The sequence below is a fragment of the Hordeum vulgare genome, chromosome 7H, assembly GCF_904849725.1.
Source record: "Hordeum vulgare subsp. vulgare chromosome 7H, MorexV3_pseudomolecules_assembly, whole genome shotgun sequence".
NCBI classification, from domain to species: Eukaryota; Viridiplantae; Streptophyta; class Magnoliopsida; order Poales; family Poaceae; genus Hordeum; species Hordeum vulgare.
Window position 1 is genome coordinate 420,394,901 of NC_058524.1, and position 72,089 is coordinate 420,466,989.

Genomic DNA, 72,089 nt, shown 5'->3' on the forward strand with positions numbered 1-72,089 from the left:
TCACAAAAAGATCCCGGGCCTCCCCATGACATGGTCCGTAAACATTAACCAAGGTCCATGATTCACTTGTGTGCTTAGAGGTAAAGGAGATGACTAAGCCATATGGGGTGCACTGTACTAAGTGACCCGTGCGGATAGAGGAGTTCCACAGGGTAATGAGCCCTCCTAATGCACCCCTGGAGGGGGAATAAGCAAATTGATCAAAACGTTTGGGGCAGAAACCTTTAATTGCTCGAAAATCAATAGACTGCATCTTTGTTTCCTGCAGACACACCACCGTAGCAAGGCTCTCATCGATTTTGTTACGGACCGCCCGTTGTCTATGATATGAATTGAGGCCACGCACATTCCAGCAAAATACACGCCAACTCCTTGTGGGACGACTATCCATTGCAGATTAGAGATATAGCAAAAGCAAGGCTATGTAATAGCCACTGCAACCGAAGTTTCAAGCACCAGACTACAGCAGAAGTTCGACAATACATAAAAACATGACAGTAGCAGCTTAACATGAGCGGATTAAACATCAGAAGATTTGGGTGCAGAGTCATCAGGATCTTCCATAAGACGATCCGCCGTGAGCTTCTCCGGGGCAATGCCCAATGACTGTCCTACTTCTTGGAGTACTGGGATAGGAGTGGCCGGAGGTACATCATCAGATTCCTGGGACGTTGAGGGCATAGGCTTGGCCTTCGGCTTCCTCTTCTTGGGGATGTGTGCAGGCAGCTCGTGCAAAGTTGTCTTGAAGCCATCGCGTTTGATTGAGCCACAAGTACATCGCCTCACCGAGGAGTCCACCACTGGGGTGGCCTTCTTGCGGGACCCCTTCTTGGACGGAGCAGGAGAGCGGAAAGATAAGTCCTCTGAAGAAGAAGCTGGGCTGATAGGGGATACCTCCTGTATAGAGAGCGAGGCAGAAGCAGGGTCCAACAGTGAGGGTCCTGGAGTGTCAGTATCAAAAGCCACGTCCCAGGATCGCTTGGGGATCAGGATGGGCTGAAGGAGTGGCATCTGGAACTGGTGTGGTATATGCAGAGCAGCAGCAGAGCCCATCAGATTCTCAAAAGTGCGCGTCCATGACATCAGAGGAGGCAAGGGTGGCCCAAATAAAACCCTAGGCACCTCAACAGTGATGTTGGACGGATTAGGTGGAGGGGCAGTATAGAGAACCATGGCCAGAGGGTTTGTTTCCTCCTCCTCCAGTCTAGGCTCTTCCACCTCCAGCTCGGCCCCATTGGCTGGACCAGCAATAGGACCATCAACACGAGCCTCTAGCCCAGCATTGTCAGGGGCATCAGCGAGAACAGCAGCATCAACAATTTCAACATCAATATTGGCAGCATTAGGAAGATGTAGGGGCAGCTCTGGAACGACCGGTTCCTCCACCATCAGACCCTGCTGTGGATCAAGGTCAACCAATTCATGAACCGAGTCCGAGGAGGAGGGACTTGGCTGATCAATCACCATTGATTCCTGGTCTTGCACTGGATCGACAGCAGGCGCATCTGCGGGCGCAGCAGGTGCCGCAGCATGTTCCCAGCCTCCTCCGTCAGCAGGTGGCTGACCCCAGTCGCCAGCCTCAAGGTCGACGGGTGGCTGGCCCCAGCCACCTTCATCAGCATCCGCAGCAGCAGGCCCAGGATCTCCTGGGGCTAATGGCACCGCATTCCATCCTAGAGCAGGATATGGGGGCAAAGCAAATTGCAGGTTGTGGTGAACAAGTTGCCCAGGGAGTGGATGAGGGTTGCCATTGAGAGGCATCGGATCCTCATCATTAGGGAGAATCTCAGCAGCCGCCATACCCAAAATGTACACAGGAGCAGACCAGGACACCCGTGCGCCACCCCAGGCCGAATATTCTGAGAAACTGATGTTGCGGGGTACTAGCCGGTCTTCAGGAAAGGCAGCAAAAACAATAGAGCGAACCAAATATGGGTCGTCTTGGACCCAATGATGAAACTCCCCGAAGGTGTTAACGGCCGCTCTAAGATCTTCGGTGTTACGGTAATCCAAAGGCACCCCCAGAAGCATGAGGCAGCCCTGGCGAAAACCCTCTTGGCCGCGGAAGCCGAGACCGTGATCATGACGGATGAATCGCACCACCGAGTTTGCAAGAGGCTGTGGTACCATGTGAACTGTAGCATAGCTCTCCGCTGCATCCCGGAGCTCGAACAAACCTACCCCCTCAATCCAGGGCTGAGCAGACCGGACATGGAAGCCTTGATGTAGGAGAAGGGCAGCAACTTCCTGTCGTACCTGAATCACCTCATCAGCAGGTGGCGCTGGATGAACCATGGCAATGACGAAGCGCTCATGGCGCCGGGTGATGGGTACTGCCGGCGTGGTGAAAGTCCGTGGCAGCCGATCGACCGCTCCATCAATGATGTTGTGACCAGGCGGGACGAAGAACTTTGGATCAAGCTCGAAGTTTGCCATTGCTGGAGGTGGTGGCGGAGTGACGGGTGGTGTCGCCGAGGGAGTTCGAGAAGACGACGGCGATGAGACAGGACGGAACAGCTTGGTAGGGGTTGCTGTTTCGCCAAGGGTATCAGCAGTTCCCGAGATATCAGCGACAGGGGAGGTGGTGGGTCTCTTGCAGTTCCCAGTAAGACAATTATTACGCATAAAAGAGACTCCGCTAGATCGTGCGCGGCCCACCATACTGTCAGAGAAGCCAGGCGAAGCCGTACAGTTCGCGGCTAGATGGCCCCGTGCGTTGCAAATAGAGCAAGAAAAGATATCCTCGACCGTGCCATTAATAAGCTCGTCAAAGGCCATGTGGGCCTCTTGAGAAGAGGGAATATCCATCATGGATTGAGTATCAGGCCCAGAGGATGAAATAACCTCAGCAGGCTCATTAATAAAAGTGGAGATTTTTTCAGAATCTAGACTTGCCCCTGACAACGGAATCCCACTATTCTCGGCTGGATTAGCTGGATCCTTATGCTGCGCCTGGGAGGTTCCGAAAATTTTGGTAGTTTGAAAATTTTCGCCGGAAGAACCGGGAGAGGAAACTTGGCAAGGAACGGTGCCAAACGTAATGTGCGGCGAGGCTACCGTCCACCGGAGTTCAGCCGGCGGTGGTGCAGAGATGATCACACGTTCAGGGGTAGGCACCGAATAACCAGTGTGCTCAAGAGTGACAAGCTCATCATGGGAAACAGGATATCTATAACCCTTGCAAACCTCATACTGTTGTAGGGATGCAAAAGATAACTTCTTACGAACAGAAGATCCAGATTTGAGAGAAGACTTAAGAGGTCTGGAATGCATGGCCATCAGACCTAGAGAAGCCTTCCGCTTGGAGGGGCTCACAATAATCCACTCTGCATGACATTGCTTCTTCCAGAGAGCAAATTCCCGACGCCAATTAGGACCTCCATGTCCCCAAAGATGGAAGAAGCACTTAAAATTTGAGCATGTGAAAGAGCGCAAGTCCAAGATATGAAAGCCAACTTGCTTGCATGAGACCTTGAAAGAGAAAACCGAATCCGTGATTTGAGAAACCCGAAACTCAATAGCCGAACCACCAATCGCCGATTCCAGAGCGGCAGCCACAGTGTCAGGCGATAGCCGGAAAACGTGACGTCCAAAAGAGATCACCATAATGAAAGGGCGACGATGCTTCATAGGATGCACCGTAAAACCCGAGTGGCGATAAACCCCATGAGAGAAAGCCAATCCGTGCGAGAAATCCAGATCCAACGTGGAACCTCCCATGCAGGCCATGACCGGCCACGAGAGAAGTGGAGAGAAGGTTCACCTGAGCAGATGGGCGGCAAGGGTGGACGAGATTCCTGCTAGAATTCCAGATCGCCATTGAGTCGCCGCCCGGGGAGGTGGGAGGGAGACGCCATTCAATAAATTTTAAGTGGCTTGATATGATCGCATCTTGGGGGTTACAGTGCCGTCTTGGCAGCCGTCGATGAATTACTGGGTCGCATGCACTTCGTGGATGCCTTTGCATGAGTTACAAAGCTCGGTCCATTGCGTGAGGTAGTTGTGGAGCGGCTCAGCCGGGCCCTGTTCGCACAGGGCAAGCTCCCGGGGGCGACCAGGGCGTTTGTACGTGCCAGTGAAGTTGCGCACAAACGCCTTCTGGAAGTCCAGCCAACCGTTCACGCTACCGACCGGCAGGGTGTTAAGCCAGGTCTGGGACGAGCCGTGTAGCTTGAGGGGCACATAGCGGACGGCTACGCGCTTGTTTCTGCCCGCAGCACCGATGACGGTGGTTTAGTCGGTTAACCAATCCTCAGGCTTGGTCGAGTCATTGTACTTGGGGGTGTCGTGCGCCAAGGTGAAGCCTTTGGGGAACGGCTCCTTGAGGATGCGCAACCCGAAGCACGGCGGGCCGGCTGTGCCTTCCAAATCGACAACGTGGGATTGGGCGACACGGTCCAGGTGGAGGCATGTGTCTTGGTCATCGAGCTGGCGTGCGCCGATTCGTCCACCTACCGCCTCGCGCGGCCTCGCCGACTGGTCGCGCTCCTCGCGCTGGCTGGTCTATCCTGACTGGTGGTCGCCCTGCCAGTCGGTTGCTACCTATTGAGCTTTCCTTGGTTTTCCCTTGAAGAGGAAAGGGTGATGCAACAAAGTAGATAAGTATTCTTTCAGTTTGTTGAGAACCAAGGTATCAATCTAGTAGGAGGAACTAGTGAGGCTCCAATAGTAGTAGCTACACAAATAATCAAACTCTTGCACCGAACGCTATAGAAGGGTTGTCAATCCCTTCGGAGTTCTTTGCAAGGATGAAATCTGATAGAGATAGGTATAAAATAGTGATAGATCTGAAAGTAAAACAGAAGTAAATAAATTGCAGCAAGGTATTTTTGGTTTATAGATCTCAGAATATATTATGGAAAATAGACCCGGGGGCCATAGGTTTCAATATAGGCTTCTATCATGTAGGAAAGTAATACGGTGGGCGAATAAATTACTGTCAAGCAATTGATAGAAAAGCAAATAATTATGAAGATATGCAAGGCAATGATCATGGATATAGGAATCATGTCTGTATCAAGTAGACCGATACGATTCTGCATCTACTACTATTCCTCCACACATCGAACGACTCTTGCCTGCATCTAGAGTATTAAGTTCATGAAGAAGAGAGTAACCCTTAAGGAAGATGACATGATGTAGAGGGATAAACTCAAGCAATATGATGAAAACCCCATCTTGTTATCCTTGATGGCAACAATTCAATACGCGCCTCACTACCCCTACTATGTCACTGGGTAAGGACACCGCAAGATTGAGCCCAAAACTAAGCACTTGTCCCATTGCAAGATTTACCAATCTAGTTGGCCAAACCAAACAAATAATTCCAAGAGACTTGCAAAGATATGAAATCATGCATATAAGAATTCAGAAGAGACTCAAATGATGTTCATGGATAATCTGAACATAAACTCACAATTCACCAGATCTCGACAAACACACCGCAAAAGAGTATTACATCGGATATATCTTCATGAAGATCATGAAGAACATGGTATTGAAGATCAAAGAGAGAGAAGAAGCCATCTAGCTACTAGATATGGACTTGTAGGTCTGTGGTGAACTACTCACACATCATCGGAGGGGCAATGGAGTTGATGTAGATGCACTCCATGATCAATTCCCTCTCCGGCAGATTGCTGGAAACGGCTCCTAGATTGGATCTCTGAGGAACAGAGGCTCCCGGTGGCGTAAAACTATTTTGAGGCTCTTTTTGGCGGTACAGGAATATTTGGGTATTTATAGGCCAAGAATTAGGGTTAGGAGACCTGGAGGAGGCCCACAAGCCAGGGGTGCGGCCACCCCCAGGGCGCGCCCTCCAGGCTTGTGGCCTTCCAGCAACTTCCTTGCCCCCTACTGCAAGCCCGTTGCGTGTCTTCTGGTCTAGAAAAGATCTTTCCGGAGATTTTATTATGTTTGGACTCCGTTTAATATTCCTTATCTGCAATATTCAAAAACATGGAAAAATAAGAAACTCGCACTAGGCTCTAGATTGATAGGTTGGTCCCAAAATAGTATGAAACAACATATAAATGCATATAAAACATCCAAAACAGATAATATATAGCATGGAACAATCAAAAATTATAGATACATTGGAGACGCATCATCGGTGCACGGGCTTGGCTGTCGACAACTGACGGGATGCGGTCCCTTCGGCCGTGGTTTCCCATCGGTTGGCTGCTGCAGCGATGATGGGTGTTTGCACGCAAAGATACCTCGTTGGTCTCCCGCCAACCGGCTATGGGCTGGCTGGCATCGGTGCAGGTCCTTTAGATGGAGCCGGTCGGGTCGGGGGATTACTGGGCCTGCTGCACATTGGCAGTCTCGATGAGGACGCGGATGCACTCCTGCTGCACATAGCGAGCTGGACCATCAAGGCCCTCGAGCTCGTTGATGGCAGCCTGCATCGCTCGCATGTTGTGGACGGGGGTGCCGTAGACCGGGCGGTCGCTGACTAGCACTTGGCCGACTGCGCCAGCTCGGCGTCGAACGCAATCCCTCTGGCTGGGCCCCAGGGCAGCCGGCGTGAAACCATGGGCCGCGTCGAACTCGCACCGGGCAGCTTCGAACTCGCGTTGAGTATCCTTCAGTGCTTCGGCCTCGCGGAGCAGCTGCAAGCAGTGGTCGTCGAGCTCTTGGGTGGCGATCAAGGGGTCGGCCACCGGAGGGATGGCAGTGCGAAGCGTTTCCATCCCCGCGTGGATCGAGGTTCGGTACTTAGATACACCGCCATGCGTGGTGACGCTGAACACCTCCACACGGTCGCAGAGGTCATCGATGATGCGGGAGAGGTTGTTGTCGCCTGTCGGCGGCAACTCGTCGCAACTGAGCACCTCAGCGGGGTAGCCGTCAGTGACGACGGCGACGTAAACGCGGTAAGATACGAAGGCGATGATGGAGCCATAAACGGGGAAGTCCGCGTCCTCCATACGGCAGGCGTTGTGGTTGACGCAGTCGAGCATGCCGTAGCGCACGACCAGGCCGTGCGCCACGCACTCGCGAGAAGGGGTGAAGGGTCCCGCCCAGAATGTTACTATGGCCGGTGTCCCTGCCGGCCCAATGGTGGGCGCCAACTATCATGGTATTTCTGGAACAGATGCCATGGGGTGGCTTAACTCGTGGGTTTGGGCCGATGGGCGCCGACGGCGTCTGGGAACGAGTGTAGGGGCAGCACACATGAAGCTGGTTTACCTAGGTTCAGGGCCCTCCGATAAGGTAAAACCCCTAGTCCTCCGTGTGTGAGTATACGGTAATCACAATACAAAGGTTGTTGCTTGCGCTGTTCGTGAGGCGGGACACGGAGGGCTGGCTGCCGGTCTCGCTGCCTCATGTTGTGTTCTGTGAGTGGTTTTGGGAGTCTAAACTCGATGAACGTGTGTACTTGTGGAACCACTAGCCCCCGTGTCTTCTCTTAGTGGGTAGGGGTGTGGCTTTATAGTATAGCCAGAGCTTACAGTGGTAACGGTAGGATGGAGGGGTGGGGGTCAGCTGCCAGTCTCTTGGGCGGCTGGGGGACCCACCTGCGGTTGGGTCTTGTCGCGGCGCCACCGGTCATGTGCAGCAGCGGTCGATACACCGAGCGGTCAGGGCAAGGGCGCCTGAGGGGAATGTGGCAACATGACCTCCTTGCCTGGTCAGGGTCGGGGTCCGTGTAGCCTCGCTGACCCTCCCATCATAGCGCCGCAGCACTACCGTACATGTCAACGGGTACTGCTGCTGTGATAGCCTTTGATAATTCATCTTGTCTTGGCTGTGTACGCCAATACGGTCGGATGGGACGGGAGCCGGCCGTCTGGCTTGCGAGGGGCCAGCTGGCCGGCCGAGCCCCACCTGGTGGCGGGCTATATGTCAAAGAGGTGGCCGGCTACTGCCAGCTGGCCGGGTACGCGCGGGCCTGAAGTGGGGCCGGCTGTCTCCAGCCGGCCGAACTTATGAGTTGGAGGGGTCGGCTATTGCCAGCCGGCCTGTCTTGGGTAGGCCAAATGAGTCGGCTATCGCCGGCCCTCTTGGGGGGTGGGGGGGCAGGCGGCCCCAAATGTCTTGGAGACGGCCAATATCCGCTCTTGGTGTACTCCGGGGTAATAAGCAGAAAAATCATTAATCTTTCAAAGTATACAATTCTCAAAGATTGTTTTACCCCATTCATCATATTATATTAGCAAGGCATGGATCCATCTTCACCACATTAATACAAATTTCAAGCACCACGGTGTCCAAGTAACGCAATTGGATAGTACTTTTTCAGTATGCATCAACATTTTATTCTTCACAGAATACATGAGCTTGATGAACCAATGGACATAGCTTAGATGTGGAATAGAATATGGTAGTAGGTTTCAAAGGGTAAAAAGTGTAGAAGATAGTATCACATCAACTAGGTATACCAACGGGCTATGGAGATGCCCGTTGATAGATGTCGATGCAAGGAGTAGGGATTTCCATGCAAATGATTCACTAGAGCTATAAGTGTATGAAAGCTCCACTGAAGCTAAGTGCAGTGTGCATCCAACTTGCTTGCTCATGAAGACCTCGGGCATTTGAGGAAGCCCATCATTGGAATATACAAGCCAAGTTTATGAAAAAGTGATTCCCACTAGCATATGAATGATAGGGATTTCCATGCAAATGATTCACTAGAGCTATAAGTGTATGAAAGCTCCATTGAAGCTAAGTGGGGTGTGCCTCCAACTTGCTTGCTCATGAAGACCTCGGGCATTTGAAGAAGGCCATCATTGGAATATACAACCCAAGTTTATGAAAAAATGATTCCCACTAGCATACGAACGATATAACATGAGACTCTCTATATGAAGAACAAGGTGCCACTTTGAGGCACAAGTGTGATGAATGATAGTAGCAAAGTCCCTTCTCTATTTCTCACATCCAGTTTTTATCTTTTCATTTTTTGATATGGTGGGATTATTTGTCCCCCCCCCATTTTTATTTCCTCACTCGTAAAATGCTCAAATAATTATGATCATCACACTTTTATTTACTTACAACTCAATATAAAAACTGATAGGACGATATGACTCAGTATGAATGCCTCTCGTAGTGTACCAGGATGTGCAAACATCTAGTGTGACATGTATCAAAAATATGATGAACGCTGGCTTTGCAACAAATACTATGTCACCTTGATATGATCATGCAAAGCATTATGATGACGAACGAACTAGTCATGTGAAGTGACGATGGCATTCGCATGGCAATATATCTCAGAATGGCTATGGAAATTTAACGATAGGTAGATATGGTGGCTGTTTTGAGGAGGATATAAAAAGTCATATGTGCAACTGAGTGTGTCATGCCACGGGGTTTAGATGCACCGGCAAAAGTTGCACCAATCCTCAAGGTGAGAACGGTCGATGCACGATACCGAAGAGGCTAGAAAATACGGTGAGATTACATATGTCCATGGTGGCTCATTAGTCATGTACTCATGTAGTTTTTGAAAAGTTTTATTAGTTTTATCGCAAATCAAATTACTACTCGCATGCCTCGAGGGAGAGGGTTGGTAGGAATTAACCATCGCGCTACTCCGACTAAAATCACTAGGATTTCAACAAGGAATAGAAATGCTCACACGACATCACCATGCTCTTTTAATTTTTAGATGAACAAGAAGTTCAACATCTCTTAATATTGACACCTCTCTGAGTTAATAATGATGCACTCACACCTTTTTCATACCACCACAGCAATATCAACAACCCATAATTTCTCTAGATGTGCTACATGATGGTTTTATTATCACTCATCGAGCATCCATTATTTTTTATCTAGTCTTATGACCCATGAAAATTACCTTCACTATTTATTTAACTCTCAAACAAATATAAGTGAAGAACAAGAGCATAATATTTCTATAAAATGTACACACCACAGCTCAAATAGATATAAGTGAAGTACTAGAGCTCAAAAGATATATGTGAAGCACATAGAGTATGCTAACAAATTATGATGATATGGTAACTCTCTCAACTACGCGTGTACAACAAACGATGGTTGTGGCAAACTGTCGGGACCCCGATCCTAAGTCATAAGAACCCAGCATGTAACATAACACATCACTTTGCGGTCTCACGCACGGTTAACTCCACGGCTGCCACCTTACCTGGGCCGGGACCGTTTGCGTCTTTTGGCTCACGTATGTGTATATGTCGCCAGCATTCAAACGACAGAGAACCCAGGTCGACATGACTAGTTATAAACCCAAGTGGCACATCCGTACAGGGACAGGCATACATAACCCAGCAAAGCAGGTGTCGCTCAACATCGTGTGTAGACGAGTCATAGCAAGCTACAGTGACTCCATTACACCGCGTGACATTTCCCCGAATGGACAGACACAACAACAAATAAGGATACATGCCGGTCAATCAATGTGTCCGGAGTAGTAGCAAGCTACCAAGGCTCAGTGGAAGCACAAAGAGGCATTTCCCCATAAAGAGTACTACTAAAGGCACACAACTAGGTGTCGAATCCCACACATACCAATGCATTTCAAACATACTCACAATATGCACGATATGTGTAGATACAACATGGCATCACAACATAACTCTATGACTCAAGCATTTATTAAAGACTCATAAGAGTCAACATAGTGTGATATTACAAACAGTGGTCACATGACCCAACACTCAAGTCATACAAGCATCAAGCGGAAGCAAAACATGTCTGGGTACACACATCTACTAAAAATGGCTGGAGGAGCCTAAAAAGCTACAACGACCCTACTAAAGGAGCCAGACCTCTCTTTGGGATTCAAGCTATTCCAGTCAATGTCAAACTCATCGCGCAGAATCCTTTAATGAAACTAAGGTCTCCTCTATGACTACAAGTACTTTCTTTGAGGTGGGATAGCGCACAGGAGTCCACATATTCACCAATCATTACACCACTATGGATCCACTACCGTCTCCCTACGAGAAGGCCATCCATAACACTCACACTTATCTTGCATGTTTTAGAGTATCCATTCCAAGTTGTCTATGTACCACGTAATGTTTCCAAGCAGTCCATATCCGAGGACGCGACTATTCGAATAGATTAATTCACCCTGCAGGGGTATACTTCTTCACATAGGCTCTCACCACTTATCACCATATGCATGTCATGCATCTCAGCAACCTTCAAGCGGATGAACTGGCGTGGGTGTCAGCCACGACAGTTAACCACACAAAACCCTAGTCCAGGTTTATCGCCTATTTGAGACTGAATCTGCAAGGAAGTCCGGCTGAAGTTTCCTCTACTACCCCAAACGATGTGTGCAGGGTTCCCAAGCCCACCTCGACGAATGGTACTACGCTTGGTACATCGGGCCACTATGTATCTACCGCACTAAAGCCTACCCTGTCGGGCAGAGCTAAACACGACCACCAACACTTTTCCTACAAACACCAGAAACTTGTTGCAACTCCTGGACAGAGATCTAGGTGATTAATGAGCCGAGAGAGTCAATTAAGGATCCAAATGTGTGGTAGTATCTTGTCTTGGATAACACACAAATAACTCAGTTCTTGAGGACGATCCCAATGAGACAACCCACCATGTACTCCTACATGGCCTCTCATAGCTACCTTTACCAAATCGGATTCACACCTTTACTCTCACATTGTAGGACATGAACACAACCATTCCAATTGATCATCCAAATGGATCAGACCCAACACAACTCTAAACATAGTAGGCATGCTGAGTCTAAAATACCTTGTCACCAATCAGGTCTGAATCTCATGCAGTTATAATGGTTGGAACATTTCCGAAGAATTGTAATATTGGTCTCTGTCTAACTCGTTAAAGTGATGTCGTGGCTAACACAGTAAGCAAGCATGGATGAGTAGCACATCAAGGCTCAAGCAGTTGCTACTCATGCTAAGTGGTTTCGACTATTTACTATGGCAAAAACAGGTCATGCGGAGGAATGAGTTCAACTACCGAAACATGTAGCAATTGAATCGTTTGTTGTCCTAATGCAGTAAAAGAGAGTAGGAGCGAGAGTGTGGGATTGTATCAGAATGTTCAAGGGGGGTTTGCTTTCCTGATAGTTCTGAAGAGAGCAACGAGTCTTCATAAATGTCAATGATCACAACGTCGGAACCATCGTCTACTGAGAGGGAACAACACCGGCAAACACAAAAAGAATAATATTTACTTCATGGCAATGCAACACTATGATGCATGCTCAGGACATGGTAAAATGTTGTTGATTGGGCTAATGCATCTAGCATAAGTATTAAATGAAGTTAATTTGAACCATTGGTTCAAATTCAAACTCCATATATAATTATTTAAATTTCATTTATTTGATTTGTCCAAAATAGAGCACCAAAGTTCTTCTAACATGCATGAAAATGCCGTAAACAGATTCCTTGAATTTGTATGATAATGTTTCATATATTATTTATTTAATTTGGAGTTATATTTTATTTTCGATGATTTTTGGAAGTTTAGGGTATTTTGTGGATTATTTTATATCAAAAATCATTTATTGCGTCAGTTCTGCGTCAGTAGGTCAACTAACCTCGTCAAAGTCCAAGCCTGACGTGTGGGGTCCACACGTGACTGTCACATCTAATTAACACAGTTAAATTAATCCTAATTTCTAATTTACACAAATTGGGGCCAAGTGTCACTGTCCGTAGGGGTTGATTAGCCACGTCATTAGCACTAATCTAACCCTTGACCGGCCGGGCACACATGGCAGTGGCTCAGGCTGGCGAGGTCGACACCGGCGACGAACAGGGCGACGGAGGCTCGCCGGAATCGCCACATCGGCGTCCATTCAAGGCGCGAATGGGTGGAATGGGTTCCTGGGAGTGTGGCGCTTCGGATGAAGGCCTCGGGGCTGCCGGGGATGGCGTGCAGCAGCAACGGCGGCGAGCTCTAGCGGCGAGGACGCTCGGGAGGTTGGGGAAAACGACGACTATAGCACGAAAAGAAAAGGGGGTAGGGGGAACAGACGAAGGATCTCACGGGGAAGCTGATGGTAGTCTCAGTGGGCTCGGGGGCGCTCTGTACGTCGCGAATCGGAGCCGGCGACCTTCGGCGGCCGGAGGTGGAGACGGTGATGGTGGCGGCGCTCCGAGGCTCCCTGGCTCTACTCCGGTGGCGAGTAGGAGCAGGGCGACGAGGTAGTTCCTCTAGTCTTCTCGGGGAGGCGAGGGAAGGCCAGAGGCTGCACGGACGACGGCGGCCTGCTCGAGTAGAGCTCGGCCATGGCGAGGGGGAGGCGATGCAGAGCGAGGGGAGAAGAGAGATGGGGAATGAACAGAGCGGGGTCGAGGCGGTCCAGCGGCGCGAGGATAAGGAAGAGATGCGCCTCCAGCGTGAAGCAGGAGGTGGCCATCAGCTGCTGCTCGCTAGACAGTGAGTTGCTTCTCCTTCAGGCAGAAGGTTGAAGAAGCTCTCGCACTGGTGGGCTGGGCTGGGCCAGGTGAGCGCCAGGTAATCTTCTCCTCTCTCTCGCTTTTCTATTTTCTGTATTGTTTCTGTTTTCAATTTTCTAGCATTTGTTTTTTATTTTTGTTTGGCTCAAAAATTATACCTAAAACCTAGAAATAATTAGGAGATATATTTGGAACATTTCCAAACTCCAATAACTATTTCAGCATTTTTGGGTGATCTAAAATATTTGTAGTTATTTATTTTCACATTTTCAATGGATTCTATGGCTAATTTAAAATGCCTAAAATGGATTAAATTATAATTAACCTCTTATATGTTGTTTCCAACATTTTGTGACAAGGTGAACATTTCTTTAAGACCATTTTGTGTTCATTAAAAATCACCACTACTTGGATTTGTTTTAATCAATGGAGTGCTAGGGTTTTGTTAGTCCATATTTCAAAAACATTTGGGTTTAACATGACGCAAGAAGATGATGCAACTAATTGCAAGCAATTATTCTAGGGCCGTGACACAAACTTAAAGTAAAATAAAAAAAGGAAACGACGCTCCAAGAAAAACTCAACATTTGATGAATAAAAATGTAGCTCCGAGTGACATACCGATCGATTGAGACAAAAAGAGGGGATGCCTTCTAGGCGATCCCCAAGCTTAGACACTTGAGTATCCCTAGAATATTACCTTGGGGTGCCTTGGGCATCCCCAATCTTAGGATTTTTCTTCTCCTACTCCTTTGTCCATCCGGATAACACTCAAAACTTGAAAACTTCAATCAAATAAAACTCAACAAAACTTCATGACAACCGTTATTATAAGCAAGATATCAAATAATTTCAGATGCTTTTATAAGTTGATTATTATTTTATCTTATCATAAGGTACTATATTATAACTTATCCATGGATTATAACCCCGATACAATCCATAGCATCATCAAAACAAGCAAACTATGCAAGTCAAAACATAATGTGAATGAAATAGAACAGTTTGTAGTAATCTGTAATGAACCTATATTTATTTAACTCGGAAAATTTAGAAACATTAGGAAGACCTGGGGAATTCTTATAGAATTAATTTTTAGCAAATTCATCTTAAAAATACATTCCAGTAAAATCAAAGCAATTCTGCACTGGACGTCAAAGTTTCTGTTTTTAAACCGTATCAATTCTACTTATCAAACAAATCAACCCAAAGGCTTTACTTGGCACAAACACTAATTGAAACATAAATACACAATCATTACATAGGCAATAATAATGTTATCACAAACTAATAGAAATAAAAAGACAAAAATAAAGATAACCATTGGGTTGCCTCCCAACAAGCCCTATTGTTTTACGCCCCTAGGTAGGCATATTGCATAGTTTCAAGTGTTGTCATCTCTGAGACTCCTCCCATAAGTATCTCTCAAGATTGATTCATAAGGTGGTATAATTATCTTTCTAGGGAAGTGTTCCATTCCTTTCTTCAATGGAAATTGGAATCTTATGTTTCCCTCTTTCATGTCAATGATTGCACCTATGGTTCGTAGGAAGGGCCTTCCAAGTATAATTGGACAAGTAGGGTTACAATCAATATCAAGCACAATGAAATCTACAAGCACATAATTTTTATTTGCAATTAGCAGAACATGAGTTATTCTACCCAAGTGTTTCTTAATGGTAGAATTCGTAAGATGCAAGTTTAGGGAACATTTATTAATAGTAGTTAGACCAAGCACATCTGTTAGATCTTATATCTCCATATGTGGTTTTGGTAATTGATGACAATTCCTATGGACTAATGGTTGCAATAAGTTATATTTATAGGATCTGTCCATAGGCACTTCTTCAAGTCCATCTGTTGGGTTCAAGGAGTTTATATGATGACCAAGATGTTATTCAAGGTATTATCCAAAGAATGGTCATAGAAACACTAGGTTGATCAAGATCTCAGACAAAGAGTAAATCAAGATGATCAACACACAAAGCGTACAAGATGTACCGAGAGGGATCAAGTGATCCCATGGTATGGTAAGCATTGTCCATTACGTGTTTGTGTACTAAACCATGGTCTTTGTGAGACTCCTATGTGGGGGTTAGGTGTGCTTCCATTGGGCTTGCGTCAAAAGGAAGATCTCATACAACCCATGAAGGATGACGTCAAGTGGTGATCGTCATCAAGATTGTGGTGTGCAAGTTCAAGCGGATCAGCACGAATATATCATTGAAACTATTGTCAATGATCATGTGCTGACAAGGACAACCTCATGTGCTAACAAGGACAAGATCAAGATAAGCATTCCTGAGCACTACATGCTTGATTCTTGTGGATGTTCACATGGTGGACAGGACAAGATCAAGATAAGCATTCTTGAGAACTTCATGCTTGATTCTTGATGAAGATATCCTCATGTGCTAACAAGGACAAGATCAAGATAAGCATTCCTGAGCACTACATGCTTGATTCTTGTGGATGTTCACATGGTGGACAGGACAAGATCAAGATAAGCATTCTTGAGAACTTCATGCTTGATTCTTGATGAAGATAACCTCATGTGCTAACAAGGACAAGATCAAGATAAGCATTCCTGAGCACTACATGCTTGATTCTTGTGGATGTTCACATGGTGGACAGGACAAGATCAAGATAAGCATTTTTGAGAACTTCATGCTTGATTCTTGTGGATGTTCACATGGTGGACAAATGAAGATGAATACATAAGCTAGGCTTTCCACATTGTGTATGGGAAAGCTACTTGAAGACTTCATCATGTCTTGCTTTCAACTTGAGCCAAGAAGGAACAACAACATCAAGCTCAGGTGAAAGGGCTAACTCAAAGGTATCAGTTCCTTTGACGTTAGTGGTGCGGAGTAATGATCAGCGAATAAAAGTATACACTCAAGTATGGATCATCAGTACTCTTTTATGATTCTTGAGTCCTTAGGGATCCCGCACTATTAAGAGGGGATCACAGGTTTTGCGATGAACTTGCTCAAACTACATCTTCACTTTCGGTTCAGACCACATCTCCACTGCTCTGTTGTTATCTGAAAACAGAACCAGTGCCTCGGACATCCGGCCTCCTCCGGACGTCCGAGGGCCGGACGACCGACAGCTTCGGAAATCCGGAATCCTATACCAGAGAAATAAGAGCCATATAACTCGGACTTCCGGCTCCCTGCAGACGTCCGAGGCCCGGATGTCCGGCCCAGTCACGGAAATCCGGAAGCCTGCACCAGTAGAAGTTGAGTTCTATATCACGGAAATCTGGCTCCCTCCGAACGTCCGAGCGCCGGACGTCCGACACCCGTCGGAAATCCGGAACCTACCACCAGTAGAAGTTGAGCTGTATAACTCAGATTTCCGGTCCTCTCCGGACGTCCGGTGGCTGATAAATTCAACATAGGTTCAGTCGTATCTTCAGGCCTCGGACGACCGACCCCTGTCGGACGTCCGGTCGCTGTTTAATTCAAAATAGTTCAGTCGTATGTACAGGCCTCGGACGACCGACCCCTGTCGGACGTCCGACCCCTCGCGGACGCCCGGACTTCCGACAACTGTCGGACGTCCGGACCCTGTGTGACTTAAATTATCCCCAACGGCTATATTTCTCTCCCGAGTATAAATACCCCCCTCCCACTTTGTGAGAGGGTTGCCCAACACAGCCTTATCCTCATAAGAACACATTTCCACCTCACACACATTTGCTCACTCCAAATCTTAGATCCCAACAGCATTTGTGAGCCCCTTTGAGAGTTATTCCAATCAAAAGATAGATCGTCTCCCTCTCCTTCTCTCAACCCAAGCTATTTGTGATTTGAGCAAGTTTTGAGCATTCCCCATGATCTTGTTACTCTTGGAGGTTGGAGACTCCTAGGCGGTAGGAGTTCTTCGGAGAGGAATCAATCCGTGTGATTTCCCCCGGAAAAGTTTGTGAGGGTTTGGAAGCCACCTCAAAGGCTTACCACTAGTGGTTGAGAAACGCCTTCGTGGTGTTATCTCAAAGGGAGAATAGGGTGAGCCTTCGTGGCGTTGGTGTGCCTTCGTGGTAACATCCACCTCTCTAACGGTGACTAGCTTCCCTCCAAGGAAGTGAACATCACGATACATCTTCGTCTCAGTGACCTTGGTTGTCCTTAACCCTAACTCCTTACTTGTGGTTTACTTGTGTTATTTGAGCATACATACATTGCATATTGCTTGTGCCCTTTATATTGTGTTGGCCATTTCTTGTACAAGATTAATCATTCAAGCATACCCTCTATATCCACACGTTCATACTTGCATCCCTTGATACATCGTGTTGATATAGTGTGATCTAGTATCTTGTGTTGTTCACCTACTTGTCGTGTGATATAGCTCAAGTAAGTTTGTGTAACTTACTTGTGCTTGTTAGTTACTGTATTGTGTCCAGCTTGGTAGATCGTGTTGTTGATACACGTTGCAGTGCCTAGTGCATTTAGGATTTGTGCTTGACAATTACCCTCTTAGTTTATTTCCGCATTAGGTTCGAGCCAAATCCGAAGAAGTTTTTAAATAGCCTATTCACCCCCCCTCTAGGCGTCATCGAGGTCTTTTCAACATCACATAAAGATTTAGGTATATTTGAAACACTAGCACCAAGGTCACACAAAACATTGCATTCATATTTATTTATCTTAGTTTTGATCGTAGGTTCCCACTCATCATGTAACTTTATAGGAATAGAAATTGCAAGCTCAAGTTTCTCATCATAAGCTTTTACATAGCTTCTACTATATGTTGAGAAAAAGCTTTATTTTGTTCATAAGAATTGCGTGAGCTAATAATGGATTGCGGGAAAGAAATACATTAAACTAAGGAGCAATTATCATAATTAAAGTCCTTGTAACCCGAAATAGTGGGCATGTCACTAGTTAAAGTTTTGACCTCTCCAAACCCACTTTTTCAGTTTTAGCATTAAAATCATCACCCTCCAAGCAAACGGGCATATATAGTCCCTTTATCATTAATCTTAAGATAAGTAAAAAAGATTCAATAGGATAACTACCAATCATTTTAAGATCTTCATCATGATTCTGGTAAATCGGAAGGAAGAACTTTTTCTAGGAATTCCCGCCTAGCTGTCAATTTAGCGGCCATCTCCTAACTTTCGTCAATAGAAACTTGGATAGATTTAGTAGTATCATTAAAATCATGCTTAGGAGGAAAAACATTTTTAAGGGCTTCTAAATCAAGACCAATTATATCCATGTTTCTAGCGAAAGTATCAATGACATGCGATTTTTCTTTTACCATAGTATTGAAAACTTTTTGAGAATTAATGAATTCCTTAATTGTGTTACTAAGATGAGAGGGTATCCTATTATATTTTTTAGAGTAATTTCCACAAGAATTACCATAAGACTTGGCATAACCATGACGAACATTACCGGGATATGGCCTAGCATTTAAATTACCACTATAAGCATTGTTGTTGAAATTATTTTGCGAGACAAAGTTTACATCAAGAGCGTAATATTTTTTTCAATCAAGGTAGGCAAGGGTATATTATTCAAATGAATTTGAGAATTTTTATTTGCAACCAAATTCATAAGATCATCCACTTTTTCACTCAAAGTAGCGATTTCCTCTACAGAATTTACCTTCTTATCGGTTGGAGCGCTCTCGGTATGCCGTTGAGAATAATTGGTCATGATGTTGTCGAGAAGTTTAATGGATTGTCCTAAGGTCACATCCATATAGGCATAAAGGTACCACCTCCAGCAAAATCTAGAAGATGTATAGACACAAGTTTATTCCACCATAGATATTTTGGATAATCATCCACAAGTTTAAACCATGAGTGGGGCAATTTCTTATCATCAATTTCATTTTCTCGCATGCTTGTGCAACATATTCTTGATCATGATATTTTAAATTCATTATTTGATTTCTAAGGGAGATGATCTTAGCAGGAGGAAAATACTTGGCAATAAAACCATCTTTACACTTATCCCATGTTCCAATACTATTACGTGGTAAAGAAGAAAACCAAGCATCACCTTTATCTCGTAGTGAAAAAGGAAACAATTTTAATTTTGCAATATCATTATACATATCCTTTTTCTTTTGCATATCACAAAGTTGAACAAAGGTACTGAGATGTGAAGCGGGATCCTCATTAGGACTTCCCAAAAATTGCTCTTTCATGACAAGATTCAGTAATGCAACATTAATATCAAAAGCATCCGCACTAGTGGAAGGTGGTATAGGAGTACTAATAAAATCATTCTTGTTAGTATTTTAGAAGTCACACAACTTAGTAGTATCTTGAGACATGGTGACCAGCAAGCAAAGTATCAAGCAAGACAAGCAAACTAGAGAGAGAAGATGCAATCTAGTGACAAGCTAAACAAGCAAAGGTAAGTATTTTTGTATTTTTTAAGAGATCACTAAATATACCCGAAAATAAAAAGGAGAACAAGTGAATGAAAATTTGTGTGAAGTTACTTGATTGTTGGTGATGATATTCCCCGTAAACGACGCCAGAAATCCTTCTTGCTACTTGTGATTTGCGTTGAGTTTTCCGTGAAGAGGAACAGGTTATCGCAGCACAATGTGGGTAAGTATCCCTTAGTTATGAAACCTAGTAATATCAAGCAGAGTCGTCTACACAAAATAACAAACAACTTGCACCCAACGTGGGCAAGAGGGTTGTCAATCCCCTTGTGCTTGTTATTTGCAAGCGAGTGAGGTGTGTAGATAATTGTAGCTATATAGCAAGATAAAATAAAAACAACTAAATGGCAGCAAGGTATTGAAGGTTTTGTATATATGTTGTGAATATACCCGGGCCCATAGTTTTCCCTAATGGCATCTCTCATGAAAAATAGCATGCGGTGGGTAAACAAATTACCGTTGGGAAATTGAAAGAAAAGTGGATAGTTATGCGATATTCACGGCAATGATCATGTGTATATAGGCATCACGTCCATAAACCAATAGGTCAACTCCTGCCTATACATTCTACTATTACGCCATTCATCAACCGCTATCCAACATGCCTATAGAGTATTAAGTAAAACAGAGTAATGCATGGAGAACAATGAAATGATGTAGACAAAGTAAACTCAAGCAATATGAATAAACCCCCTCGTTTTATCCTTAGTAGAAGCAACACAAATTTACATCGTGTCCCCTTCTGTCACTGAGATATAGAAATTCACCAGGTTGAACCTACTCGAACGCACCTCTCTCACCGAAGAAATATCAATCTAGTTGGCAAAGTGTTTCAATAGATCAGAGAGAATTATGAAGCTATCATAATCATTCACATAAGAATCATATAAGTATTTAGAGGATACTCAAATATTTATCATGAATATTCTGAACATAAACCCACAATTCATCGGATCCCAACAAATGCACCACACAAAAGGAATTACATCATGTGGATCAAAGCAAAGATGCGATGATCATTGTATTGAAGATGAAGAGAGAGGGGTTGTCATCTAGGTAGAGGCTATGGACCTGTAGGTCTCCGGTGAACTACTCACACATCATTGTGAGCGCAGAAAGGTTAATGAAAAGGCCGTCTAGGATCGAACTCCCCTCCGGTAGGATGCCAGAGCGGAGCTCCAGATCGCCTCCCGTCGGAACAAAGACTTGCGGCTGCGTAAAAAGCATTTTGGGTCTCCTTTTGGTGTTTCTAGGGTATATGAGAATTTATAAGCCAGGTAACGGAGTCCGGAGGGCCTGGAGGGGCCCACAAGCCAACATGGAACCCCCGAGGCCACTCCGGCTTGCCTTGTGGGGCCGTTGTGTGGCCCCGAGCCTTCCTCCAATGTTGGTTGCTTTTCTTTTGGTCCAAAAAAATCAACAAAAAGTTTTAGGTCAACTGGACTTCGTTTGGTATGGAAAACCTAAAAGTGAAAAACATGAAGAAAACAACAACTAGCACTCGCCAGTGGGTCAATAGGTTAGTGCTAGAAATAATATAAATTGGTAAATAAATACCCCAAAAGTATTCTAGAATGATAATTTAACAGCATGGAACAATGTAAAATTATAGATATGTCGGAGACATATCACAGTTTCATGAAATATAGAAGTAGTATCATCATTAATTTCTGAAGTAGTGTCATCAAGTTCATGTGACATATGAGGACGAGCAATAGGTGGTGGTGTAACAAGTCGATTCAAAACAGTAGGAGAATCAAAAGCACACCTAGATGGCAATTCCTTACCTCCTCTCGTGCGAGAGGGGATGATCTTAGTTCGAGTATCTTTCAGATTCTTCATAGTAGCAATTGGATATCCTCAAGTTAACACAATAAATATATCTATGCTCCCCGGAACGGCACCAGAAAAAGGTCTTGAGAACCCACACGTATAGGGGATCACGACACTCTTCACGGGTAGTATTCGAGCCTAATTTACTGATTCGACAGAAGGGGAGCCAAAGAATATTTATCGGCCTTGCCAGTTGAGCTGTCAATTCAACCACACCTGGGATATCTGTCTCCAACAAAAGACTGAGTAGCACAACAAATAATAGTAGTAGCGGTAAGTGTGATAGAAACAATTTTGGTAATAGCAGTATCAGTAGCAATTGAGTAACAAGTGTGATAGTAGTAGCACAATAGTAACTTAGAAAGATTCAGTATTTGTAAAGCGTAGGCACATGGATCAGCGATGGAAAGATATGGATGACATCAATCATGTAGTAGTTACACACTAGAGCGACACATAACTAGCTCCAATTCATCAATATAATATAGGAATGTATACATATATAGTCATACGTGCTTGTGTTAAGAATTTGCATGACATCTTTTTGTCCTACCCACACGTTGAAAGGACGTGGATGTCGCCTAGAGGGGGTGAATAGGCGCTTTAAAATAATTACGGGTTAGGCTTGAAAAAAGTGCGGAATAAAACAGACGTTTAATTTGTCAGGCACAAAACCTAGAACAACTAGGCTCAACTATGTACACCAACAACTTATGCTAAGCAAGATAAACAACTAAGTGATAGCAAGATATATGATAAAAAACAATATGGCTATCACAAAGTAAAGTGCATAAGTAAAGGGTTCGGGTAAGAGATAACCGAGGCACGCGGATACGATGATGTATCCCGAAGTTCACACCCTTGGGGATGCTAATCTCTGTTGGAGCGGTGTGAAGGCACAATGCTCCCCAAGATGCCACTAAGGCCACCGTAATCCCCCCATGCCCGCGCACAATGCAAGATGTCGTGATTCCACTAAGGGACCATTGAGGGCGGTGACCAAACCCGTACAAACAAGGTTGGGGCAATCTCCACAACTTAATTGGAGGATCCAAACAACACGAGGAATCTTCACCACAATGGCATATGGCTTCGAGGTGACCACAAATGCTCAGGGCAAACTCCACAACTTAATTGGAGACCCCGAAGCTTGCCTGGAGATTTACACCACAATGATTGAGCTCCGAGGCACCACCAAGCTTCTAGGGGTACCAACTACCCAAGGGTAATAAGCTTCTCAACTTCTCACTTCCACGTATTACCGTGGAGAACTTAAAATCATGCACTAAATGCAATGGCAAGGGCACACGGAGTTCCCAAGTCCTTCTCTCCCAAATCCCACCAAAGCAACTAATGCTGGGGAGGAAAATGAGAAGAAGAACGAAGAAGAACACGAAGAACTCCAAGATCTAGACCCAAGGGGTTCCCCTCGCTTAGAGGAGAAAGTGATTGGTGGAAATGTGGATCTAGATCTCCTCTCTCTTCTCCCTCAAGAACTAGCAAGAATCATTGGAGGGATTGAGAGTTAGCAAGCTTGAAGAAGGTCAACAATGAGGGAAGAACGCGAGCTAAAGATATAAGGTTCAATGGGGAAGAAGACCCCCTTTTATAGGTGGGGAAAAACCAACCGTTATGCTTCACAACCCACACAGAGCGGTACTACCGCTCATGGGAGCGGTATTACCGCTCGGTAGGTTGACCAGCCATGTCGAGGCAAAAAGGATGTGCAAATAAAGTCCGATGGAGCGGTACTACCGCTCGTGGGAGTGGTACTACCGCTCGGTAGGTTCACCAACCATGCCAAAGATAAAAAGGATGCGCAAATAAAGTCCGACGGAGCGGTACTACCGCTCTGGGAGCTGTACTACAACTCGGCACACGCGCTACTACTGCTCGCCACAGAAACTGCCTTAACTTTCGCATACGGACTCCGAATTCAGCGAAACCAAGTTTTTTGGAAAGATAACGACATGGGCTAACACAATATTGATAGAAATATCAATAAGAAGCAAGTGAGGAAAGGCCGATAAGAAAATGGTGAGAATCCTTCCTCGAATAAGACCGGTAAAAACTCCCAACATCGAAAACATCATAGAAGATTCATATGGACTCCGTTTTTGATGAACTCGAGCTTGTCATGAAGATGACCATAAGCTCTAAAACTACCAAAGAGAAACACCAAACAAGAACCAAGAAGTATGATGCAAGGATGCAAATGGTTTGAGCTCTCAACGAACAATACGGTCAAGCTACTCACTCGAAACCCCCTTGACAGTACAACAATCATTCCTAAAACAGAAAACCTATCAAGGGAAAACCTATACCTTGCACCTCGTCCTCTTGAGCTAGATAACGATGATGTTGGCTTCCTCAAGATGGACCACCTTTCTTGATTCTATTGGCTTGATGAACACAAGTTGATTGCTCCCCCATACACACTATGGGTGAGGCGCTCTTCAACATATCTTCACAAGTCCATTGCCACCACAATGGCGGCAAGCTTCAAGCATGATATCTTCGTGATGATCCACTTGAACTTTCACACCGCAATCTTGATGACGATCACCACTTGACGTCACAGTACATGGGGTGTATGAGATCTTCCTCTTGGCGCAAGCCCATGGAAACACACCTAACCCCCAATAGAACTCTCACGAAGACCATGGGTTAGTACACACACACGTAATGGACAATGCTTACCATACCATGGGATCACTTGATCCCTCTCGGTACATCTTGTACGCTTTGTTTGTTGATCAACTTGATTTACTCTTTGTACGATGATCTTGATCAATCTTGTGTCTCTTTGACCATTCTTTGGATAATACCTTGAATACCACCTTGTTCATCATGTAAACTCCTTGAACCCAACAGATGGACTTCAAGAAGTGCCTATGGACAAATCCTATAAATATAACTTAAGGCAACCATTAGTCCATAGGAATTGTCATCAATTACCAAAACCACATATGGAGAGATATGCTCCAACACCCGTGGCAGCGGTATCCTATTGGAAACTTAGGGATATTAAGGCCTCCTTTCAATAGAGAACAGGCACAAAGCGTTAACACATAGTGAATACATGAACTCCTCAAACTATGACAATCACCGGAAAGAATCCCAATTATTGTCACCATGGGGTAGGCGGATCAAGACACGTAATAGGTGCATACAACCTGAAAGATAGAATCAAAATACTTTTCATATTCAGAGAGAACATAATAAGTTTAGATATCAAGTAATGGCACTCGATCCCTAGTGACAAGCATTAAGCATAGCAAAGTCATATCAACATTAATCTCAAAACATATTGGATACTAGGGATCAAGCCCTATCAAACTTAACTTATTACATGATCAATCTCATCCAAACCTCATCACCATCAAGCAAACCTACTAAGGAATTACTCACACCCAGTGGTGAGCATCATGGAATTGTTGACGGAGAAGGGTTGATGATGACGACAATGATGAATCACCCTCTCCTGAGCCCCAAACGGACTCTAGACCAGCCCTCCCGAGGAAGAACAACAGGTGGCGGCGGCTCCGTCTCATAAAACGGGATGACATCTTCTCTCCTATTTTTCTCTCTAAGAATTGGAACTTACATGACATGAATTAGGGTCGGAGAAGCCAGGTGGGCCCCCAAGGCATAAGGGACAGGTCGGGGGTGGCCGCGCCTTGTTTCCTTGGGGCCCATAGGAAATCCCCCTCTAGTGGTTCTTCGCTCCAACATTCCTTATTTATTCTAGATATAATTCAGAAAAAAAACTACATGCAATTCCGAGAACTTTTATTTTGCACAAAAATAACACCAACGTAGTTCGACTGAAAACATCGTCAGACTTGGTTTGTTCCATTCAAATTAAGCAAATTGGAGTTGAAGACCAGAGCAAAAGTGTTTGGAAAAGTAGATACATTGGAGAAGTATCAACACCCTCCACAACAGCATGGTGGGGACATTGGGGTGGTTGCACCAATGTGTGGACAAGCTCTTCGCCTCGCATGGGAAAAACCAAGTTCTCGATGACTATGTGAAGCAATCCACCATGTGCCACAACTCTAAGCACGAGCTCTCATGGCCCGCGAGTCTCCACGAATTTTTACTTGGGAATGAGGGCCAGACCTATTCCTGGGCAGCTCGCCCCGAGCAGCCTGACAGGACCCGACCCGAAAATTCCGGGCTAGGTCGGGCCTAATCATGCCATCGGGCCGGGCTTAGGCTAGGAAATTGAGCCCGACGCCCAGGTCAGGCATCGCTCGGGCCTATGGAAAACTAAATTTAAGTCGTCGTTGGGCCAGGCCTATCGTTTCGGGTCGGGCTTTGTCGGGCTCGGGCGGGGCTTGGGACCAATATTGAAGGGTGATGGTCGGGCCGGGCCGGGTCGGGCTCGGGCGTGGGTTTTCAGCATCGTGCTTTTTTCGGCCCGGCCCAAAGCCCGGCCTGGCCCGACATATGCTCAGGTATAGTGAGGGCCCATGGACCAATCCGAAGACGGAATTTGTCGAGGGGTTGCCGAAATATGACGGCATCGACATAATGATGGTGGTGGACTACTTCACGAAATTCATGCATTTTTCACCATTTCATCAACCTTTCAAAATACAACAAGAGGTACACACATTATATGATTGCATCATCAAGCTACACAGTCTTTCGAAATCCATCATCTAGGATGACGACTACATCTTCACCGGTCATATGCGGCATGAGATGCTTGTTGTAACGGGGATCAAAGCTGCAGTACTCAACTTCCTATCACCCACAAACCGACGACTATAGTGAGCAAGAGAACTAGTGTTTGGACATGGACCTCCGATTCTCCATCCACAAGGCGCCAACAAGTGGAGAAGATGGCTTCTAATGGCAAGACTTTGATACAACTCCACCTTCCACTCCTCAATCAAGTGTTCGCCTGTGAAAACAGTCTACAACATGAAGCCGAATATGGGTAAGTGGCCTATGTGGAGGGATAGTTCTACACTAGTCATTGACGTTGGCCAAGCCACACGGCTGACCACCACGAGCAACTATATCGGCCACAAACTCGCATCAAACGCAAGGTCGATTGTTAAGACACGGTGTGGCAGTTCATCATGGCATAAGGGGTCCTTATTTAGATGCAAGCGTATGCCCAAGATTCCATCATGAACCACCCAGGCGGTAAGCTGCGAAACAAATTCTCTGGTTTCTTCGAGGTGTAGCAGCGCATCGAACACCTTGATTACAAGCTCGACTCGTTCGACGACATAAGCGTCAACCCCATCTTCTATGTCTCAAATTTGAAGCCATTTTCGCGGGACTACACTCCCGTCTTTGATGAGATACCACTCATGGCGTACATGATGGCGAGAAAGCTCACACCGGAGTCCATTTTCGAGTGTGATATGATGAAATGGAGCCAAGGACCAGTAGTCCATCTCAAAATGAAGTGGTCCTCACTACTGGCCGATGCCACTACTTGGGAGGACTATAATGTCTAGTGCCACCGCTTTCCAACTATAGCCATGGGTACGTGTATCTAAAAGGGGAGAATGTCACACCTAGACCTATCTGCACAATTGACTAAGGATGTTGGTGCATGACAAGGGCTGGTGTGCCCGTGATGTAAGACATATCCTAGTGTGAGTAAGCTATTTTGGTTGTGTGTGTGGTGTGCGTTTTATATTTAAAGAGGATGTAAGCAACTCGATGAGACATTGATGAAGTGATTGTTTCTATCCCTTTTTCCCTACCATCTTCGTTATTTGTTTCTTAGGCTAGTCATAGTGAGGGTATCTTAGCTAGTGTCTTGCACTTGGGACTAACAAACATGCTGATGTGGCAGAGAATTAAAGAAGAAAGGAAGAGAGTGTTAGAGTTATTGGGGAACGTTGCATGGGAAACAAAAGTTTTCCTACGCACATACAAGATCTATCCATGGTAATGAACATCTATGAGAGAAGAAATCAGATCCACATACCCTTGTAGATCGCTAATCGGGAAGCGTTAAGAAATGTGTTGATGTAGTCGAATATCTTCGCGATCCAAATCACAAGCCATCCCGCGATCCAATCATGAACTTGTCTCGAACGGACGACACCTCCGCATTCAGCACACGTACAACTCGATGACGATCTCCACCTCTTTGATCCAGCAACCAAGGGTGGAGAGGTATATGGGTTTTCTGATAGCAGAACGACGTGGTGGCGGTGGTGGTGAACTAATCCGGCAGGGATTCCCCGAGATCTACTGAACTAATCTAGAGGAAGAAGATGATCTATGGAGAAGAGGGCATCAAATGGATTTGTAGGTGGTGGCTTCCCTCAAAACCTTCACTATATATTGGAGGAAGGGGTAGGTAGGGTTGGCCTTGGCCCCTCCTCCAAGGAGGAGGGTTCGGCTGAAGTGGGGAAGGAGTCCACCTCCCACAAGGGAGGTGGACACCATTGGGAGGACTCCTCCTCCACCTCCTCCAACAAGTCTTGGCGCATGGGCCTCTTGAGGTCATCTGCCAAGCCCACCAGGGGATAGTGCACCACCTCCTAGGACCATGTGCCGTCTGGGGCGGGTGTGCCCCTTCCGGTGGACCCACGGAACACTTTTGGCACTCCCGGTACAATACCAGAAAACCCCGAAACTATTCTGGAACCCGAATACCACTTTCCTATATATAAATCTCTACCTCCAGACCATTCCGAAACTCATCCGGGCTCTGAAAAACCTTTGGTAACCAAAACACATAACTCAATAATACCAAAACGTCATCGAACCTTAACTGTGCAGACCCTGCGTGTTCGAGAACTACGTAGACATGACCGAGAGACTCTCCGGTCAATAACCAATAGTTGGACCTGGAGGCCTATATTGGTTCCTACATATTCTACGAAGATCTTTATCGTTTGAACCTCCATGTCAAGGATTCAGTTAATCCCATATGTTGTTCGCTTTGTCCATCGGTATGTTACTTGCCCGAGATACGATCGTCGGTATCTGCATACCTAGTACAATCTCGTTATCGGCAAGTCTGTTTACTCGTTTTGTAATACAAGATCTCGTGACTAACTCATTAGTCACATTGCTTGAGTGCTTCTTGTGATGTTGTATTACCGAGTGGGCCCCAGAGATACCTCTCCATCATACAGAGTGACAAATCCGAGTCTTTATCCATGCCAACCCAGTAGACACCCTCGGAGATACCTGTAGAGCACCTTTATAATCACCCAGTTACGTTGTGATGTTTGATACACACAAGGCATTCCTCCTGTGTCCGGGAGTTGCATGATCTAATGGTCATAGGAACACATACTTTTACATGCAGAAAACAATATCAATAAACTGAGAAGATCATATGCTATGTTCATAGTTTGGGTGTTGTCCATCACATCATTGCCATAATGATGTGACCCCGTTATCAAATGATAACCGATGTTTATGGCCAGGAAACCTTGACCATCTTTTATCAAGTAGCTAGCCCTATTGAGGCTCACTAGGGAAAGTGTGTTGTCTATGTATCCACACATGTATTTGAGTTTCCAATCAATACAATTCTAGCATGGATAATAAACTATTATCATGAACAAGGAAATATAATAAAAACCACTTTATTATTGCCTCTAGGACATATTTCCAATAGTCTCCCACTGATAATAGAGTCAATAATCTAGCTCACATCACTATGTGACTTACATTATAATGAATCTAACACCCATACAGTTCTGGTGTTGATCATATTTCCCTTGTCGAAGAGGGTTAGTCAACGGGTATGCAACATTCAGTTCAGCGTGCACTTTGCAAATACTTATGTCCTCCTCCTTGATATAATCACAGATGGAATTGAAGCGTCGCTTTATGTGTCTGGTCTTCTTGTGAAACCTTGGTTCCTTGGCTACAACAATGGCACTAGTGTTGTCACACAACATAGTCATTGAACCCAGTGCACTGGGCACAACTCCAAGATCTGTCATGAACTCCTTCAACCACACACCTTCTTTTGCCGCCTCCGAGGCAGCTATGTACTCCACTTTGCATGTAGAATCATCTACCACGCTTTGCTTGGAACTACACCAGCTTACTGCACCCCCAATGATAATAAATACATATCCAGTTTGAGACTTAGAGTCATCCGGATTAGTGTCAAAGCTTGCATCAACATAACCCTTTACGACGAGCTCTTGATCACCTCCAAACAATAGAAACATTTCTTTATTCCTTTTCAGGTACTTCAGAATATTCTTGACCATTGTCAAGTGTTCCATTCCTGGATCACTTCGAAACCTTCCCGCCATACTCATGGGAATGCTGACATCAAGTCTTGTGCACAACATTGCATACATGATAGAGCCTATGGCTGAAGCACAGAGGATGACACTCATCTTTTGTTTATCTTCTCAACTTCACACCTTGCAATATAGGCAAGAGCCCTTTCTTGGACTGTTCCATTTTGAACTTCTTCAAAACTTTGTCAAGGTATGTGATCTTTGAAAGTCCTATTAAGCGCCTCGATCTATCTCTATAGATCTTGATGCCTAATATGTAAGGAGCTTCTCCTAGGTCCTTCACTCAAAAAAAACTTATTCAAATAATTATTTACAATTCCCAAAAGTTGTATATTGTTTCCAATCAGCAATATGTCATCCACATATAATATTAGAAACGCTATAGCGTCCCACTCACTTTCTTGTAAATACAAGCTTCTCCATAAACTTGTATGAACCCAAATCGCTTGATCACCTCATCAAAGCGTTGATTCCAAATCCGAGATGCTTGCACCAGTGCATAAATGGAGCGCTTGAGTTTGCATACTTTGTAAGCATTCTATGGATCGACAAAACCTTCCGGTTGCATCATGTACAGCTCTTACTTAAGGAAACCATTGAGAAATGTTGTTTTGACATCCATGTGACAAATTTCATAATCGAAAAATGCAGCTATTGGGAACATGATTCTGACGGACTTAAGCATCACTACGGGTGAGAAAGTCTCATCATAGTCAATTCCTTGAACTTGTGAAAAATCCTTTGCCACGAGTCGAGATTTATAGACGATGGTATTACCGTCCACGTGTGTCTTCTTGTTAAAGATCCATTTATTCGAAATGGCCTTTCGGCCTTCAGGTAATACTTCCAAAGTCCAGACTTTGTTTTCATACATGAATCCTAACTCCGATTTCATGGCCTCTAACCATTTGTTGGAAAAAATGCCCACCATCGCTTCTCCATAGTTCGTAGGTTCATCATTGTCCAACAACATGATGTTTAATACAGGGCTACCATACCACACAGGAGCGGTGCGTGCCATTGTCGATCTATGAGGTTCGAAAACAACTTGTTCCGAAGCTTCATGATCCTCATCATTAGCTTCCACTTCAACTGGTGTATGCTCCACAGAAACATCTTTCTGCGTTGTGCTACTCTTTGGTTGAAGAAAAGGTTCTACAACCTCATCAAGTTCTCTCTTCCTCCCACTCAATTCTTTCGAGAGAAACTCTTTCTCAAGAAATGTTCCGTTTTTAGCGAAAACACTTTGCCTTCGGACCTGAGATAGAAGGTGTACCCAACTATCTCTTTTGGGTATCCTATGAAGACACATATCTCTATTTTGGGTTCGAGCTTTTCAGGTTGAAGCTTTTTGACATCACATCCCCAAAGTTTGAGAAACGACAACTTTGGTTTGTTGCCAAACCATAGTTTATATGGTATCGTCTCAATGGATTTTGATGGTGCCTTATTTAAAGGGAATGAAGCTATTTTTAATGCATAACCCCAAAATAATAATGGCAAATCGGCAAGAGACATCATAGAACGCACCATATCCAATAAAGTACGATTACAACATTCGGACACACCATTACGCTATGCTGTTCCAGGCGGTGTCAACTATGAAGCAATTCCACATTATCTTAGGTGAGTGCCAAACTCATAAATCACATATTGTCCTCCTCGATCATATCGTACGAATTTGATCTTGTTACGATGATTCTCCACTTCACTCTGAAATTTCTTGAACTTTTCAAACATTTCAGACTTGTGTTTCATTAAATAAATATAACCGTATCTACTCAAGTCATCGGTGAAGGTGAGAAAATAATGATATCCACCATGCGCCTCAATGCTCATCTGACCGCACACATCAGCATGTATGATCTCCAATAAGTTACTTGCTCATACCATTGTTCCCTAGAATGGAATTTTGGTCATCTTTCCCATGATTCATGGTTCACATGTTTCAAGTCATTCAAAATCAAGTGACTCCAAAAGTCCATTAGCATGGAGTTTCTTCATGCGTTTTACACCACTATGACCTAAGCGGCAGTGCCACAAGAAAGTGGTACTATCATTATCAACACTACATCTTTTGGTATCAATGTGGTGAACATGTGTGTCATCACTATCGAGATTTAATAAGAATAAACCCCACACATTGGGTGCATGACCATAAAATATATTACTCATATAAATAGAACAACCATTATTATATGATTTAAATGAGTAACCATCTTGCAATAAACAAGATCCAGATATAATGTTCATGCTCAACGCATGCACTAAATAACAATTATTCAGGTTCATCACTAATCCCGATGGTAATTGAAGTGAGAGCGTGCCGACGGTGATCGCATCAACCTTGGAACCATTTCCCACATGCATCATTCACTTCATCCTTCGCCAACCTCCATCTATTCCGTAGTTCCTTCTTTGAGTTGCAAATGTGAGCAACCGAACCGGTATCAAATACACAGGCACTACATTGAGAGTTGGTGAGGAACACATCAATAACATGTATATCATATATACCTTGTTTGGTGTTGCCCGCCTTCATGTCGGCCAGATACTACGGGCAGTTCCGTTTCCAGTGACCAATCCCCTTGCAATGAGAGCACCCAGTTTCGGGATTGGGTCTAGCCTTTTGTTTCTTCATGGGAGGGGCAACTACTTTTCTACTCTTCTTGGAGTTAACCTTCTTTCCCTTGCCATTTTTCTTGAAACTAGTGTCTGTATTGACCATCAACAGTTGATGTTCTTTCTGAATTTCTGACTCAGCGACATTCAGCAATGCAAACAGCTCAGCGACTGACTTATTCATCCCTTGCATGTTATAATTCAAGATAAAGCCTTTATAGCTAGGTGGTAGTGATTGAAGAACTCTCTCGGTGATTGCCTCTAGCGGGAGAACAATCCCAATTCAGCCAGACGGTTGGAATACCCAGACATTCTAAGTATGTGTTCACTGATAGACCCGTTCTCCTCCATTTTGCAAGCATAGAACATATTGGAGGTGTCATACCTCTCGATCCGGGAATTCTTTTAAAAAATGAACTCAACTACCGGAACATCTCATATGCTCCATGACGTTCAAAACGTCTGTGAAGTCCCGGTACTAAGCCATACAAAATTGCACATTGAACTAGTGAGTAGTCATCCAGGCGCGACTGCCACACGTTCAAAACATCTTCAGTCGATGGTTAGGGGTGCATCACCAAACGGCACATCTAGGACATAAGACTTTTTGGAAACCATGAGGACAATCCTTAGATTTTGGGCCCAGTCTACAAAGTTACTTCCATCATCTTTCAGTTTGGCTTTCTCTAGGAACGAATTAAAATTCAGGGGTGCTACTGCGCGAGCCATTGATCTAAAACATAAATTTGCAAAGACTACTTAGACTATTGTTCAAGATAATGAGTTTAGTTAATCATATTGCCAAAAAAATCCCAGTCAAATTGACATCCCTCTAGTCATTCGAGTGATACATGATCCAAATCCACCAATCCAAGTCTGGTTATCACGTGACATGATCTGGTTTCAATAGTGAACATCCTCATGTTGATCTTATCTACTATATGATTCATATTAGACCTTTCGGTCTCTTGTGTTCCGAGGCTAGCTGTGTACATGCTAGGCTCATCAAGTTTAACCTGAGTGTTATGCATGTGCAAAACTGTCTTTCATCCGTTGTATGTGAATGTAGATTCTATCACACGTGATGTCTCGAAATGAAGAAGTTTCACCACGGTGCACACTCTAGGAGAACAAAAATTTATATTGGAATTTTAGTGAGGGATCACCTTATAATGCTACCATCGACCTGAGCAAAACAAGGGCATAAAAAGATTAATACCACATGCAAATCATAAGTGACTTAATGTGGCCATGATCTTGTGCTTTTGATCTCCATCTCTGAGCATGATCTCCATCGTCGCCAACATAACACCATGGTCTCCATCATTGTGTTTCCATCAAGGTTGTCGCGCCAACCATGCTTGTACTACTATTGCTACCGGTTAGCGATAAACTAAAGCATTACATAGTGCTTAATGATAGACACGCGGGTCATACAATAATTAAAGGCTACCCTATGGCTCCTGCCAGCTGCCGTAGCATCGACATGCAAGTCGATATTAACTATTACAACATGATCATCTCATACATCAAATATATATCATCATGTCTTTGGCCATATTATATCACAACATACGCTCCAAAAACAAGTTAGACGGACTCTAATTTATTATTGCATGTTTACGTGACTGCCATGGGTATCTAGAAAGAAGGCTTCTTACCTACGCAAAACCACAATGGTGATATGCAAGTTTCTATTTAACCTTCTACAAGGACTGCCTCTGTCGAATCCAATTCAACTAATGTAGGAGAGACACACACCTGCGAGCCATCTTTATGCAACAAGTTGCATATCAGTCGATGGAACCGGTCTCTCGTACGTGGACGAGTAAGGTTGGTCTCGGCCGCTTCATCCCACAATACCGCTGAATCAAGAAAAGACTAAGGAGGGAAGAAATCTGAATATCAATGCCCACAAACTCCTTTGTGTTCTACTCAAGATGTCATCTACGCATAGACCTAGCTCATGATGCCACTTTTGGGAACGTTGCATGGGAAACAAAAATTTCCTACGCACATACAAGATCTATCCATGGTAATGACCATCTACAAGAGGGGAGATCAGATCCACATACCCTTGTAGACCGCTAAGCGGGAAGCGTTAAGAAACACGGTTGATGTAGTCGGACGTCTTCGCGATCCAAATCGCAAGCCGTCCCGTGATCCAATCATGGTCTAGTGTCGAATGGACGGCACCTCCGCGTTCAGCACACGTACAGCTCGATGACGATCTCCACCTCCTTGATCCAGCAAGCGAGGGTGGAGCGGTAGATGAGTTCTCCTACGGCATAACAGCATGGTGGTGGTGGTGGCGAACTAATCCTACAGGGCTTCGCCAAGCTCTACCGAACTAATCTAGAGGAAGAAGAGGATCTATGGAGAAGAGGACATAAGCGGTGCACCAGAGTGCGAGACGTTCATTACATCTTAAGTCGATGGTTGGGGGGTGCATCACCAAGCGCTGCACCAAGGGCATAAGCCTTTTGGGAAACCATGAGGACAATCCTTAGATTTTGGGCCTAGTCTACAAAGTTACTTCCATCATCTTTTGGCTTGGCTTTCTCTAGGAACGCATTAAAATTTAGGGGGGCTACTGTTCGAGCCATTGATCTAAAACATAAATTGGCAAAGATTAATTATACTATTTTTCAACATAATGTGTTCAGTTAATCATATTACTAAAAAACCAGCACTCAAATTGACATCCCTCTAGTCATTCGAGTGATACATGATCCAAATCCACCAATCCAAGTCCGATCATCACGTGAGATGCGCTGGTTTCAATGGTGAACATCTTCATGTTGATCTTATCTACTATACGACTATTGTTCGACATTTTGGTCTCTTGTGTTTCGAGTCCATGTCTATACATGCTAGGATTATCATGTTTAACCTGAGTGTTCTACATGTGCAAAACTGTCTTGCACCGTTGTATGTGAGTGTAGAGTCTATCACAACCGATATCATGTGGTGTCTCGAAACGACGAACTTTCACAATGATGCACACTCTGGGAGAACACAATTTTATCTTGCAATTTTAGTGAGGGATCACCTTATAATGTTATCGTCGTCCTAAGCAAAACAAGGTGCATAAAAGGATTAATATCACATGCAAATCATAAGTGACATGATATGGCCATGATCTTGTGCTTTTGATCTCCATCTCCAAAGCACCGGCACGATCTCCATCGTCACCGGCATAACACCATGATCTCCATCATTGTGTTGCCATCAAGATTGTCGTGCCAACCATGCTTGTACTACTATTGCTACCATTTAGCGATAAAGTAAAGGATTACATAGCACTTAATGATTGACACGCAGGTCATACAATAATTAAAGACAACCCTATGGCTCCTATCGGCTGCCATAGCATCGACATGCAACTCGATATTAACTATTACAACATGATCATCTCATACATCAAATATATATCGTCATGTCTTTGACCATATCATATCAAAACATACCGTGCAAAAACAAGTTAGAAGAACTCTAACTTATTGTTGCATGTTTTACGTGGCCGCTATGGGTATCTAGCAAGAACGCTTCTTACCTACACAAAACCACAATGGTGATATGCAAGTAGCTATTTAACCTTCTAGAGGGACCGCCTCTATCGAATCCGATTCAAGTAAAGTAGGAGAGACAATCACCTGCCAGACATCTTTATGCAACAAGTTGGATATCAGTCGATGGAACCGGTCTCTCGTACGTGGACGAATAAGGTTGGTCTGGGCCGCTTCATCCCACAATACCGCTGAATCAAGAAAAGACTAAGGAGGGAAGAAATCTGAATATCAACGCCCACAAACTCCTTTGTGTTCTAATCGAGATGTAATCTACGCATAGACCTAGCTGATGATCCTACTGTTGGGGAATGTTGCATGGGAAAAAAATTCATACGCGCATACAATATCTATCCATGGTGATGACCATCTACGAGAGAAGAGATCTGATCCACATGCCCTTGTAGATCACTAAGCGGGAAGCGTTAAGAAACATAGTTGATGTAGTCGAACATCTTCACTATCCATATCGCAAGCCGTCCCGTGATCCAATCACGATCTAGTGTCGAATGAACGGCGCCTCCTTGTTCAGCACACGTACAACTCGATGATGACCTCCACCTCCTTGATCCAGCAAGCGAGGGTGGAGGGGTAGATGAGTTCTTAGCCAGCACAACAACGTGGTGGCGGTGGTTGTGAACTAATCCGGCAGGGCTTCGCAGAGCTCTACCGAACTAATCTAGAGGAAGAAAAGGATATAAGGAGAAGAGGGCACCATGTGGCTTTTCAGGTGGTGGCTGCCCTCAGAACCTCCACTATATATAAGAGGAAGCGGTAGGTAGGGCTGGCCTAGGCCCATCCTCCAAGGAGGAGGGTTCAGCCGAAGTGGGGAAGAAGTCCACCTCCCACCACAGGTGGACACCCTTGGGAGGACTCTTCCTCCACCTCCTCCACCAAGTCTTGGCGCATGTGCCTCTTGGGATCAGCTGCCCAAGCAAACCTGGGGATGATGCGCCACCTTCTAGGCCCATGTGCCCCCCCGGGGTGGGTGGTCCCCTCCCGGTGGACCCTGGAACCCTTTTGACACTCCTGGTACAATACCTGAAAACCCCAAAACTATTCTGGAACCGAAATACCACTTTCCTGAATATAAATCTCTACCTCGACACCATTCTGGAGCTCCTCATGACGTCCGGGATCTCATATGGTACTCCGAACAACCTTTGGTCACCAAAACACATAACTCAATAATATCGAAACGCCATCGAATCTTAAGTGTGCAGAGCCTGCGGGTTCAAGAACTATGTAGACATGACCGAGACACTCTCGGTCAATAACCAATAGCAGGACCAGGATGCCCATTGTGGTTCCTTCATATTATAAGAAGATATTTATCGCTTGATCCTCTGTGTCAAGGATTCAGTTCATCCCATATATTCTTCCCTTTGTCCATCTGTATGTTACTTGCCTGACATACGATCGTTCGTACCTGCATACCTAGTTCAATCTCATTACTAGCAAGTCTCTTTAGTCGCTCCATAATAAAAGATCATATGACTAACTGATTATACACATTGCTTGCAAGATTCTTGTGATGTTGTATTAGCGAGTGGGCCCTAGAGCTACCTCTCCATCATATCGAGAGACAAATCCCAGTCCTGATCCATGCCAACCCAACAGACACCATCATAGATACATATAGAGAACCTTTATAGTCACTGAGTTATGATCTGACATTTGATATAGCAAAGGCATTCCTCCGGTGTCCGGGAGTTGCATGATCTCCTTGTCATAGGAACAAATACTTTGACATGCAGAAAACAATAGCAATAAACTGACACGATCATATGCTACGTTCATAGTTTGGGACTTGTACATCACATCATTTTCCTAATGATGTAATCCCATATTATCAAATGACAACTCATGTCTATGGCCAGGAAACCTTGACCATCTTTGATCAACGAGCTAGTACTATAGAGGCTCACTAGGGACAGTGTGTTGTCTATGTATCCACACATGTGTTTGAGTTTCCAATCAATATAATTCAAGCATGGATAATAAACGATTATCATGAAGAGGAAATATAATAAGAACCACTTTATTATTGCATCTATGGCATATTTCCAACAAGAGTAACATAGGTAGATACCATATCATGTTAAATGCTACTCCCCCCATTCCTTTACAAAAGGTGTATTTGTTTTTTGATAAAATTCCATAGTGTAAGGTGCATTTTTAGTAAATCCTTGTAATTACCTTATTAGCCCTCCAGAAAAAGTAAAGTATCTCTCTTATGATTGCCTGCATCTCTAATTTTATCAAAAAAAGAAAACTATCTCTTTCTCAACTGCGCGTATCTTTTACTTTCGGAGACTCGTTGATTTACTTGACACTAACCAATAAATTTGTCATGTATAATTCTATTCTAACACCACTATAATTATGTGCCTTGATCACATTGCTGAAAATTATATACCTTACAAAAAGAAATGAAGGGAGTATGCTATTATGTCTCATGCATGTTAATAAATGAAATTATCTATGATACTAGTTTATGGTACTATGCATCATGAAGCTAGTAACATACAATAGTATCATATGCATGATACTACTATATGATACTCCCCACTATGAATAGCCTTATACTCTTCGTTCTCACGTACCCAGCTACAAATCCTCTTCGTGCACTTTGGTTGCCCTTTCCACCCAATTGGGTCTTCATAGTGTGTCGAAGACCACATGCCCCTGTGTGTGTGGAGGTTGGGTGGCGCATAGTTGCCCTTTGTAGGCGGTGCATCAAAGTGAGAGGGGCCTATCGTCGCACCAAAGCCGACTAACAGCATCTATAGCAGACCTTCTATAATGCCGCGACCCGCAAAATAAACATCAAAATACGGGTCGACGCGGAAAATTCTCCCCAAACACACCCCGCAAACGCGTCCGACCCATAAAAATTCTCGTGGGGCGCAACAAAAGTTTGCACTCAACCTTTAGATTCACGGGGAGGGAAATTTCTGCGCAGCTGTTCCCACTCCCTGTTGGGGTACGTTGCATGGGAAACAAAAAAATTCTACGCACACGAAAGACTTATCATGGTGATGATCATCTACGAGAGGCGAGATCGAATCCACATACCCTTGTAGATCGCTAAGCGGGAAGTGTTAAGAAACGCGGTTATGTAGTCAAACGTCTTCGAGATCCAATCATGATCCATCCCAGGAACTCGGTCCCGACCTAGTACCGAACAGACGACACCTCAGCGGCCAGCACACGTACAGCTCAATGATGATCTCCGCCTTCTTGATCCAGCAAGAGAGATGAAGAGGTAGCTGCATTATCCGGTAGCATGACGACATGGCAGTGATGGTGGTGGAGCTACTCCAGCAGGGATGTGTCGTGCCGTACCGAAGTAGCTACGGGGTGTCACGAAGTAGTGGAGGGAGAGAGGGTTGCACAAAGGCTTGGCGTGGAAAACCCCTCTCAAACCTCCACTATATATAGGAGGAACAAGAGGGAGGGTGCTTGCCTTCTACTCCAAGTAGGAGGGTTTGGCCGAGCCCAAGAAGGAGGAGTCCTTCTCCAATTCGGCTTGGTGGAGGACTCCTTCCCATCTTGTCCTCCTCCTTCCTTTTATATCCATTTTCCTTCTTATTATTGCATCCAGCTGAAATAGGCTTATTGGGATGGCCTCACCATCCCACTAAAGGCTGGTGCGCCACCCATTGGCCTATTAGGTCCTCTCCCGGGTGGGTGGCCCCTCCCGTTAAAACTCCAAAACCCATTCGTCACTCTGGGTACTTTATCGATAATGCCTGGAATCATTCCGGAAGCCAAATACAACAAACCTATATACCAATCTTCGTTTTCGGACCATTCGGGAGACCCTCGCGGTGTCCGGGATATCATCCGAGACTCCGAACAACATTAGGTTACAAACATCAATAATTTAACTATACTGAAACGACACCGAACCTTAAGTGTGCAGACCCTGCGGGTTCGAAAACTATGTAGACATGATAGAGAGACTCTCCGATCAATATCCAATAGCGGGACCTGGATGCCCATATTGGATCCTACATATTCTACGAAGATCTTATTGGTTGAACCTCTATCTTGAGGATTCAGTTAATCCCGTATACTGTTCCCTTTGTCCCTCGGTATGTTACTTGCCCGACATTCGATCGCCGGTATCTCTATACCTAGTTCAATCCCGTTACTAGCACGTCTCTTTACTCATTCCATTAAATCTTTAGTCACATTGCTTGCAAGGCTTATTGTGATATTGTATTATCGAGTGGGCCTCGAGATACCTCTCTGTCACACGGAGTGAGAAATCCCAGTCTTGATTCACGCCAACCCAACACACACCTTCGGAGATACCTGTAGAGCACCTTTAGTTACGTTGCGACATTTGATACAAACAAGGTATTCCTCCATTGTCCGGGAGTTGCATGATCTCATGGTCATAGGAATAGATACATTGACATGCAGCAAACAGTAGTAACAAACTGAGACGATCGTATACTATGTTCATAATTTGGGTCTTGTCCATCACATCATTCCCTTATGATGTCATAATGTTATCAACTGACAACACTTATCTACGGTCAAGAAACCTTAACCATCTTTGATCAACGAGCTAATCAACTAGAGGCTCACTAGGGACATTGTTTTGTCTATATATCCACACATGCATTTGTGTTTCCATTCAATACAATTATAGCATGGATAATAAATGATTATCTTGAAACAGGAAATATAATAATAACTATTTTATTATTGCCTCTAGGGCATATTTCCAACAGTCTCCCAATTGGACTAGAGTCAATAATTTAAATTCACATCTCTATGTGATTTACAATGTAACGAATCTAACACCCATACAGTTCTGGTATTGATCATGTTTTGGTCGTGGAAGAGGCTTAGTGAGTGGATCTGCAACATTCAGATCCATGTGCACTTTGCAGATATTTATGTCCTCCTCCTTGATGTAATCGTGGATGGCATTGAAGCATCGCTTTATATGTCTAGTCCTCTTGTGAAACCTTGGTTCCTTGGCTAGAGCAATGGCACCAGTGTTATCACAGAACAGATTGATTGGGTCCAACGCACTTGGCACTACTACAAGATCTGACATTAACTGCTTCATCGAGACACCCTCCATAGCCGCCTCTGAGGAAGCTATGTACTCTGATTCACAAGTAGAATCAGCTATGACGCTTTGCTTGGAACTGCACCAGCTTACCACACCCCCATTAAGAATAAATACGTATCCGGTTGTGACTTAGAGCCATCCGGATCGACATAACCCTTTACGACGAGCTCTTCATCACCTCCATAAACAAGAAACATTTCCTTAGTCCTTTTCAGGTACTTCAAAAAATTCTTGACCGCTGTCCAGTGAACAACTCCTGGATTACTTGGAAACCTGCCTGCCATACTTATGTCAAGGCTGACGTTCGGTCTTGTGCACAGCATTGCATACATGATAGACCCAATGGTTGAAGCATAAGGGACGACACTCATTGTTTCTCTATCTTCTGCAGTTACTGCGCATTGAATCTTACTCAACTTTATACCTTGTAACACAGGCAAGAACCCCTTCTTAGATTGTTCCATTTTGAATTTCTTCAAAATCTTATCAAGGTATGTGCTTTGTGAAAGTCCTATCAGGTGCCTTAATCTATCTCTATAGATCTTAATACCCAATATGAAAGCAGCTTTTCCTAGTTCCTTCATTGAAAAACTCTTATTCAGGTAATCCTTTACGCTTTCCAAAAACTCTACATTGTTTCCAGTCAGCAATATGTCATGCATATATTATATTAGAAACGCTATAGATCTCCCACTCACTTTCTTGTAAATACAAGTTTCTCCAAAAACTTGTATAAACCCGAACGCCTTGATCACCTCATCAAAGCGTTGATTCCAACTCCGAGAAGATTGCACTAGTCCATAAATGGATCGCTGGAGCTTGCATACTTTGTTAGCATTCTCTGGATTGACAAAACCTTCTGGTTGTATCATGTACAACTCTTCCTTAAGCAACCCGTTAAGGAACGCTATTTTGACATCCATCTGCCATATTTCTTAATCAAAAAATGCAGCTATTGCTAACATAGTTCTGACGGACTTAAGCATCGCTACGGGTGAGAAAGTCTCATCGTAGTCAACTCCTTGAACTTGTGAAAAACCCTTTGCCACAAGTCGAGCTTTATAGACGGTTACATTATAGTCGGCGTGTGTCTTCTTCTTAAAGATCCATTTGTTCTGAATGGCCTTTCGCCCTTCAGGTAATACTTCCAAAGTCCATACTTTGTTTTCATACATAGATCCTATCTCGGACTTCATGGCGTCTAACCATTTGTTGGAATCTGGGCCCACCATTGCTTCTCCATAGCTCGTAGGCTGATTGTTGTCTAACAACAAAATTGATAAGACAGGATTTCCGCACCACTTGATCTGAACTTTTTCGATCATCATCATCAGCTTTCTCTTCAACTGGTGTAGCTTTGACAAAAACTTCTTTCTATCTTGTGCTACTATCTAGTTGAAGCAAAGGTTCTTCAACCTCATCAAGTTCTATCTTCCTCCCACTCAATTCTTTCGAGAGAAACTCTTTCTCAAGAAAGGCTCCGTTCTTAGTGACAAACACTTTGCCCTCGGATCTGAGATAGAAGGTATACACAACTGTCTCTTTTGGGTAACCTATGAAGACGCACTTTTCCGCTTTGTGTTCCAACTTTTCGGGCTGAAGCTTTTTGACATAAGTATCACATCCCCAAACTTTAAGAAACGACAACTTTGGCTTCTTGCCATACCATCGCTCATATGGTGTCGTCTCAACGGATTTTGATGGTGCCCTATTTAATGTGAATGCAGCTGTCTCCAATGCATAGCCCCAAAAAAATAACGGCAAATCGGTAAGAGACATCATAAAACACACCATATCTAAAAAAGTACGATTACGAAGTTCGGACACACCATTGCGGTGTGGTGTTCCAGGCGGTGTCAAATGTGAAACAATGCCACATTGTCTTAAGTCAGCACCAAACTCATAACTTAGATACTCACCTCCTCGATCAGATTGAAGGAATTTGATCTTCTTGGTACGATGATTTTCAACTTCACTCTAAAATTGCTTGAACTTTTCAAATGTTTCATTCTTGTGCTTCATCAAGTAAATATAACCATACCTACTCAAATCATCAGTGAACGTGAGAAAATAATGATATCCACCACGCGCCTCTATGCTCATCGGTCTACACACATCAGTATGTATGATTACCAACAAGTCAGTTGCACGCTCCATTGTTCCAGAGAACGGAGTCTTAGTCATCTTGCCCATGAGACATGGTTCACATGTGTCAAGTGATTCAAAATCAAGTGACTCCAAAAGTCCGTCAACATGGAGTTTCTTCATGTGTTTTACACCATTATGACCTAAGCGGCAGTGCCACATGAAAGTGGTGCTATCATTATTAACTCTACATCTTTTGGTATCAATGTTATGGACATGCGTGTCATCACTATCGAGATTTAATATGAACAAACCCTTCACATTGGGTGCATGACCATAAAAGATATTACTCATATAAATAGAACAACCATTATTCTCTGACTTAAATGAGTAACCGTCTCGCAATAAACAAGATCCAGATATAATGTGCATGCTCAACGCAGGCAGTAAATAACAACTATTAAAGTTCATGACTAATCCCGATGGTAACTGAAGTGAGATTGTGCCGACGCCGATCACATCAACCTTGGAATCATTTCCCACGCGCATCGTCACTTCATCCTTCGCCATCCTTCGTTTATTCCGCAGTTCCTGTTTTGAGTTGCAAATGTGAGCAACAAAACCTGTTGGGGATATTACGTGCGATATGACCCGCCTTGGTAGGCCAGGTCAAGGGAAGGGCGACTCATACACATGTGGGCGGCCTAATCCTTGACTCGAACCTGAAGTATATGGGAAGGTCTTTGTCAGTTCACCGTTAAAGCCCAGAAGCCAGATGGCGGTTCAAGAATGATGGGAAAGGTAAACCACCTAGGAAGTTTCTTAGCTTGGAAGACACGATGACTTAGAGATAGAGGAGGACACGATTTGTAACGTGGCTTGGACTTTGTAAACCTAGGATCCTCGACCTATATATAAAGGCGAGTCTCTAGGATAGAGGGGCAAGTTAGAAATCTCGAGAGCTAGGTCAAGCGAGTTACGCTCTCCTTGTAATCAAATCCACCATCAATATACAAGAAGCAGGACGTAGGCCTTTACCTCGGGCCGAACCTGGGTAAATCTGAGTCTCGATTTCACTCACCCGCTTTGAGTCGCCACCAAGGTGCGATGGCTCCTTCACTAAGTCCTTTCACGAGGACATCTGCCGCGACAAAACCACGACAGTTGGCGCCCACCGTGGGGCCTGCGCATCATGGAGTTGAATCCTCAAATGGAGCCCTTCCAGGGTTAGGAAGCTAAGCGGTCGGCATCATGATGAAGAGCCGGCGAGGGAAGTACTACATCGACAACTCACGATGGGGGCCCGGGGCCGATTCAATCGAATCTGGATACAGGGTCCCCTTCGGCAAGATCCACGTCTTCATCGGCAAGATCAAAGCACCCGTGCTTGAGCCGGACACCGTCACCGAGATCATCGAGCCGGCTCGGTACGCCCATCCCATCAAACGACAAGATCGGTCGCGTCACGTTTTTGTTGGTTTTACTCAGGGAATCGACTCGCCGGATGAGCCAGCGATCCAGGGGCTCACACCCGTCAATTCGAATGACGAGTCATCCATGGACGATACAAATTAAATCTACGCTCTCCGCGAAGGGCAGCTTGGGGGGTTGCCGGAGGCGGCGGTCTCTGAGGAAGCCAGGGGTCCGCACCGTCAAGTCGCGATCTACATGGCGGGGGCAGCACCACATCACCTAAACCCGGTGGGCAACAATGCAACCGCCGGGTCGTCAAAGACTCCAGCTCAAGCCATGGCGGACCTGGCAGCAGAGACGGCCAAGCTCATGGGGATCGTTCTGACGGAGGAGAACCAGGAAACGATCAACACCGAGCTGGCGAAACTAAGGGAAGACATGGCCAAAATCCAGCGTGACATTGAGGAAGAAGCCGCCAGGATGGCAAGACAACAGACCCTGATTACTGCGGAGACGGAGCGACTGAACATTGAGGGGTGGCGGCTCGAGCGACAACAACGCGCTTTGCACGCAATCCACCAGAGGCGGCACCATGGCCGCCTGCCGGTCGATCTAAACCCAACCCGGCTTTTCGACAGCCCACATATGCCGGGGGTGGAGCCCAATCGGACGTGGCAGGCCGCCCTAGGAGGCGAGCCGGCTCGGCCGTCGCCTCAGCCCATGGAGACTCATGCAACGCGTTTCCAGACACCATGGGGCTACTTGTCGAACCCTGTCGAAAACATGCTAGCGGCGACCCGTCACCTTGAATCCCTTCCCATCCACGGGAATTCTCCGGCCGAGGTGGAGGCAACGAACGCCATTGAAATGCTAAAAACAGCGGTAGTGCAACAGGCGCAGTATTCATATAGCTGTGAGTGGCTACACTTCGCGCCCCAGGTGAGTCACACCAGGAGTCGCCATGACGACCCACCGGCAGTGAACAGCGAGCAACGACGTTTGCCACAAACCAACGCGCCTGACTCGAGGGCTCAGGACCTTCTGGATGCAGCATGAACCGCCCGCCCAGCGGGAACAGCAGCCGCGAAGGGTCAGGGTTATCCAATCTATGCCATGTCGTATTCCGCGACGACTGAAACCGGTGGTAGGCACGTCAGATTGCCTTGCCTGGAACCCGCCATTCGTAACGAGCGTATGCCAAAGGATTTCAAAGTCCCGGGAAAGGTACCCAATTACACGTCGGACCTGGAGCCACGCACATGGATTGAGAGTTACGATCTTGCGATGGATATGCTCGATGTAAGCGAGGCGGCTGGCGCTAAGTACTTCACCATGATGCGCGAAGCAATAGCGAGCACCTGGTTAAAGATCTTGCCACCCAACTCCATCAACACCTCGGCCGAGTTGAAGGAACGCTTTGTGTTGGGGATATTACCTGCGGTATGACCCGTCCTAATGGGCCGGGTCATGAAAGTGGCGACTCATACATAGATGACCAACATAAGACTAGGTTTGGGCTTAGGGCGTGTTGGGATGTTTTGCAAGAACGACGCCACGGCCCATGAGCCGGATGACGGTTCAAGGATGGTGAAGAAGATGAGCCGCCAAGGAGTTTTCCTTGGCTTGAGGTAGACGACGACTTAGAGATAAGGAAGGCCACGATTTGTAACGTCGCCACGACTTTGTAAACTTTGGGGCCTCGACGTGTACATAAAGGCAAGTCTCTGGGGTGAATAGATCATGTTAGAAGTCAGCGAGAGATAGGTCAGGCGAGTTATGCCCCCCTTGTAATCGATTCCACCATGAATATACACATAGGAGGACGTAGGCCTTTACGTCCACACGAGGGGCCGAACCTGGGTAAATCTGAGTCTCGCTTTCGCTCACCCCCTTTGAGTAGCCACCAAGGTGCGATGGCTCCTTCACTAAGTCCTTTCATGAGGACATCTGCCATGAAAAAACTACGACAGTTGGCGCCCACCGTGGGGCCTGCGCACGGTTGAGTTGAGTACTCAAAGGGAGCCCTTCCGGGGTTAGGAACCTATGCAGTCGGCATCATGACGAAGAGCCGCGGAGGGAAGTACTACATCGACAACTCGCGATGGGGGACCGAGGCCGATTCAGTCGAATCTGGATAGAGGGTCCCCTTCGGCAAGATCCACGTCTTATCGGGAAGATCGGAGCACCCGTGCCTGAGCCGGACACCGGCACCGACATCATCGAGCCGGCTCGGTACGTCCGTCCCATCAAGCGACACGACCGGTCGTGTCGATTTTGTTGGTTTTACACAGGGAATCGACTCGCCGAATGAGCCGGCGATCCAGGGGGTCACACCCATCAATTCGGACGACGATTCATCCATGGGCGATATAGATTAAATCTACGCTCTCTGCGAAGGGAAGCTTGGGGGTTTGCTAGAGGCAGCGGTCTCTCAGAAAGCCAGGGGTCCGCACTGTCAAGTCGCCATCTACATGGCGGGGGCAGCACCACATCAGCGAAACCTGGCGGGCAACAATGAAACTGTCGGGTCGTCAAAGACTCCAGCTCAGTCCATGGCGGACCTGGCAGCACAGACGGCCAAGCTCATGGCTATCGTCGTGACGGCGGAAAACCAGGAAACGATCAACTTCGAGCTGGCAAAACTAAGGGAAGCCATGGCCAAAATCCAGCGTGACATCGACGAAGAAGCCGCCAGGATGGCGAGACAGCAGGCCCTGATTACTGCAGAGACGGAGCGACTAAACACTGAGGGGTGGCGGCTCGAGCGACAGTAGCGCGCTTCGACGCAATCCACCAGAGGCGGCATCACGGCCTCCTGCTGGCCGATCTAAACCCAACTCGGCTTTTCGATAGCCCACATACACCGGGAGTGGAGCCCAATCGGACGTGGCAGGCCGCCCCAGGAGGCGAGCCGGCTCGGACTCCGCCTCAGCCCATGGAGACTCATGCAACGCATTTCCATACACCACGGGGCCACTTCAAGAACCTCGTCAACAACATGCTGGCGGCGACCAGTCACCTTAAATCCCTTCCCATAGACGGGAACTCTCCGGCCGAGGTGGCCGCAAGAAACGCCATTGAGATGCTAAAAACGGCGATGGTGCAACAGGTGCAGTATTCATATAGCCGTGAGCGGCTACACTCCATGCCCTAGGTGAGTCAAACCAGGAGTCGCCATGACTACCCGCGGGCAGTGAACAGCAAACACGGACGTTTTCAACAAATCAACCCGCCCGACATGAGGGCTTAGGACCTTGTGGATGCAGCAGCCGCGGCGGGTCGGGGTTATCCGATCTATGCCATACCGTCTCCCACGACGACTGAGACCGGTGGAAGGCACGTCGGAGTGCCTTGCCTGGGACCCGCCATTCGTAACGAGCGTATGCCCAATGATTTCAAAGGCCCGCGAAAGGTACCCAATTACACGCCGGACCTGGAGCTAGGCACGTGGATTGAGAATTACGAGCTTGTGATGGATATGCTCGATGTGAGCGAGGCGGCTTCCGCTAAGTACTTCACCATGATGCTAGACGGAACGATTCGTTAAAAACTTCAGAGGAACATGTAAACGACCGATGACCATCGTTGACTTGCAGCACTGTGTCCAGGGTTCGGACGAGTTGGTCCATCGTTGGACCCGGCGAGTTGCGGAGGTAATCCATTCATTGGAAGGCATTTCGGCGGCTCAGACCGTGTTGATCCTAGAGAAAAACTGCCACTACGTACCCTTGGTGCTCAAACATGGGTGGGTCAAGCGTAAAGTATAGGACATGGGAGAATTGATGGACACCCTGACCAGATACGTTGAGGCAGACGACACTAAGGACCCCGGGGAGGATGACGACAAAATCAGCGCCGCCAGGAGAGGCGAGTTGCCAAGAAGTCACTCTCAATTCCAGGGAAGGGGCTACCATCACCCCGCGAGTCAAGGGAAAAGGAGGCCGCAGGAGGGCGTTACTGATTTCGTTGCCAACACTAGCACTGGCAATAGCAACCAGCGTTAGTCAAAGAGGGGGTTTAGCGGGAAGAAGCCACGCAACTATTACGAGATGCTCAAGGGCCCGTGTCCGCAACACGGCACCGCTGACGGCTCGACTACCCACTCTTGGGAAGATTGTTACATGATGTAGGAGTTTCGCGCCGAAACACTCAAGAGGGGGCAAGGAGGAAACCATGGTGGACAACAAGAACGCTTCGGCGCTGCCGGACCACAAAGGAATCTGTTTGGCGTATTCCCTAACCCGGGCCAACAGGGCGGGTCACAGGCTAATCATGGGCAGCATCCGGCTCAAGACAACCAGCAGGACACCTTTCGACAGCAACCCCCCCCCCCCACACACACACAAAATGGTTCCCAGCCACAGAACGATGGCGGCGGCTTCCAGAACAACCCCAAACAGTTAAACAACGGGCAATACCATGTGTTCACCACTAGCACTTGCAAGAGGGACCAAAAGGTGAAACACAGGGCTTTCAGCGTGGTTGAGCCGGTGCTTCCCAGTTACCTTAATTGGTCAGAGCAGCCCATTGTTTGGAGTAGAGAGGATCACCCGCCGCGGGTCGATAATCCTGGCGACTTGGCTTTGGTTGTGGCGCCCCGGGTCGGGGGCTACACATTGTCTAAAGTAGTCATGGATGGTGGCTGTAGCATCAATATCATGTATTTCGATACTTTCCAACGAATAGATTTCTCGGAAAATAATTTGATGCCCTCCTCCACGATTTTCCATGGCATTGTCCTGAGTAAGTCGGCATATCCTGTCGGGCGGATCAAACTTAATGTGGCTTTTGGCACAGAGTCTAGTTACAGGAGCGAGTCCCTCATGTTTGAAGTGGTCAAAATCAAGAGCCCTTATCACGCACTATTCGGAAGGCCGGCTTACGCTCGCTTCATGGCCCGCCCATGCTACGTCTATCTCAAGCTCAAAACGTCGGGACCTAAGGGAACTATCATAGTCAAGGGTACAGGAGAATAGCTCAAGAATGCGAAGAAGGAGACGCAGCCTACGCCGAGTCAGCCTGGGTGGCTGAGGAGCTCAAATTTCATCAAGCTAATGTTGACCAGGCGGACATGACGCTGCTCAAGAAACCTACAATCGATTTAGAGCCACCTCTCAAATTCAAGCCAATGGATGACACGAAGGTGGTGGATTTCACACGTGGCGGCTCATCCAAACAGTTCGCCATCGGGACGGGTCTGGATCCAAAATAGGAAAGCGGGCTCATCGAAACGGGTGTGAATCGGGACATCTTCACATGGAAACCTTCTAACATGCCGGGTGTACCGAGGGAATTCGCCGAGCACCACCTTAATACTGATCCTAAAATAAAGCCGGTTCGGCAGTATCTGTGCCGCTTAAATGAAGAAAGGCGTAAAGCAAATGGAGAGGAAGTTGCTCGACTTTTGGCCGCTGGGTTCATCATTGAAGTATTCCACCCCGAATGGTTGTCTAACCCGGTTCTGGTACTCAAGAAGAACGGCACCTTCCGCATGTGTGTCGACTACACTGACCTCAACAGGGCCTGCCCAAAGGATCCTTTTGCTCTCCCTCGCATCGATCAAATTATCGATTCTACGACGGGTTGTCAGCGGCTATGCTTCCTAGACGCTTATTCAGGGTATCACCAGATCAAGATGGCTTTGGCGGATCAGGAGAAAACGTCATTCATAACCCCCTTCACGGCTTTTTACTATGTGTCTATGTCGTTTGGTCTCAAGAGTGTCGGGGCGACTTATCAGCGTCGCATCCAGAATTTGTTGCACAACCAGATTGGGCGTGACGTCCACGCCTATGTGGACGATATAGTGGTCAAATCCCAAAAGAAGGAGTCTCTTTCGGAGGATCTTACGGAGAGCTTTGACAATTTGCGCGTGTACAAGATGAAGCTTAACCCGACCAAGTATGTTTTCGGTGTTCCTCCAGGAAAGCTTTTGGGTTTCTTGGTGTCAGATAGAGGTATTCAGGCTAACCCGAATAAAATTGAGGGGATCACTTCGTTTGGCAAGCCGGTCAACATCAACCAAGTTCAGCGCATGGCGGGGCGTATCGCAACCCTAAGTCGATACATAACTCGCCTTGGTGAGAAAGCCATCCCCCTTTATCAGCTACTCAAGAAAATTGATCGTGTTGTTTGGACGGATGAAGCCAATGAAGCCTTTGACGCCCTGAAGAAATAGTTGGCTAAACCCCCAGTTTTGGCTGCCCCGACCAACAAAGTGCCTATGCTCCTGTACATTGCCGCCAACTCTAAGGCATTAAGTGTTGCGGTAGTTGTTCAGCGTAAGGAAGAAGGGAAGGAATACCCGGTTCAATGACCGGTCTACTTTGTCAGCGAAGTCCTAACCCTCTCCAAACAGCGTTACCCGCATTGGCAAAAGCTGATTTTTGGAATATTCATGGCAAGCCGGAAGCTGAAACACTATTTCCAAGAACATCCAATCACGGTGGTTAGTTCTGCCCCACTTGGTGATATAATACAAAACAGAGGGCTACTGGGCGGATAGCTAAGTGGGCCATCGAGCTTGGTCCTCATCACGTGAAGTACACTCCCTGCATGGGTATTAAATGCGAAGCCCTGGTGGACTTCATCAATGATTGGACCGAGTTGCAAATTCTAGAAGACAGACCTGATCACACGTATTGGACAATCCATTTTGACGGGTTTGACAACTGGAAGGCTCAGGAACTGGTGTGGTATTGACTTCACCTCAGGGAGAAAAGTTTTGTTATGTCCTCAGACTCATGTTCCCGTCTACCAACAATGCAGCAGAATATGAAGCTCTGCTCCATGGGTTATGACTCGCCAAAGACATGAATCTCAGCCGAGTCAGGCGTTTGGGCAACTCAGATCTCGTGGCACAACAGGTTTCTAGCATGTGGGATTCCAGAGATCCCTTGATGGCGGCTTATAGGTGGGCCTTCTCGGACGTGGTGGGTTATTTTCATGGCTATCAAGTTGATCACATTGATCGTCGACTTAATGAAGCGGCAGATGCCCTTTCATGACGTGGTCCACAACTTAAGCCTGTTCCCCCTAATGTCTTTTTGGATATATTGCATAACCCATTAGTAAGGCTACCTTCAGAGGCTTGGCAATCCCAGATCCTGAGTCCCAACTTGTGGCGGCTCTCCGTGCTAGTAGTTCCCTACATAGCGTATCTAGCACGAGGCGAGTTACCTACTAATGAGTTACTGGCTCGCCAAATCATTCGTTGATGCAAGTCCATGGTCATTCATAACGGCGAGTGACATAAGCGAAGTACTTCTAGGGTATTTCAAAGGTGTGTCTACTCCGAGGAAGGATATGTGATTCTTAACGAGATTCATGCAGGCGACTATGGTCATCATGCCGGGTCACGCTCCCTGGTATCCAAAGCCTTTAGGAATGGGTTTTATTGGTTGAAAACTCATGCAGATGTTGAAGATATAGTCTTGCGATGTGATGGTTGCCAAAAATTTGGGCGTCGGATGCATGTGCCGGCTCAGGAATTACGGATGATCCCAATCAAATGGTCGTTTGCGGTCTGGGAGTCGTCCAACAAAAAAACTCACCTATTGGTAGCGATTGACACAAAACTCACCTATTGGTAGCGTTTGACAAGTTTACCAAGTGGGTTGAAGCAGAGTCGGTTAGTAGCTGTGATGCTGACACGGCTGTCAAGTTCCTGAAAAAGTTGATTTTTCGCTTCGGATACCCTCATAGTATGATCACTGATAATGGTACTATTTTATCAAAAGGCGCAATGCAAGAGTTTTGCGGAAGGGAGCACATCCGGCTTGACGTTTCTGCGGTGGCACACCCTCAGTCTAATCGACAGGCAGAGAGGGCGAATCAAGAAATACTGCGAGGGATAAAACCCCGGCTTATGGTACCTCTCAAACATACCCCGGGATGTTGGGTTGAAGAACTACCCTTAGTTTTATGGAGCATCATAACCACACCAAATCATTCTACGGGTTTTACTCCCTTTTTCCTGGTTTACGGGGCAGAGGCCGTATTACCAAGCGATATCAGACCTGATTCGCCACGGGTCGATGCTTATGTGGAACAAGACAATGAGTTAGCACGTCAAGATTCGTTGGATGCCTTGGAGGAGGAACATGATTTGGGCGCGTCACGTTCGGCGATTTATCAACAAGATTTGTGACGTTATCACAACCGCTGAGTCAAGAGCCGAGCCTTTCAAGAGCGCGAGTTAGTGCTTCGACTAGTTCAAGACCACACTGGTATGCATAAGTTATCCCCCCATGGGAAGGACCTTTTGTTATCAGCAAAAATCTCCACAATGGTTCATATTACTTGGTGGATCTTCGCCCAGATAGGCCAACAACAGATGTCGAGTCAACCCGCCCATGGAACATCGCCCACTTGCGGTCGTACTACACTTTGAGCCATCGGCTCCTTATTTATGTTTACAATTTCGAGTTTGTAACCTTTTCTATACAAAGCAATAAAGTCGGCGCCCACGAACTTCGTGGTCCTTTTACGTTTCAGCTTCTGGAAAGCATGAGTCTTTATTGTTCTAAATAAGCCGTCCAAGCATGGACGCTATCAGTATCAAAGAGCATAAGTCGCCATGCTGCACTTATTTCAAAACTAGATATTGGTAAGCCAAAGAGGACCAGAGTTGCAATGTTGCACAGTTCAAACATGGGTTCCTTATATGATTCTGAGAATTAAAACCGGCTTACTTGGGGCTACTAGCCCCCAAATCATTTTGTAGTAAGAGCGTATACACTTCTACAATCCTATGTCTGGTTTTTTCCCTAACTATAGGTCACTTGGGGGCTTCCTCTCACTGAGATCAGCCTGAATACTCTCTTGGCTAGCGAAAAATTAACGCATTACAAATGGTTATACTAGACTGTGTATTGGAAAAATCGCCCGATGGACCCATGTACTCTTGGCGAGTCAATCCATTTCTGGACCCTAAACATGCCTTGGTTAAAACATGAAAGGTACTAGCAAGAGCCAACACATGGAAAACACACAAACCATTGGTTCACTGAACCTGCTTCACTGAAGCTTGACTCGCGCCTGATTAGCCGGTCTAAATAATTCAGGCTGTTCCAAAAGCCTTCTTGGGGTAACACTAGTGTTTTGTAAACTCGTCTTGTCCTGTCGCGACTCATTGAGCCGACGCATTTTATTATTATCTTTGTGGCACTGCCATAAAGTTTTCATAATTTTTTTTATATAAATCGCCGTGACTCAGTGAGCCGACTCTTCATTTATCACTCGCCGCGACGCACTGAGCTGTCGATTCGTATATCACTCGCTGCGACCCACTCGGCCGGCTTGTACCCTGTCGCGACTCACTCAGCCGGCTCTTGGCTTATTACCTACCGTGACTCACTCAGCCGGCTCTTGGCTTATTACCTGCCGCGACTCACCGGCCCGGCCTATTACCTGCTACGATTCATTGAGTGTGCTTATCATTTTTCTCTAAAAACAGGTTGACGAATTTCTTCAATATATGACGCAGGATTGCGAAAGGCGATTCATGATTCACAAAAGGACGACACTTCCTAACTGTCAAACATAAGGTATGGTTGTGAGACTGTTTCCGTGAAACCTAAGAATATTACATGGCTCACTAGGCCATACCGGGTATCACTTCCCGGTCAGAAAGAGATCAAAATCTATTTTGGAGAACCGATTTCATGCTGAGTAAGTTCAACCTGCCTCCGGGTAAACCTGCTTCGAGTTTTCGCCATCTTCGGTCTGTAAGTCGCCCATTTTCCAATTGCAATTGGTCAAGGTGAGAAACTCGTCTTCATTGCTCAAGATGATAGATAGACCAGCATCAAAATCGAAGGGATTCTTATGCTGTCGTGGAGTCAGGCTGGTAACTTCATACGAAGGAGGAGTCACCTTTTTGTTGCTACCATCGTACACCGCCTGGTATTTGTTTAAGTCTAGGTTGGCTGCTAGCTGAGTCGCCGCGGAGCGAGACACTTTCACACAAAGGTGGTAATCCTCTTCAGTGAACTCCGACTCGTCATTTTTCAATTCTGGGAAACCGGCATCCACCTCCTCTGGCTTAAGTTCGGGAGCATAGGCCAGACACCGGCTTAGGGTGGTCAGTGCTCCTTTGCGAGAGGTTGATATTTTTAGTTCTTCTACTTAAGGTGGCAATGTCGACAGGCAACCCAGCATATGCTTGATGGATTTTATTGGCTCCTTGTTTCCCATGACTACCTTCATCGTCATCATGCCTCCCGCATATAACTGCTCTGTAAAAGTATAAATCGCCTTCAGCTTCAGAATCCAGTCATTTTGGAGAATGGCGGCTCGCGGACCTACAAAGGACAACATGTGACAATTAGTATTCGCAAGATGTTTTGTGACTCTTGTCAGATGAAGGGAATTGATCCTTACCAAAGATAGCTTGGGTCATGTTGGAGATATGCTTTTTTAAGCCGGAGAATTCTTGCAAAGCGGATTCTAGCTTCTCCTCGGCTTGTTCCGCCCGCTTCATGATGGCGCCTTGATCAGCATGGGCTTTCTTCTTAAATTTCTGATGTTCAGCCTTCATTTTCACCATGTCAGCAAGGACCTACAAAGGAAAACTAAATTCAAGACCCGGCTCATCTTACAAAAGATGACCCCGCCCTTGGGGGCTACGGGTTGAAGTTTTTTACTTATTTCAAGACTCAGCTCATCTTTCAAAAGATAACCCGGCCCTTGGGGGCTACAGGTTGAAGTTCTTTACTATATTCGGGACCCGAGGCTCATCTTTCAAAAGATGACCCGGCCCTTGGAGGCTACAGGTTGAAGTTTTTTTTTACTAAATTCAAGACTCGGCTCATCTTTAAAAACATGACCCGGCCCTTGGGGGCTACGGGTTGAAGTTGTTTACTTAATTCAACACCCGTCTCATCTTTCAAAAGATGACCCGACCCTTGAGGGCTATAGGTTCAAGTTCTTCACTAGATTCCATACCCGACTCATCTTTCAAAAGATGACCCGGCCCTTGCGGGCTACAAGTTGAAGTTCTTTACTAGATTCAAGACCCGGCTCATCTTTCAAAATATGACCCAACCCTTAGGGGCTACAAGTTGAAGTTCTTTACTACATTCAAGGTCCGGCTCATCTTTCAAAAGAACCCGACCCTTGGGGGCTACAGGCAGATATGGGTCTCAGAGATAACGCAAAAAACACAATTCATCAAAGAAAACTAGTCTTCTGGAAGGCTAATGGGTGGAAATACAAATAACAAAGGACGTATCTCATGTTTGATCCGCATCATGTTGGCCAAGCTCTTTTCCATTTCATAGCTTGTTTCCACGAGACATACGAAACTAGAGTAGAGTTGCTCAAATTCAAGTTTCTCATAATTAGGAATCTTCAGCTTGGTAATGTCTTGTTGTGCAGAAGAGTGGGTCTCTTTGGATGCATGTTTTGTTAACACCATAGTTGCAGGCTTAGAGTAACCAGTACCAGTAACAACTATGGTATCTAGGTCTTTAGCTAACTTGGAAGAGCTTGGTGGGTTAACATTTTCAGTTACCTCCTTCAGAGGGCTTGAAGGATCAGTCTGGACATCAGGAAAATCATCCATAAGGTCATCATGAGTCGCCGCGGGGTCTTCACCAAGTTCTGGGACAGAGGTGCTCATACCAAATACCTCAGCTGCTTTAGGAGCAGAAGACGAGTCACCAATTTTCCTTTTCTTTGCTTGTGCTCTCAGATGAAAAGAAACCAAAGTTAGAACAGGTATCAGTATTGGGAAGGAAAAAGGTTAGTAAAGGAACTTGCCCCTGAACACGATTCATTGGGGGCAGAGTTGACATTGCTGAGTCGCCGGATGAAGGAGGGGAAACCTGATGGACAAGAGTTCAAGGAGTGAACGAACGGCGAGAAACATTTTTCACAAGAAGGGAAAGGTGCTAGTAGGAGTATACCTCACTTTGCCGTTTTCGACCAGTTGTCTTTTCGGGTAACCCAGAAACTAAGTCGCCAGAATGGCTTCGGGTATGATGTTTGGGGGTGTACCTCGCCTTCTCCAAAAGGAAATTGGGGTCCAGATGAGCATTTGGGTGAGACATGGGAACTTTTGCACAGATCCGCTTGGCCGGCTTGGGAGAAGAAGAAGTTGAGTCGGAAGAAATAGAAATTGACTCGACAGCGTCATCTTGGATCTCATAGTCATCATCCTGTGAATAAAGGTAATGGGGCATAAGCATAAGTCAGAACATAGTAATAAGAAAAAAAGAAAAGGTAAATTTTTACCTCTGATTGTTCTTCGCCGGCCCGAGACTCGCCAACGACAGATGACTCCTTGGTGGCAGCTTTGCCCTTGTTCTTCTTCTTCTTCTTAGGAGGCGGCTTGGTTGTTTTCTGGACACTCACCTTGGGCCTTAGAGACCAAAATGCTGATCCTCTCTAATTGATATTATGACAGTTCAAATCTGGAACATTGGTGAATATATTGAAAGAATAAAAGGAGGCGACTTGGGTTGTTACCGCTTGAGCCGGGTTGGAGAGGCAGAAAGGCTTGAGCCCAGTCTTGGCGCAGTTCTGTAAAGGCTCGCTAGTTAACTTCTTGATCATTTCAACAATGTCTTCTTCAGTAAGTCTTGTATGGTAGAAACATCGGGGGTGGTTCAAGCTACCATCATACTCACACATCAGGCCATCCCGGTGACTCAAAGGCAGAATCCTCCACTCAACCCAACAACGAATTAGGTCAATCCGAGTAAGCCCATTGTTGGTCAAAGACCTTAGCTTGGAGAAAGCAGGGATAAAAGTTGATTCTTCTTTAGTTAGTTTTTCTGGCAGCTTGAAATCCATGGGCAAGGGTTCTTCTCTAAGACCCGGAAGTGGGTTCTCGCCAGGTGGAGATGTGTCGCGGAAATAGAACAAGGACTCTGCCCAGCCTTCGGGATGGTTGGGTAGAACGACAGATGGGAACCCGCATTCACGATGTCGTTGAATGTTAACCCCCCCCCCCAAGTTCAAACCAGGGCCCGCTGGGGAATTCGGTCTGGCGGTTCAGATAGAAGAATTTCCTAAACAGTAGCAATGTGGGTCCTATCTGCAGATAAGCGTCGCAAAACACCAGGAACTGGCAGAGGTTGCTGATGGAGTTTGGCCCAAGTCTTGAGGGTGAAGGTTGAGAAAGTGCATAACATCTCTGAAAAACTTTGACCAGGGAGGCTTGAAGCCTCGTTCAAGGTGATCAACAGAAACGACTACCTCCCCCTCGGCATGGTGGGGAGTCACCTCGCCTGGGGCGGTCCGCCTGCCAACGACTTCTTTGGGGTCAAGATAACCCGCCTTAACAAATTTATCAAGATAGGCGTCGTTGATTTTGGTTGGTAACCAATTGCATTTCGAGATAGTGCTCGTGACTACAAAAGGAAGGAACAAGACGGTTTATTAGAAACCACATAGTGCCAACTCGCTAGTTGGATGATCTACAGTACAACTACAAGGATATTATGACTTGCCAATTAAATAATCAAAGGTGTATCTATGGGGATATTCTAACTCTCCATGGTGGAAGGAGGCGAGTAGCAATTCTAAAAGGGTTTTTTCCTTAGGGATATTCCCGGAAGGAGGATAAAACATGTTTCTGAAGACGAGCGATAATTTACAGGTCTACGGGTGGATCAAATTAAAGAAATAATGCATGTAGAAATTACGGACGCTATGAACGCAAGTACGCGACAGGGATGACATATGAATCCATGAAGTAAACACTAAATGGCCAGGTGATGCGATGAAACTACCACGATTTATTACTGCAAAGGATCTACAATGAGCATGTCGAACGGATTCAAGATGGAGGAAGTGGTGTTCATAGCATTCTGGGGCTGACCTAGAAGAACATGGGGATTCAAGGTTTAACCCTAATCGAGGAAGAATGTTTACCTGAAAAAGGAGGGCGATGTCGAGAGATGGTTGCGGAGGATCCGCGACGGAGACCATGCTTTTGACTAGTCTAGGGACGCCCGGACTGCGGTGGCCAGCGATGGAGCTTCGGGAACAACGAGGAGGCCGAAGTGCAGGCTTGAGGAAGACGAAGTAGTCGAGGAGATGAAGTGGACGTAGGTGATGGCGCCCCCACTCCCCTGCGGTTATTTAAAGTCCTAGGGCAAAAATGAAACAGGAGGCGCGGGAATCAAGGTGACAAGTTGAAAACCAACAATGATGGCGCCTAAATTTTAGGATTAACAAGATGAAGACGAAAAAGATCCGTTGGGAGTGATGTCATCAGATCTCGGGGAATGGAGGAATGGGTGATGTCATCAATAAATGACTTGGCGACTCAAACAAATTGTGAAGGATGGCGGCTTGTGAAAGTGGGTTATATCGACTAGAGGGGGGTGAATAGGAGATTTTTAGAATTTCATCACTGAGGAAATTCCTTTTGACGAAATTCCTCACTGATGACTAACTTACACCGGAAACAGTAAAGGATCAGATGTGCAAAGTTTCACAACAGCAGTTTTTCAGAGTGAAGAATGTGAAAACAGATTGCACTGTGAGCACGCACGCAGAATACAGATCAGGATTAACTAACGTGAAGAATTTGGGGTTGAGGAAATTCAGTGAAAGTCTTCAACAAATTCTTCAAACAGTCGCAGTGAAAGTCATCAACACATAATACAAGGAAAGTAAGGAGTTGAGGAATTAGAACCCGTTGCTCAGTGAAGACAGTCGTTGATGACCCAGTTCCAACTGTTGTGACAGTCGTACATCTGGTTTGGAGCTGCTTGGTATTGAAACCAAAGGACACCCAGTCCCGGGACACACAGTCCCTACCGTATTCTCCTTGAGCTAAGGATACACAGTCCTCGCCCAACACTCGTGGTAAGTCTTCAGGGCACACTTCCAAACCCTCACAAACTTGGTCACCCGGCGATCCACAATTGACTGATGGAAAGCTCTAGACCATGACGCCTAACCGTCTGGAGGATGCACAGTCCTCAAAGGTAAAAGGCTTCAGTCCCACACAGGAACAACTTCTTCAGTGATGCTCAATCACTAGGTTTGGTTTGTGGTTTCGGTGTATGGTGTATTTCCTCACTAATGAATTACTCTCGAAGGCTCTGAGGAATTGGGTTGCTCTTATGACAAGTGTCAGTTTCTAACGGAGCAGCCAACCAGCTAGTGGTTGTGGGGGGTGGCTATTTATAGCCTGGGAGCATCCCGACATGATTTGACACTAATGCCCTTAAATAATATGACCGTTGGAATGGATAAGACCAATGACTTGGCGTGGCTATCGAAACGGTCGGCACCCTCAACTGTGAGAGTCCTCATGTCACTCGTATTCCTCACTTTAGGCTTTTGGTAGGATTCGGCTTGGGTTGAGCATCATGAGGAAATTGATTCCATAGTGTAACTTCGACCCCCTTTAACAGTACGGTGTTCCTATTACTCGAATGCGAAGAAAATAAACAGAAAGTGTAAGTCTTCATGCTTCAAATTCTTCAGAGTGATTTTCTTCACGACACACCGAACTTCTCAATATCAGTATCTTCATGAGGAATATCAATTTCATCGCAGATTCCTCGCGATTCATTTCTTCAGCTTCAGACCAATTTCTTCAACTGAAGACATACATTTTTAGGGGTCGATATTCTTCAAATATCTCAAACTCCTCAATGACTTATAGATCCTATGTACACTCACAAACACATTAGATACTTAACCTATAAGTCTTCAAACCACCAAAATCACTAAGGGGCACTAGATGCACTTACAATCTCCCCCTTTTTGGTGGTTGATGACAATTAGGTTAAGTCTTCAACAAGTATCAAAAATATGAAGTGTAAATACTCATTTGAGGAATTTGAAATGAAGATTCAGAGAGACTCCCCCTGAGGATGTGCATTATCTTGAGGATTTTTCTTTTTACAGCAAATGCACATTGATGCTTTAAATCATGGAGATCTCCCCCTTAGTCTTGTAAATGATGCATACATGTAATATATCATATGAGGAAAATGAAAATGCATGATGAAAAATGGTATCTGACGGATTCCAGCATGCGTGCATTAAAACATGAGGAATAAGCATGCGAAGAAAATCGTTCAAAAGTGTCAGAGTACCATCGGGTTTAAGTTACAACTCATTACATAAAAACTTCAGAAGAGCCAAGAGTTTGTAACTTAAATATAGTTCATAAGCCCCAAAAATATCGCGCTTGAAGACTAATTCTCAAGTTTCTCCCCCTTTGTCATCAAGTGACAAAAAGGGACAAACTGAGGACTAACGTCCGTGGAGATTTCACTTCGTGGCAGTTGAGGAAGAGCCGTGATGCTTCTTGGGGGTAGTCTTATTCCTTGGACCGGTAGCAGTGTCAAGCTATTCTTCATCAGTTTCAGCATTGCGGAATGAAGAAAAGGAGCTGTCTTCAAGGTCTGGCACTGGAATAGGCCTGAACTTCTTCTTGGGAGGCCATGACCATTCAAAGTCTCGCTCAAAGTCCATTTCTTCAAGCTCGGTCTGAGTCTTCAGATGTGCAAGTGTAGCCCAGGTGCGATCAAAAACCTCATGCAGATAGTGATGGTTGAGCTTCACAGAGTTCTCTGTTTCAATGAGGGTTTTCACAACGGCGCCAAACTGGCGTTTGACCCACTTGTGATTGCGATCCACCTTCTGGTGAAGACTGAGGAGGAGCTCTCTTGTATTCATCACGCGAGGAGGAACGGGGCTTGCCGGACGAGTCTCAGTATCATCCCATGAAGAATAAGCTTCTGGCTCTCTGAACTGGCCATCAAGGGGCCTACTGCCTTCTTCAATCACTGATTTGCCTTTTCCTTCAATGGCTCGAAAGTCTTCTTGTTGACCCAGATAGGAGGCATATAACCAACATGGTTTTGGCACTCAGCGTGGAAGTTGACGCCTGTCCTTGTCCTGATGAATCTCATGATCCATGGGACATATATCTTGTGATCAAAAGGACACATAGCATTGTCGGCCAAAGTCCTCAAGAAGAAATCATGGATGTTGATAGGAATACCGTGGATAATGTAGAGGAGGATATTCTTCATGAGGCCTACAACATCTTCTTCATTATCATGGCCTTTGATCGGTGCGAGCACACTCCAGAGGATTCTGTAAACAGACCTGGGTGTGTACTTGAGCTCGTAGACGAGGAAAGTTGTTCTCGGAGATTTTCCTTCAGCCAAAGGCTTCATGAGGACTTCCATCATTCCATTTGGCAGCTCACGCTCGCCATAAAGCTTCACAGCCTCATCTGAGGGAATTGGTATGGGCAGTTCTCTGAGGAGTTCAGTAGCAGGAGCCTTGTAGTGAGTGTTTTGGGACATCCAATCAAACACCCATGTGTTAATGTCTTCAGGGTTGCCAGATATGTGAAGAGTGGCATAGAACTGAAGAATTAACTCGTTGTTCCAGTCAGATATGTCAGAGCACATTGGGAGTAAACCTGCATCATGGAGAACACTGAGGACTGGCTCCAGGCACGGTATTGCTTCAAGCTCAACATGAGGAATATGCCTGTGCTGGAATATCTTGTTTCGTCCACAGAGCACAGAGGCATAGTAGTTCATCTGAGTCCTAGTCCAAAACTTCAGATGCCTCATTTGAGGCTTATCATAGGGGTTCTCTCCAATGAAGTACATGCACTCTTCAAAGAAATTTTCCTTTTGAAACTTTGGACGCTTGGAGAATGGCTGACGCTGAAATGGCTGAAGATTTACTGACGAATAGGAGGGGAGACAACAATAGCAGTCTCTGGGTTGAGCACGACGAATGCATTGTCTTGGGCAGGTGCATTCTCTTCAGCATTTTCCTCAGGGTGAGGAATTTCAGCAACTGGTACTTCAGGCTGAGGAGATGGTGCTTGCTGGGCGTCAGGCTGAGGAGCTAGCTCTGGCTGTGCTTCAGGCTGAGGAACTTCTTCAGTGGGAGGAGTTGGATCAGCCTATTCCTCATCTTGAGGACTCTGCTAAGAGTGTTGACTTTCATCAGCTTGAGGATTTTCAGTTTGTTCTTCCTCAACTGGCTTTGTGGCAGAGGCAGTTTCATCAGCTGGTGCACCTGATGCTTGAACATTGTCTTTCTAAGGAATGAAAGGTTGAGGACTTTCGTCTATCTGAATTTCCTCGTCAGTGTGTTCCCCAGGGGCGACCTCTTTCATTTCATCATCTGCCTTTTTTGCTGGATCATCAATGATGACCATTTCATAGGAAGGAGCGACATTCAGGGGCACAGGGTCCAGAGGAACAGATTCTTCAAGTGCTTTGAGGTGCTTTGCCTGTTTCTTCTTCTGCTGAGGAGGCCTTTCTCTTTTTGGCTTCCTTTGCAGCAGCCCTAGTTTTCTTCACGTCTAATGCAGACGGAATCATCTTCTTCACCTTTGAAGCTTTTGGTGAAGGGGTTCTCTCTAAAGATTCTTCAGCTGGTATTGAGGAACCAGCTGGAACAGAGTCATCAGCCTGCTTTGATGAAGCAGCTGGGACAGTGGCAGTTTCATTAGCTAGTGTTTCCATGATGATTTCTTCAATAGCCGGTTCATCAACACGGTGCTCTTGGTGTACTTCCTCAGCTTGAGGAGTTTCCTCATCATGAGGAGATTCATCTGCTGGCTCCTAAATCAAGGGCTGAGGAGTTCGTGCTGGGAGTGCGGCCTTCTTGTTGTAGTCATCAACAGCACTAGTGGCTAGCTTGATGAAATTGCTCTTGAGGGTTTTGCGATCTGACAACTTGGAGTACTTGTCAGTCAATTTCTTTAGCTCTGCCTATGTTGACACCAGTGCATCAGGAGTTAATTTGAGGAAATTCTGCTTGAGGAATTTCTCCTTTTTAATCTTTGCAACTTTGGCCTGCCTGGCCTGCTGTTCTTTCCACTTGGCTTCATTGATGGAAGTGGCCACCATGTGGCTAATGCCAGGGGGAAGTTTCAAATCATCAAGCGGAGTGTTTGGGTCCTCATACCAGATGTTGATGTAGTCAAGGAGGACCTTGGGGTCCATGGCCAGAGGAATGGCACTGCCTGATGCTTGAGCTACTCTTTCCTGCTTGTTTCTAATTATGGCTTGCAGGGTTTGATCATCATATTCATCACTGCCCCCAGATGCAGACGGGACGGTGATGATTTTGCTAGGGCTTGGCAGAGTTGCACGTTCAGCAGACACCTGAGTCTTCACAGGAGGTGGTGAAGACTTTGTCTCCGAGCTAGTTGCAGCTGGGAGTGAGGAGCTGGAGCTGGCGGTCATAGGCTTCATGGCTTGCTTCTGTACTGGTTTCTCTTGAGGCTTTGTTGGTGGTGTTGAGGATTTCGAAGCTGAGGAGATTGGTACTGAGGGCTTTGGCGCTGATGGTTTTGGTGTTGAATGTTTTGGTGCTGAGCGTTTTGTGACTGAAGCCTGAACAGACTTCTCTTGAGGCTTTGGAGCCCTTGGCTTTGACGGCACAAAGTGTGGTTGAGGAATTGCTGAACCAGAGGTCTCAGCGGGAGAGGAAGTAGCAGCAGCTGAGGCAGCAACTAAGGATTCATTAAATTTCCTTACTGCAGCTTCTGCCTGCTTCTTGAGCTTGGCTAGATGATTTTCCTTCTCATCTCGATAGTCATCAATGGTCTTGAGGCTTGAGGGATGTGCTACTTGATGATCCTCAAGTGGGGCCCGTCTACCAGGGGGCTTCATAGCGAATTTCTTTGCATACTTGGGAGTCACAAACCCGTATTCCTTCCATTCCTTCGCCCATCGGCGTTCTATCTTCTGCAGCCGTATTTTTCTCTTGGCCATTGTCTCATTTTCATCAGGCGTGCAATAGTCCAAGTAAATATCCTCAGGGATATCCACAGCTGTGTTTTCCTCAAGTTTCTTTCCTCCCTTCTGTTTTCTGTCATCCACCATTTTCTTCAGCTGAGGATTTTGCTGATGAGATTGAACTCTTGAGGATTCTGATGAGACTTGAAGATTTTCTTCCAGAAATGCTGCAAATGAGTTAATGTGATGAGAACCGAGAGATTCATCAGCTGACATGTGTGTACCTGTGAACAGAGTATAGTTGCGAGGAATTTGGAGAGGTCATATGCGTTCTCAGATTTGAGGAAAATGAAAAAGTTTGACAGTTTGAGGAATATAACCAGTGGTTGAGGAATTTCCCTAAGCATACTGTTCTTGGGTTCCAGAGTTGTACAGATCCGAAAATTCTCACAATTGAGGAATCTCGTGAAAATCTTAGATGCTTAGCATAGTTCATCAATGATGTGGTGATAGGCAGTGTTTGAGGAATCAAGTGCTTATCGTTTCTTGAGGAAAAACATATTTCACATAGAAGATGTAAAATTTTAGACCTAACTTGCGGTAAAAATGGGATTTATTTACCCTGGAAGGTGCGCACGAAGAACACAGAAAGGTGTGTGTGGAGAAGCTCTTCGGTCGCATGTCCAATGCACCCTAACTCGGCAACAGAGGACGTCTACGGCGGCGGCGGACGAAGATGGTCCGACTCCGGCGTGGTTCCGGCGACGGAGAAGTCGAGGAAGTGAAGCTCTTCCTCACCGGCGACGAGACTACCTGCGATGGCGCTAGGGTTCGGTGGTGTATGCTGTGGCAGGAGAGCGATGGAGCGAAGAAGAGTATGCCAAGGGGGATAAGGACATATTTATAGCCAAAAGTTAATGTTGGCGCGAAAATTTCGGACCAAACCGCCCCTGCCTCTACGTCTCCGCAGGACACGTGTAGCTCCCGAATAGTGTGGTGGAAATAGTGGAGATCGTGGTTATCCGATCGTGGGAAGTGGGGTTCAGTTACTGTGTATTAAAGAAACAATTTTTGAAGATTTGAGGATTTTCGTTACAAAATCATCAGCTGACACGGACGCAGTGAGGATTTTGAACAAAGTTTCAAGTAGAACGCATATGAAGAATTGAATAGACTAGATGAGTATAGCATAGAGGGAATGTAGGGTCCGATCACATTCACTTAGCAAAAATAACAACTTGAAGAAATAGCAATAATTGAATGCTGTTGAGGACTTGAAATCACAGTCTATCTAGTCAAATGAAAGTCATCAAGTGTTTTTGAAGATTTTGTGATAAATCAGCACACTCAAGAACATCTGTTTTGAAGAAAAACACATTTTGAGGAAATAGAACACTTGAAGAAAATTAACTTGAGGAATTTCACATTGGGCGGTGGCGCGACCCACCATATAAGAATGTTGATTACACATGCCGCGTACAATTGTCGTAGGGCCCTGAGAATCAATTTCTTCGTTGATTTCTTCACATTCAGAGTGACCTTCCTCATTAGTTGAAGAAAATCGATTCATCATGTGCTCCACATCTAAGTCATCAATTTTGCATAAGTGTTAGGATGTGTGCATGTTTTTACAAAACATTTGAAGATTCTACGATATTTAGCTCACACCACAACTTGCAAAACCTTTTCTCATCCAAGGGCTTAGTGAAGATATCTGCCAGTTGATCATCAGTCTTCACATGGTCGATGAGGATATTGCCCTTGAGGACATGGTCCCGAAGAAAATGATGACGAATCTAGATGTGCTTGGTCTTCGAGTGTTGTACTGGGTTGTATGCAATTTTGATAGCACTCTCATTGTCACAGTAGAGAGGCACATTCTTCATGTTGATGTCGTAGTCCTTGAGGGTTTGCTTCATCCATAGTAATTGAGCACAGCAAGAACCAGCAGCAATGTACTCAGCTTCGGCAGTGGAGAGTGATACGCAGTTCTGCTTCTTTGAGGATCAGCAAACTAGTGATCTTCCGAGGAAATGGCATGTGCCAGAAGTTGACTTGCGATCCACACGGTCACCAGCATAGTGTGAATCGGAATACCCTACCAGATGAAGATTGGAGCCCTTGGGATACCATAATCCTAGTGTTGGTGTGTGAGCTAAGTATCGAAGAATATGTTTCACAGCCTTATGATGTGATTCCTTCGGTTTTGCTTGAAAACGTGCACACATGCAAACACTAAGCATTATATCTGGCCTAGATGCACATAGATACAATAAAGAGCCAATCATAGAATGATATACCTGCTGATCGAAATATTTACCATTTTCATTAGTGCCGAGGTGGTCGTTGGTAGGCATTGGAGTCTTGGCACCTTTGCATTCGTGCATGTCGAATTTCCTCAGAACATCCTTGAGGTATTTCTCCTGTGATATGAAGATTCCATTGCTTTGTTGACGAATTTGAAGACCTAAGAAGAATTTCAGCTCCCCCATCATGGACATGTGATATTCTTCACTCATCATGTAGGCAAATTCATCACTGTATCTTTTGTCAGTACAACCAAATATGATATCATCGACATATATTTGACATACAAATAGCTCATTATCATAGGATTTTGTGAAAAGAGTTGGATCGAGTGAACCAGGCTTGAAGCCTTTCTTCATGAGGAATTCCTTCAATGTATCATACCATGCCTGAGGGGCTTGCTTGAGGCCATAAAGAGCCTTTTTGAGTCTGAAGACTTTGTCTGGATTCTTTGGATCCTCAAAACCTGGGGGCTGAGCAACATATACTTCTTTCTCAAGCTTACCATTGAGGAATGCACTTTTCACATCCATTTGATATAAGAGGATGTTATGATGATTAGCATAAGCAAGTAGTATTCGAATAGCTTCAAGTCTAGCAACAGGTGCAAAATTTTCATCGAAATCTATTCCTTCAACCTGGGTGTAGCCTTGGGCTACAAGTCGTGCCTTGTTCCTCACCACTTGACCATCCTCATCTTGCTTGTTTCGGAAAATCCACTTGGTCCCGATGATGTTGTGCTTGCGAAGATCTGGTCATTTGACGAGCTCCCATACGTCATTCAACTTGAATTGAAGAAGTTCGTCTTGCATAGCTTGGATCCACTCCGGTTCTAGAAAAGCCTCATCAACTTTTAAGGGTTCTGTGATGGATACAAAAGAAAAATGCCCACAAAAGTTAACTAAGTGTGAAGCTTTTGAGCGAGTGAGAGGACCTGGCGCGTTGATGTCGTTGAGGATTTTGTCAAGTTCTACTTCATTTGCAATCCTCGGATGAGCTGGTTGAGGATTTAGTCTAGGCCGAGGAAGTGGTGTTGGTGCAATTTCCTCAGGAGCATCTTCTTGATTTTACCAGTGATGGGAATCATTTCTTCACCAATTTCCTAAGTGGGGACAATGTCTTCAGTAGGCTTGAGCTTTATTGCTTCCTCAGGAGACGGCTCATCTGGATCAGAAGGCAATTGCTCTCTTTCCGAGCCATTAGTTTCATCGAACCGCACATCTATAGTCTCAACAACTTTGTTGTGATAGTTGTTGAAGACTCTGTAAGTGTGCGAGTCCTTTCCATAACCGAGCATAAAACCTTCATGTGCCTTAGTTGCAAATTTTGAGCTGTGGTGAGGATCTCTAATCCAGCATTTTGCACCGAAAACTTTGAAATAACTTACATTGGGTTTCTTGTCAGTGAGGAGTTCATATGAGGTTTCTTGAGGAATTTGTGAAGATATACCCTGTTGATGATATGGGATGCAGTGTTGATTGCTTCAGGCCAAAAGAGACGAGGAGTCTGATATTCTTCAAGCATAGTTCTTGCCATTTCAACCAGAGTCATGTTCTTCCTTTCGACGACACCATTCTGTTGAGGAGTATAAGGAGCAGACAATTCGTGAGTAATACCAAGTTCATCAAGATAATCATCAAGACCGATATTTTTGAACTCGGTTCCATTATCACTCCTGATATGTTTGATCTTGATGCCAAAGTTCGTCGAGGCCCTTGAAGAAAATCGTTTGAAGATTTCCTGCACTTCAATTTTATACACTATGATATGCACCCAAGTGTATCTGGAATAATCATCAACTATGACGAAGCCATATAATGATGCTGCATTGGTTAGTGTGGCATAGTGAGTAGGTCCAAATAAATCCATATGAAGCAATTCGAATGGACGAGTAGAGGTCAAGATAGTCTTAGAGGGATGCTTGGATCTCGTCATTTTCCCAGATTCACAAGCACCGCAGAGATGATCCTTGAGGAATTTGACTGATTCGATGCCGATGACATGCTTCTTCTTCGCGAGCGTATGCAAATTCCTCATACCTGCATGGCCTAGTCTTCGGTGCCACAACCATCCTTCTGAGGTTTTTGCTAGTAAGCAAGTGGCTGGTTGAGGACCTGTAGAGAAATCAACAATGTACAAATCCCCTCTTCTTACACCTTCGAAGACTTTGGATCTGTCAGATTCCATGATGACTACGCATCTATATCTACCAAAGATAACAATCATATCAAGATCACAAAGCATCGAGACTGACATAAGGTTAAAACCAAGGGATTCAACAAGCATCACTTTGTGCATATGCCTATCCTTGGAAATATCCACTTTGCCATGTCCCAATACCTTGCTTTTACCTTTGTCAGCATATGTGATTTGCTTCAGAGGTGATGGAGTTAGTGGCATATTCATCAGTAAGCTTTTATCACCAGGCATGTGATGTGTGCACCCACTATCAAGAACCCACTCAGTATTCTTGGGTTTGTCATCCTGCAGATGAATTAGTATAGCTTACCATCTCATATGCTTCAGATTTGAAGAATATGATTCTAATTTTATCAGATCAGTGATTTCATCATAACAGAAATGTAAGGACGTGTGAAATATTTCTATTTCATCAATCATTAGCTTGCGTCCTATCAAGCATTTCCTCAGGTCTCCAGCAAATTCTTCAGATGATGATTTTCATCTGGAGACTTGACCTGCAGAAGTGATTAGTTCGATTTCTTCACCACCCACATCTGAAGGGGTGGCAAAGCATTCATCATCCTGCGAGCACCATATGAGAAAGGTGGCATTAAAGCCAATGCACTTCTCCTAACAGTAGGGGGATTAAAGTACTCATATGAATACGCAGAGAACTGGTTTGAGGATTTATGAACATAATGATTTGAGGAGTAACGCTCATATTCATATTCCTTGTAGTTTCCCTGCATGTTAGACGCATTAGCACAGGTACGAGCATAGTTTTGACGAGTTGAGGATTTTGATCCTCTTGAAGATTTTGGTCCTCCTAAGGAATTTGATCTGGGGTTTAGATTCTTCAGTGGTGGTGTCATGAGGACATACCTGAAGATTTTCAAGACAGCTTTTGGGAACCCAGATTTTCCTCAGAGGAGGGCCATTCCTGCAGTTAGTAACATATCGAGCAAATACTTCACCAGATTGATTTTTGAACAGTTTATAGTTGGAGTCAAATGACTCATCTGAGGAATAGGATAATTCACATGAAAAGCCAGTTAGATTAGATGGATCAAAAGGAGGCCCAGTAGCAGCAACCCATGAGGTTTTGGGATACTGCTCAGGTTTCCAATAAGATCCATTAGCATTTAATTTCCTCTCAAAGGCAATTCCTTCTTTCCTCGGGTTCCTGTTCAAGATCTGCTTTTTGAGCACATCACAAAGGGTTTGATGTCCTTTGAGGCTTTTGTACATGCCTGTCATGTACAATTCCTTCAACCCTGCATTTTCATCAGTAACATTTGTGTTTTCCTCAAGTGAGGAAATAGACACAGCAGGTGCAGTTGAAGAATTTGTATCAATGGTAGCATTTGATGATTCTGGTGAGGAATTAGCAGTTTCGCGTTCAATGCATTTAAGACATGGAGGAATAAATTCAACTTGACCAGCGCTGATCTGTTGAGCTAGTAATGAATCATTTTCCATACGAAGATCATCATGAGACATCCTCAGCTTCTCAAGATCCAGCTTCCTTTGAAGAAATTCATAGGAAAGCTTCTCATGATCAGTGAGGAGTGTATCATAACGATCCCGAAGAATATCAAATCTAGACTGGAGACTTTTCACATCATTAGTGAGGATTTGGGTAAGATTCATTTCATCATTCAACAGATCATCACTTTTATCTAGCAGTTTCTGAAGCCTTTCCAAAGCAGTTTGTTGTTTAGTGGCAATGATGGCAAGTTTACTGTAACTGGGTTTCTTATAATCATTAGGTTCACAGTCACTTGAATCAGACGAGGAGGCATTATTTGGTACCTTTGAACCTTTTGCCATGAAGCAATAGGTTGGAGCGAAGTCATCAGCATAGTCATCAGTATGGATGGTGCAGTTATCTTCTTCAAGATTGAAGATTGACTTGCTGACGAAGGTGGTTGCTAGTGCAAGACTAGCCTGTCCGGATTCTGAGTCTTCATCAGAACCCTCTTCTTCATCACATTCCTCTGATTCTGCCTCGGAGTCCATTTCCTTGCCAATAAGTGCCCGAGCCTTTCTGAAACTAGTCTTCTTGTGTGATGAGGGCTTTGAAGATGAGGATTTTGAAGATTTCTTGTTCTTCTTCGAGTCATCAGAACTGTCATCCTTGTATTTCTTCTTCTTTGATTCCTTTCCCCAACGGGGACAATCAGCAATATAATGACCTGATTTCTTGCACTTGTGACAGGTTCGTTTCTTGTAGTCCTCCGATAAAGATTCAGATTTCCTCATGTCTCTTCTTGAAGATTTACCGAACTGGCTACGTCGTGTAATTCTCTGGAATTTCCTCACGAGCCTTGCAAGCTCGTGTCCAAATTCTTCAGGGTCACAAATGATGTCATCTGTGTCTTCTTCTTCAGATGAGGAAATTGCTCTAGCCTTCAGTGCACGTGTTCTGGAATAGCTTGGTCCATATAGATCTATCTTTTCTTCTAGCTGGAATTCATGAGTATTTAGCCTTTCAAGTATATCAGTTGGATCAAGCATCTTGTAGTCTGGTCTTTCTTGAATCATCAGAACTAAAGTATCAAATGAAGAATCCAAAGATCTCAGCATTTTCTTCACAACTTCGTGATCAGTGATGTCTCGAGCTCCCAGTGCTTGCAGTTCATTTGATATGTCAGTGAGGCGATCAAAGGTGTCTTGGCAGCTTTCATTGTCATATCTCTTGAAGCGATTGCAGAGATTTCGAAGAATATCAACATGAGAGTCAAGCTGGGTTGATACTCCTTCATTTACCTTGCACAGTCTCTCCCAGATCAGTGTTGCAGAGCCCAAAGCACTTACTCTTCCAAACTGGCCTGGGCTCAGATGGCCATAGATGACGTTCTTCGCTTGAGAATCGAGTTGCTTGAATTTCTTCACATCAGCCGAAGTGACACTGGCAGAGATGATGGGGACGCCATTTTCCACAATATACCAGAGATCATTATCAATAGCTTGTAGATGCATTTGCATTTTGTTCTTCCAGAAGGGAAAGTTCTTTCCTTCGTATGTAGGACATGCTGCAGTCACCTTAAACATGCCTGCAGTCGACATAACTAAAACTCCAGGTGGTTAAACCAAAATCACACAGAACAAGGGAGTACCTTGCTTTCATAGCAATTGAAAGTGCGTTGTATCGACTAGAGGGGGGTGAATAGGAGATTTTTAGAATTTCATCACTGAGGAAATTCCTT